Source organism: Erinaceus europaeus, chromosome 8 (genome assembly GCF_950295315.1).
Source record: "Erinaceus europaeus chromosome 8, mEriEur2.1, whole genome shotgun sequence".
NCBI classification, from domain to species: Eukaryota; Metazoa; Chordata; class Mammalia; order Eulipotyphla; family Erinaceidae; genus Erinaceus; species Erinaceus europaeus.
Window position 1 is genome coordinate 76,150 of NC_080169.1, and position 69,661 is coordinate 145,810.

At 51.7% G+C, this 69,661-nt stretch overlaps 3 protein-coding genes across 5 annotated transcripts in view; 1 reads left to right on the top strand and 2 right to left on the bottom strand.

The window, feature by feature from the left end:
- Positions 1–1,180: 1,180 nt before the first annotated feature.
- On the bottom strand, positions 1,181–27,366 carry SCRN1 (secernin 1). Of its 2 annotated transcripts, none has more exons than XM_060195782.1 (7): positions 27,183–27,366; positions 14,488–14,669; positions 13,701–13,903; positions 12,780–12,978; positions 12,220–12,381; positions 8,236–8,416; positions 1,181–5,476 (listed from the first exon to the last, which is right to left on the bottom strand). In XM_060195782.1, the coding sequence occupies exons 1-7, from the start codon at positions 27,339–27,341 to the stop codon at positions 5,318–5,320; spliced, it is 1,245 nt and encodes a 414-aa protein (XP_060051765.1). In that variant the 5' UTR covers positions 27,342–27,366; the 3' UTR covers positions 1,181–5,317. The 2 variants fall into 2 exon arrangements, with proteins under 2 accessions (XP_060051765.1, XP_060051766.1); XM_060195783.1 differs by having other exon boundaries at positions 13,701–13,955; positions 27,183–27,322.
- A 24,194-nt stretch (positions 27,367–51,560) lies between these two features.
- FKBP14 (FKBP prolyl isomerase 14) lies at positions 51,561–66,469 on the bottom strand. 2 transcript variants are annotated; one of them, XM_016193564.2, is made up of 5 exons: positions 66,339–66,469; positions 65,513–65,732; positions 61,110–61,261; positions 55,492–55,619; positions 51,561–51,911 (listed from the first exon to the last, which is right to left on the bottom strand). In XM_016193564.2, the coding sequence occupies exons 2-5, from the start codon at positions 65,707–65,709 to the stop codon at positions 51,753–51,755; spliced, it is 636 nt and encodes a 211-aa protein (XP_016049050.1). In that variant the 5' UTR covers positions 65,710–65,732; positions 66,339–66,469; the 3' UTR covers positions 51,561–51,752. The 2 variants fall into 2 exon arrangements, with proteins under 2 accessions (XP_016049050.1, XP_007535456.1); XM_007535394.3 differs by having other exon boundaries at positions 66,300–66,443.
- Positions 66,470–69,593: 3,124 nt separating this feature from the next.
- PLEKHA8 (pleckstrin homology domain containing A8) overlaps positions 69,594–69,661 on the top strand; it is a 44,301-nt gene continuing 44,233 nt past the window's right edge. The window contains exon 1 of the mRNA XM_060195781.1: positions 69,594–69,661. This exon is cut by the window's right edge and continues 260 nt beyond it. The gene's annotated coding sequence lies outside the window, so the exon portion shown is untranslated.

A 69,661-nucleotide genomic window follows, 5' to 3' on the forward strand; every position in this document is an offset into this window, starting at 1 on the left:
ATGAGATGTTCGTGAAATGACAGAGTGCGATCGAGAGTAACGCCAAGATAGACTGGCCGGGCTTCATGCCGGATTCTCGTACCGCCAAGCTGCACATTAAGCTCACGCGAGGCCGAGGCATGGTGTAGATGGAAAACAGATGATACCGTTTTTGCAGTGCTAGGGATTAGTCACCATTAGTTCGCTGTGACACACTGTTAGAATCAAGTCCTTTCTTTCCTGAGATGACATTTTTCACTAGCCCAAACGTTTCCCTCATTTTCAAACCTAATTCTAAGCTTTGTCTTTCTAATGGAAATAGCTTCGGGGGGGTAGTGGGGACCGGGTTTGATGCCCTGGTCCCCACCTGTGTGCCTGGCTCAACACACATGTTGCAGTGTGCAAGGACCCGGGTTTGATGCCCTGGTCCCCACCTGTGTGCCTGGCTCAACACACATGTTGCAGTGTGCAAGGACCCGGGTTTGATGCCCTGGTCCCCACCTGTAGGGGGAAAGCTTCACGAGTGGTAAAGCAGTTTCATGGGTGTCTCTCTCCCTTTTTTGTATTTTTAATTTTTCTCCTTTTGTTGCCCTTGTTTTTTATCGTTGTAGTTATCATTGTTATTGATGTCATTGTTGTTGGATAGGACAGAGAGAAATGGAGAGAGGAGGGGAAGACAGAGTGGGGGAGAGAAAGACAGACACCTGCAGACCTGCTTCACCGCCTGTGAAGCGACTCCCCTGCAGATGGGGAGCTGGGGGCTCGAACCAAGATCCTTATACCAGTCCTTGCGCTTTGCGTCACCTGCTCTTAACCCATCGTGCTACTGCCCGACTCCCCTATTTTCATTTTTTAAAGAAGCACTGTGCTGCTCTCCGTGTAGGCCAGGCCATTTTATACTCCCAGCAACAACTACAAGAGTTCCCGCTTCCCCGTGTGCTCACAGCACTTCAGTTTCTGGGTTCATTTTCTTTCTCTGGTAACAGCCATCCTGAAAGGTGTGAGGTGGCATCTCTTTGTGGTTGTTTACTTTTGAAGAGTGAATTTACTCAGACTGAAACAAAGTGTAGGACATGCTAAACGTGTTGAGTTTTTCTAGAGACTCCAGCTAAAATCATCCCCTTCAGACATTTCCTATGTTAGGTCTGATACCCACATCTGTTTTAAAAGAAGAGGAGGAAGAATGAAAGGCCAGTTGATATTAATTTCAGCATTTTTATTGTCTACTTAATATATTTAGAGACAGTCTCAAGGGTAAGCACTGGATGAGGAAGTTATCTGGGTTGCAGGTACTTGTACAAAAACACTGGCCCCACTACTCCACGCTCAGTTCCCACTGCAGGCGGCAGAAAGCTTGTCTTTATTATTCCTGGCCTAACAGTTCATTCCCAGCTCACACATGCAACTTCTCTCAACATGACTGTGAACCCGGACATAGCTTTTCCCAAGAGACATCTGCACTTGCCACAGGCGTCTGAAGACAGAAGCAGAGGCTGACAGAAGCCACAGGAAGGGAGGTGGCGCTGCAGGTCCTGAGGAACTTCCGCCAGGGCCACGGATGCCATGTGTGCCTGGGGACGCAGTGTGGCTGAAGCCCATCACTATCCCCCCAAACACAAACACATGACAATGGCTGCCTGGTGGCCCCTCCTCCCTGCCTCCACCAGCCTCCTTCTTACCCACCAACTAATGACTGATGGCCTGGCAGACAAGGACGTTACCGGCTTCACGGCAGACATCCTGGTCCCCGGCATCCCTGCAGGGCTAGCCAGGGCTGTGTCCGTCACACCCGCACAACCTGGGCTGACACCGCAGTTAGATGTGGTTTCCCTGGCCGGTCAAGGCTTTTACTACCTACTTCACCCAACAGTGAAGGAGCGTCACTGTGAGTGTCAGTGAGCTGCTCAGCCACGTTGCTTCCAAGAACCCTCCTGATGACAGCGCTGCCTTCAGTTACTGATCTCTGGGAAGAATGCTGTCACGTCAGGTAGGCCCTTATGCTGTGTCAGGTCCCAAGCCACCTCCAGAAGACTCAAGGATCCCATCTTCTGCTTGGCTGCTCTGCTCTGACTGGCATCCCTGCCTCCCTTAGAAGATGGAGTTCTTGGTCTACGCTGAGTCCCACCCACCTGCCAAAACTCACGAGCTGTGTTTGGTGATGGGGCGCAGGGGTGTGGCGAGCAGCCCGCCCTTTACGGACGTGTCTTATGCACAGGCCCGCACAGCCCTCCTCCAGTCTCAGTGGAGACACCAGTGGGATTTCGGGGAGCTGCTTATACACTAGGACCTGTGAACACCATTTTCACAGTTCACCTGGAATGTTCCTTTCTCCGCACTGCCTTTCTAGACGTGATTCCTGGTCCAGCATGGAGTGATATGCACTTTTCACAAGCAAAATCTGTGAGGGGCAATTGCAATGGCCGTCCCTTCAGCAAGAGCAGACAGCAGACTCAGACTCCAAGGACGTGATCCAGCTGGCAACGTGAGCGACAGAGCTCACGCAAGTAAGTGCGGTCATGTCAGCAAACCCTTCTCATCTTTCTGTCTCAGGCATCACCTGCACGAAGGATCTGCCCACTGCTATTGCCTGGGCTTGTTTTTTAGATTTGTATTATCTTTATTTCTTTATTGGTAGAGAGAAAAAAACTGAGAGGAAAGGGGGAGATGGGGAGAGAGAGAGAGACCTGCAGATCTGCTTCACCACTCACAAAGCTCTCCCCCTGCAGGTGGGGACTGGGAACTCAAGCCTGGGTCCTTGTGCTCAACCAGGAGCACCACTGCCTGGCCCTGGCCCGTTATCTGGGTGCTGAGCATTCGCAGACTACCTCCCTGCCCTGAACGGTGCCACAGAAGGCTCACGTACCCTCTAGAGGTGACACAGGAGGTCACGACCCTGGTCGATCAGGGCGCCCGAGACTGAGGTCGACGGCCCCAACAGGAGGAGCTGGTGGGCCTGCCCCTGCACAGGGGGTAGGCCGTGCATGTGTCCCTGCAGGTAAGCCCAGAGCCACAGCAGAGGGTGAAGGAGGCCCTCCAGGTCACTCATCTCACCAGACTTCTGTTGGTCACACCTTGCATTGCCTGGGCGTTTCAGACAAGCCAAGTCTAGGCATTGTCTTCCTCACAGACAGAGGTGCAGCCGCACGCACAATTTAGAGACTGTCAGCAACCACTTGGTAAAGAATTTGGGGAGGAGTGAGGTTCCTACACGGCCCTCAGACGCCACCCTGGGCCTCTCAGCAGCTGGACACGGCCAAATGCTCGAAAAAGGGCAGCTCTGCCTCAGAGGAGACCCTGAGTGCATCAGTGCTAGGATCCAGCCTGGACGCCCAGCCAGGACGAGACTATCCACCATGACTGGCTGCCCTTACCTCGTTGGCTCAAATACTCGGCTCCTCTCTCTTAGCCTCTGTGCCGAGCGCATACAAAATTCACAGGACCTCTGGCAAACTCCCTGTGGTGCTCTCACACCCTTAAAGGGAAGCTGGCCAAAAAGGAGAAAAATTGCTCTGACAAAGCCTGTGACCCTCAATGTCCACACTGACGTCCGGAGTCTAGACTTTTTTCCAGACCTCACGGCGTAAGACACTGCTGCTGGGGATGAGGAACTACTGAGTCTAAGTCACCTCCCAGACCACCGACACGACCCCCAGCAACGATGAAGCGAGTCCAGGTCCAAAGGCGCCTACCCTCGGGCCGCTAGGGTCAGCTGCTGTCCCTCCGCTGGCTGCTCTGCCAGTCTACAGCTGTGCCCACTATGTGACACGTACACATAACACCCGGGGCCGGGGCCCCTGCTGGGACGCCCACGCCACCACGTCTGCGACACACTGGCACGCACCGCTACTGTCTTCCGGCCCCCGTTCCCTTTCAAGACGCCCACTGCATGCAGCATCTGAAAGCAGCTTCTCAGACGCTCAGAGTGTGGAGACTTAAAAGGAAAGACGGGCAGCCGGCTGCTCCCCGCACAACTGTGTGCAGCTTAACTGTGTTAAGCTGTATGGGGACAGCAGGGCCGCGTCGTGACCCTGCAGAGAAACGCACCTGTGTCCACCTGCCGCCTCTGGCCCTGTCCTTCCCAACGCTGAGCCCACCTGCTCTTCCTCTCACATGTCTCTGTGCTCTGCCAGTGAGTCAGATCCTTTCTGCAAACATGACACTGGGGACAAATCAGCTTCATGAAGCCCCTCTGTGAAGATGGAGTGCCTGGTGGGGTTGCAGCTGCTTCTTTTTTTTAATTCTTTCTATTTTATTGGATAGGACAGAGAGAAAGGGAGAGGACAGTGGAGACGAAGAGAGGAAGAAAGAAAGACAGACACCTACAGATCTGCTTCACAGCTCGTGAAGCAGCCCTGCTAGTTAGTTGGGGAGCACAGGCTCGAACCCGGATCCTTGCACATAGCACCTCCTAGCCCTGGGTCGCAGCTTCTGTAACCAGGACCCAAACCACCAAGTGCTTCCCGGCTCCTTCCCCTCTTTAACTCAGAGATTCTCAGCGTGGTGCTGCAAAACACTATCGCAGGGCCTCGTAACTCCTCTAAACCAGACGGCAGCTTAGTGAGCCCGGCCTGGGACAGCTGGATCTCATCTGCACAGGGCTGACGCAGGAAAGCAGAAGTGCCTTCTGGGAGAGTCACAGAGTGGCCTCAGCGGAGGCTCTGAGACAGCATCTGAGCCTCGAAGCAGGCAGGTTCCAGCTAAGGGTGCTGGGCGCCTCTCCTGTGTGTGGGAGCAGCGTGTGGGCCCGCTGTGAGCCCCTCTATCCCTTCCCCCTTGGTGGTACCCATCGCAAGATGCTAGCAGACACTGTGTCCCACAGGCCAGCACTCAGGAGCAGGGAGCTGGCACCTCCAGCAAGAGCCCTGGAACAGACAAAGGTCCTCTGTCAACAGCAGGCCTCTGAGAGGAAGCCTGAGGGGAAACCACCACCTAGAAAATGGGGCGACTTCAAAGGGTTTCTGTCTCCCCGCTAACTCAGCACTGCAGGAGCCTGTTTCTCAGGGTCCGCTAAACGCTAGTGCTCCTGTGAAAGGCTCCTGTGTCCTCTGTCACTGAACACAGGAGCAGCAGCCTGACACCCACAACGGGCCGCCCAGCTGAGCACCCGGCAAGCGGGGCTCACGGCACAGGACAGGAAGGGAGCTACACTGCAGGGAGGAGGGGCGGCTGACAGTCAGAGCAGAACATTTGGCTGGGGGAGGGGGGAGGGGAATGGGGGAAGGGGGAAAGAGGTCACATTAGAACTTTCTCATTTCACTCAAACAAGAGAGTGGTTTGTTTTGCTGGTAATTTAGTAAAGTAGGAGATTTTAAATAAGAAGGGGAAAGGAAGGCTTACTTCACTTAAAGAACTTAATCTCTGTGTCAACACAGTCATAGAAAAGGTCCCCCACTTCGGCAGGGTCCGGGGGGTCAGAGCTGGCCAGGATCTCTTCCATGGCCTCCAGGCCCTGCTTCTCTAGCTCCAGCATCGTCTTCCTCAGCGCATGGCCTTGCTCCTGAGGAAGGACAAAGGCGTGGTGTCATGGCGACAGACATGGAAAGCCTGGGGGGCAGTCCACTCCATTCAGTCTGCTTCCCACAGCACTGCCCCAGAGACCCTTCCGGAATGCCAATGTGCCTGCCACTGCTCTGCGTATTTACACAGCTCCCCACTGTCTTCAGGATAAAATCTGGAATCCTGAGCCACATCCCAGGAAGCGGCATTCTTGCTTGCTTGCCCATGTGTTTGATCCAGCATGAGGGGTGGGGGTGGTGGGGCATGGACAGAGAAAGCCCAAAGTTCTGCTCTGTTTCCTTTTGATGCTGGGAACCAAACCAAGGCCCTCACGCGTGCCAATCTACTTCTGCGACACCCCGGGCCTTTGACTGTGCCGTGCATGGCTTTCTGTCTCGCTGCCGACCTGCCACATCTCCTTTCCCTCCCACCAGAAGGAATGAGCTGCATTCCTTAGCCTGCACTCTTCATGCTCACCTGTGCACAGCTGGCCCTGCTCTCCACAGCCCCCCATGCTTGGTCAATGCACACACAGCCGTCCTGTGGCCTCTGGCATCCTCTCCCGAGCCCCCACAGGGCACTGGCGTGCGCACATGGCTTTTCTCCCTGTCTGTGGTGGCCTGGCACTTGCTGCTGCCCTGACCAGACCAGGACCTCCCAGGTGGGCTTATCAATACCCTCTAGCACCTGGCACACTGTGGACACTCAGCACGTCTGTTGAACCTCCACGCAGATCAGTGAATAAACACGCATGCCTAACCCCACTTATTTTTTTTCTGAGATGCTGGACTCTCTTCTTTCAGTGTGACCCCTCGTTCACAGAAGATAACAAAGAAAATTGTTGTCTGCCCAGCTCATCTCAGATCCAGATTCAAAGGAGGTCTCGAAACTTTACATCAGGCTCAACCTGACACTGTTGACTGGCTACGGAAGAAGGGCAAATGCTAGAAGAAGAAGAATCTCAGAACAGAGACGTTGCTCTCACTACCCACCCACCACTCGCTGAGCTGAACTTTTCCAGGGCCAGGTGGTGGCGCACATGGTTAGGCGCACATAGTACAAAACACAAGGACCCGGATGTGAGCCCCCAGCCCCCACCTGCAGGGGGAAAGCTTTGCGACTGGTGAAGCAGGGCTGCAGGTGTCTCTCTGTCTCTCTCCATATCTCCCCTTTCCTCTCCATTTCTGGCTATTTCCACCCATAAATAAAGATAAGAAAATTAAAAATGAAAAGATGATCTTTTCCCAAATAATCACTGCTGAATTTCAAAAGCCATCCGACCTCCTCAGCCCAGATTCTGAACACAAAGTCCTCTCCACCTCTGCCTCCTGGCTGCAAAGGCCATGAAGCCACACAGCGCAGTGTGGCTGTCCAGACCTACAGCCAGGCACCTAGGAAATAAGCACGGACAGGACAGGACAGGACAGGACGGTCCTGGGGAGACTCTGTGGGGTGTGACAGCAGCACTCCGGGTCCCAGGGAAAGACTCAGTAAGAACTTTCACACTGTGTGTAACCACCGCCAGCTCCAGGGCTGAACTGAGGAGTCAGTTCTCACAAAGCTACGCCTGCAGGTGCCAGATAGTCCCGGCCAAGCACACACACGACCAAGCACAGGGACCCGGGTTCGAGCCCCGAGATCTAAGAGCAGTGAGGCAGGGCTGCATGTGTCTCTCTCTCTTCCTGTCTATCACCCTCTTGCCTCTCAATTTCTCTCCTTTAAGAAAAAAAGGAAAAAGAAAGAGGAAAAGGAAAAAAAAAAAACAGCCACTGGGACCAGTGGACTGTCTCAGTACAGGCACTGAGACCCAACAACAACCTTGGTGGCACTAAAAATAAATGAAATAAAAACCCAATAATCATAAAAAAATCCTATGTCTGGGAGTCGGGCTGTAGCGCAGTGGGTTAAGCGCAGGTGGCGCAAAGCACAAGGACCGGCATAAGGATCCCGGTTCGAACCCCGGCTCCCCACCTGCAGGGGAGTCGCTTCCCAGGCGGTGAAGCAGGTCTGCAGGTGTCTGTCTTTCTCTCCTCCTCTCTGTCTTCCCCTCCTCTCTCCATTTCTCTCTGTCCTATCCAACAACGACAACAACAATAATAACTGCAACAATAAAACAACAAGGGCATCAAAAGGGAATAAATAAATAAAATAAATATAAAAAATAAATAAATAAAATTTAAAAAATAAAAATCCTATGTCTGCATCTTTACATAAAGTTTTTCTATCAAGCAATGCTTTTTATCTCCCAAAATAAGAGCATATTAAGAATTTTGAATACCAGTAAATCATTTATCCCTTCCAAAACTGCAAATTTAATTTTTTAATTTTATTTAGTTATTATCTGATAGAGACAGAAAAAACTGAGGGGGGGGAGATAAGAGAGAGGAAGAGAGAGACACCTCCATCCCTGATTCACCACTCTGAAGCTTTCCCTGCTGCAGGTAGGGGACCAGGGGCTTGAACCTGGGTCCTTGTGCACTGTAGTGTGTGCGCTCAACCAGGTGCAGCACCGCCTGGCCCCAGAAACTGCGTACTTTATAGTCCTCCTTTGTAAACAGTAAATGAAAGGACAGTCTCCCAGAACAACAGCCACACGGAGATGGATTCATCTGGCTTCAGGGAAATGGGTGCAGACGTAACCTCCAGGACTCCTGGGAGGAGTCTTGCTGGAAAAGGAACACCATGAGACTAGGCTGCTGGCTGCTGGCTGCATGCCCCTCTCCCAGCCCCGACGCCCTCCGGGGCTCACACCGGGCTCACCTGGTCGCTCGCGAGGACAGTGCGTGCCCACTCGTGGGCTCTGTAGAGCTCATGCCGGCGGTCGGGCTTCTCCAGGAACCGAGGCTCCTTTTTGGCAGGATCATCTTCCCCAAAGCGGGGAGACTGTGTCTTGGAGACAAGTTTCACATCGTCAACAAAGATGAAAGGCTTGAAGATGGACCTAGAGAGGAAGAGAGGGTGCAGAGCCGGACTGAGCTGAGGCTGGGGAGCAGCAGGCTTGCACCGCAAAGACTCCGGTCCACGCGCCACGCTGAGTAGTGGCCGGGCACCAAGGCAGACAGACATCACTGCATATCCCCGGACTCTTCAGTATAATGAGCTGCCACCTGCAAGCTGTGAAGCCTTTACTGCGGTCGGGTGGTGGTGGCCCTGGTTAAGCGCACACGGCACTAAGCACACAGAGCACTAAGCATGATGACCTACACACGGCTCCGGCCCCCCACCTGCAAGAAGGTCCTTTCACAAGCGGTAAAGCAGGGCTGCTGCAGGTGTCTCTCTTTCTCTCTCCCTCTGTATCCCTCCCCCTTCAATTTCTCTACCCTACCCAATGGAAAAAGAAGAGAAGAGAAAAAACGGCCTCCAGGAGCAATGGACTCATAGTGCCGGCACCAAGCCCCAGCGGTAGCGGCACTGGTTCCACATGAACGGACTTCCAAGGCCAGAGAAAGTATAGTCCAGCCAGGAGGGTCTCTGTGTGGTGACCGAGGCAGGCGCACGAGGGGTCCTCAGAATCCCCCAATACACAAGCGGGACGGAATCTGCCTGCTTGATAAGAGCAGAGACCCTCTGCATCCAGCCCCTCAAGTCCCCTTACATCCCTCCCCATCTCAAACATCACATCGCCTGGCACACACTAGGGAGAGGGAGAAAGATAAAAAGAGGATATAAGAAGATGCGGGGAGTCGGGCGGTAGCGCAGCAGGTTAAGTGCAGGTGGCGCAAAGCGCAAGGACCGATGGAAGGATCCCGGTTCGAGCCCCCGGCCCCCCACCTGCAGGGGAGTCGCTTCCCAGGCGGTGAAGCAGGTCTGCAGGTGTCTGTCTTTCTCTCCCCCTCTCTGTCTTCCCCTCCTCTCTCCGTTTCTCTCTGTCCTGTCCAACAACAACAATGACATCAGTAACAATAACAATAAATAAAAAACCAAGGGCAACAAAAGGGAAAATAAATATATAAAAAAATTGCAAAAAAAGATGCTATCTTTGAGATGATCATTAAAGGCAAAATAATCACGTAACGATAATGATTACTTGAAATTAAAGTAACGATTAAATTCCATACTAAAGTAACTAATGCAGTGAGCAGAGAAGTACTGAAGTAGTCAGAACAGACAAGTCCGTGTCCCGTAGTTTCTAGCACTAACAAGAAAGGATCAAAAAAGATCACAGTCCTGCTTGTTGGACATGAGTTTTACAAGTCTCCTGCTCCCCAAATGGTTTCCTGAAATCGCTTTTTCTAGCCTTGTTAGAGGCAGCAGAAGCCAGTTAAAATTTACCAAGGAGCAGGTAATTACAATTCTTCCTGGCAAAACACAAAACTGTCGAGCGGCTCAGCTGCAGAGAGACACTGAAATGCTGAGCAGGGAGCCATGTCAGCTCTGCGGCCATAGTGGGAAAGGCAGCCGCTGAGCAGGAGCCATGTCAGCTCTGCGGCCACAGTGGGAAAGGCGGCTGCTGAACCACAGATACGGACGAGCCGAGTGGGGAAAGCCCACAGCCTTTCCCAACTGAATTAATTAGATTAACCAGAAAGGCCGTTCTCTTGCTGTTTCCCATCTTAAATACTAGAAGGCGGCTCCCCAACTCACGTCTCTGGTTGTACTGGGCTCTGGACTCGAGCCTGGAAACAGATTCCTTTGTAGCAGTGTCCTGGCGTCACAAAGCCCCGGCTCCCCAGCCTGGCTACCGCAGTGGTCAGCGGCATCAGGGACAAAGAGGGCCGATACTGTCTCCAGTGCGGCGGGAGCCTCCAGGGCCCCTGGACCTACAGAACAGTTTCTGCGACCCAGGAGCTGGGGCGGCGCAGCAAACATCAGACTCTCAAGCACGAGTCCCTTCCTTGAGTTTGGTCCCCAGCATTGTCAGAGTTACGCTCTGTTTGTCTCTCCTCTACAATAAATTAGCCAACCTAATTAATACAGAGCCAGGTGGTGACCCACCCAGTTGAGTGCACACATGTTACCATGTGCAAGGACCAGGGTTCAAGCCCCCGCTGCCTAGCTACAGGCCGGGGGAGCGTCATGAGTGGTAAAGCAGGGCTGCAGCTGTATTTCTTCTTCTCTCCCTTCCTGTCTCCCCCTCCCCTCTCAGTTTCTCTCTGTCCTGTCAAAAGAAAAAAAATGGCCACTGGGAGTGGTGGGTTTGTCATGCAGGCACTGAACCTCAGCAATAATTCTGGTGGCAAGAAAAAATGATAATTATATAAATAATAAATACATCTCTAAAAACAAAAAGAAAACATCAACTATACCCTTGACATGGCACTCAGAACAGTGACCGGTGGTATCAGGTCTTGCTAGAAACATCTACTGATAGTGCCTTGAGTTTTGAAAGGAGGCCTATGGGTAAGGGGCAGTACTGGCTTTTTCCTCAGTCATCGAGAAGTTGACACTAGCTGCATGCCATAATTGTCTTGCCTTCATGCAAAAGTAAAAGCAGAATAGATCCGTAAAGAAGATGGAGCTGAAGAGCTTCAGTGCTCTCGTAACAGAGCAGAGGCCTGACGTCCATCAACATCGATGATTTTCAGCCGATGGGGCGGCTGAAAAACACCCAGAAGACACTTTCTCACCCAGGCCACTTCGGTGGTCAGGAAACAATATGTTTGGGTCAAGCAGTGCTCTCTTTCAAAACTTCCCCAAGTGGTTCTGATAATGCACAAATTTAGAAACCTAATTTTATTGGTGACCTAATGCTGATTGACAAAATTACAAGGTAACAGGGGTATAACTCCACACCGTTGCCACCACCAGAGTCCTGTGTCCCCAGTCCCTCTGTTGGAATCTACAGCAGTTCTCCCAAGGATGCTATTATTTCTTTTTTAAATAATTATTTATACATAGACACCATTCTGACCACCAAAAGACTGTCCCCTCCCACCTCCCTATTATGCTATTATTTCTACAGATATCTGCCTATTATGCTATTATTTCTACAGCTATTTGCCTACCTCTGTTTATATTTGCAGGTTCCTTTTGCCCCAAGTACTTCCTTGAAGACGTGGTATTGCATCTTGGACACAGCTGTGTCTAAGCCACCTTGGTGCGTGCTCTGGGGTACCTGTCTGAACACGGCCGGGGAGCTGCCTGCTATCTGCCTGGTGCACGTGACCCATTCTTCATCAGTGTCAGCAAGAGCTACACATCTACTTATGTTGCTCACGTGATGCTCCCTACAAGTATCTAAAGGCAAGGGCTTGTACGTCTCACTGAATAGTGCAGAAACAGATGCTTAGAAAGACTCAGTTATCTAGCTACTAAGGGGCAAGGCTGGCATTCAAGATCCTCAGTTCCGGTGACTGCATTCACAACCAAGATGCAATACCATGTCTTCAAGGAAGTACTTGGGGCAAAAGAAACCTGCAAATATAAACAGAGACAGGCAGATGGCTGTAGAAATAATAGCATAATAGGCAGATAGCTGTAGAAATAATAGCGTCCTTAGGAGAACTGCTGTAGATTCCAACAGAGGGACTGGGGACACAGGACTCTGGTGGTGGCAACGGTGTGGAGTCATACCCCCGTTATCTTGTAATTTTGTCAATCAGCATTAGGTCACCAATGAAATTTTGTAAGAAGAGGGAGGACGACTGAAGCTCTTTCTTTGTGTTCCAGGAGCCACACCACAAGCAGCTGGAAAGCACTGCTCGACTCCACGGGGCAGTGAGAACTAGGTGTCCACCCGGTGGAGGAGCCTTGGTGGCGGGCACGCACACACTCTCTGCCTCTGTGACTGGACTGTGGACTGACCTGGAAGGGTCTGGAGTCCCAGTGAAGTAGTGAATGCAGGGAGAGCTGTGATTCTGGGGCAGGACAGACACGACACTGGCCGTGGTGAGGAAGGACTCCGAGTCTATGCAGACTCCACTGGCTTTGTCCCGCAAGATGTCAATCATCGTCTGAATAGTGATGCTTTCTGTACAGGGAAAGACAGAGAAAGACGCTGTCAGTGCCGTTGCCATCACCTGTTTGGTTTATGTGCTAAGCAAAAATCGATTGGCTTCTTAGTGCCAGGAGTCCTGAAATGAGATACCTGCCCCACTATGTTAACCAGCTTCCCTTGCAGCAAACGGCAAGTTCTGAGTAGGGCTGCAGAGGCCACAAAAGCCAAGCATGGTGACATCTCAGTCTAAACTCCCATGAACGTGAGCACATGGAAAACGAATGTCACCCATCACCTGCCCACAGACAGGGCCCTTCAGCACAGTCCGCCCCTGTGTTTGAGCCTCTGCTCTTCCCGCCATTCACGCAGCACTCCTGAGACAAGGCGGGAGCGGGGGGTGTGGAGAGGGGCTGCAGAGGGCGCTGACTCGCCTCCTCGCCGTGCGAGGCTCTCTCCGCCAGCGCAGCAGTCTAGATGGCCGTCGGCTGGTGAAAAGATCTCGGAAAAGTTGAATTCATCGCCCGCTGCCCACCAGCCTTGGCTCCGAGCGTAGCTTCTGAGTTCAGGGTGCTCTGCGTCGATGTTGGTGGTCACTGACAGCCGACTGCACACACACCTCACACCCTCTGCAGAGAACACGAAGCCAGTCAGTCAGACAGACTATAAAATGGGGATTTGCGGCCCGTGCGGTGGTGCACCTGGTTGAGCACATGTGTCACAGTGCTCCAGGATCCGGGTTCAAACCCCCAGTCCCCACCTGCAGGGAGGAAGCTTCACAAGGGGTGAAGCAGGGCTGCAGGTGTCTCTCCCTATCTACTCCACACTTCTCAAATTCTCTCCACCTCTATCCAGTAACAAATAAATAAAATTTTAAAAATAACAAAAGGTTTATTAAAAGCGGAAGAACATTCCTACGGAAAAAGGTACTTATTCCCCAGAGTAACAAAGTCCTCACAGAGTCTACTGCCCTTTGCAGGGAAGAAGATTCAAGCACAGAGAGCTACCAAGATGGGGAAGGCCAGGGGCCCCATTGTGCGATTCACTGATCTATTGATTAAATAAGAAAGAAGCAACTTGGGTCATTGAACTGCACTGGGCACTGCCCAGAAAGCAAGCGGGAAACATGGGCAGTTTGAAGTGTATCTTCCAAGGGCTGATGTCACTGGAGTCTCGGGACAAGATGCCCCTGGCTCCTCTCTGGAAGGCGAGGCTGCGGGCTGGGGGGCAGCCCCACACGTGAAGGCGCAGCGCAGACGTGTCCAGTCCATGTCTCCCCTGGGCCAGCATGGCCACTACCAGCACCTGGACTGGCCTGTCCCGGAGACTCCCCAGCGCCCACACCGCTCACCTGTGAATCTCTCAGCGGCCCAGTACTTGCCGACCGTCTCCAGCACCCAGGCCTCCTGGCGGTCCACGATCAGATAGGAACTCTGGAAGCTGTGGCAGGCGCTGGCATCTTCATAATAATTCCCACCCTGGCCGTGCTCTGCCAGCAGGGCAACGATGGCATCTAAGGCCTCTTTGGCTGTGGCCCCTCTTTCTAGACCAAGCCTGCAGCAAGACAGCAGGAGCAAAGTCCACCACCTCCGAGCACGTGATCGTGCTGTAGGAGCCGAAGGTGAACAAGAGTTATGTGGCCCCTCTTTCTAAACTTTTCCAGACCTTCCACCTTCCACACCCCACAATTTCCCTGGGTCCACACTCCCAGAGGGATAAAGAATAGGAAAGCTGTCAGGGGAGGGGATGGGATACGGAGTTCCGGTGGTGGGAACTGTGTGGAGTTGTACCCCTCTTATCCTATGGTCTTGTCAGTGTTTCCTTTTTATAAATAAAAATTAAAAAAAAAAAAAAAAAAGACTCAGTCTTCTCCGGGAGGGCTGCATTATAAAGAGGAGGCTGAGGAGGCAAGGCCTACCTGCCCACACCTGTGCTAGGCAGCTATTTTGCTTGGCTTGATTTTGAATATTTATATATGAATAATAGGGGACAGACAGAACCAGGGCATCACTCTGGTCCACTGGTCCATGCAACTGGCCCAAGAACTCGTGCTTGAAAGTCCGCCCTCCCACCCCCCATGCGCCGTGACACCGGCCCACCTCCCTTGGGGGGTGTTTTAAAGAATCACCATGCAGTACCTGACCAGATCCATGCCCAGCAAGGCCTCCGTCTGGGCAGCAGGTTCTCGGGCGTTGATGGCTTCATTGGCTATGCACACTCCATGTTCGTTGGCCCCCATCTCTGCCCCCCAGAGCCAGGCAGGTCTGCTTATCACAACGGCATGGGTCCTGGGAACTTGGTCGACTGAGATGTAAGTGCACTGAAGATTGAAGACAGGAGAGAAAGGGGGCAATGCTAAGAGCTACACTTGGGGTTCATCTTGGTATAGATAAGAAATCAATCACGAACAATGATAATTAAAAAAGACTTCAAAACACCCAGAATTAAGTGACACCCCAAGTCTGGGGCCAGGTGGTGGCACATCGGGTTGAGAGCACACATTACAACGCACGAGGATCCGGGTTCGAGCCCCCAGGCCCATCTGTCGGGGAAAAGTTCTTCAAGTGGTGAAGCAGGGCTGCAGGTGTCTCTGTCTCTCTCCCTCCCTCCCTCCCTCCATCTTCCCTCTTGATTTCTATCTATAGCCAATAATAAATAAAGAAAATAAAAATCTAAGAGAGAGACACCCCAAGTTTCAGAGCAGAGTGAGGGCCTTCATGCTTAGCTGGCCTATAGACACTGCTCTGCTCTCAGCCTCCGATGTAAGCAGAGCCATTCACAGTGCCAACAAATGCAGTCAGCTTCCAGGCCGGGGCCCAACAGCCTCTGCCTGTCACGTTCAGTGTCTAACAGTCAACTTGCAGGCTGGGGCCCTCTGTGTGCCACATTCAGTTTCTAACAGCTTCCAGGCCGGGGCACAGCAGCCTCTGCCAGTCACATTCAGTGTCTAACAGTCAGCTTCCAGGCCCGGGACCAGCAGCCTCTGCGAGCCATGTTCAGTGTCTAACAGTCAGCTTCCAGTCCGGGTCCCAGCATCCTCTGCCTGTCACATTCAGTGTCTAACAGTCAGCTTCCAGGCTGGGGGCCAGAAGCCTCTGCCTGTCACATTCAGTGTCTAACAGTAGGCGGCCAGGCCGGAGCCCAGCAGCCTCTGCATGCCACATTCAATGTCTACCAGTCAGCTTCCAGGCCATGTCCAAAAGCCTCTGCCTGTTATATTCAGTGTCTAACAGTCAGCTTCCAGTCCGGGACCCAGCATCCTCTGCCTGTCACGTTCAGTGTCTAACAGCTTCAAGGCCGGGGACAGCAGCCTCTGTCATGTTCAGTGTCTAACAGTCAGCTTCAAGACCGGGTCCCAGCAGCCTCTGCCTGTCACATTCAGTGTCTAACAGTCAGCGTCCAGGCCGGGGCCCAGAGCCTCTGCCTGTCACATTCAGTGTCTAACAGTCAGCTTCCAGGCCCAGGCACAGCAGCCTCTGCGTGCCATGTTCAGTGTCTAACAGTCAGCTTCTTGGCTGGGGCCCAGCAGCCTCTGCCTGTCACGTTCAGTGTCTAACAGTCAGTCCAGTCCGGGGGCCCAGCAGCCTCTGCCTGTCACGTTCAGTGTCTAACAGTCAGTCCAGTCCGGGGGCCCAGCAGCCTCTGCCTGTCACACGCAGTGTCTAACAGTCAGCTTCCTGGCCGGGGCCCAGCAGCCTCTGCCTGTCACACGCAGTGTCTAACAGTCCCCATAGCACTCCAGAAAAGCGTGGCTGCTTATTCTCATTGCAGAAGTCTTCTGGGTCTGCAGTTTCTCACTTGCGCAGAGTTAGAGAGCCCCAGTTATGACAGAGCCTTCAGCCAGAGCCTGGTAGAAAGACTGAAAGGCGAGATGCTCAGTCTGCAAGCAGCCCCCAAACCTCTTTCCGTCACCCCAAGGCTTCCTGAGACTCGCTGACAAGCTGCACTGCTGCTCCTGCGGGAAACGGAATGTGAGGCCAGAAAGCAGCTCCCCTGGGGAAGGCCCAGGAGCACCACCCAGGTTCAAGCCAGGCTCCCCTGCATGGGTGGGCGGGGCACGAGTGCCTTGATGTCTGTCTGTCTGTCTCTCTCTCTCTCCTGGAGTGGTCAAGCTTCAGAGAGAGCAAAAAGACGGAAACAAGGTGGAAACAGAACGTGGTCAGTAATGCAATATTCACTCTCTTTCATATTATGTGCCCTTGTTCGATTCTCCCCCCCCCGCCCCCCCCCCCCCCCCGCGAGTTACCACTGGGGTGGGTGCCCGGAATCCACGGCTCCTGGAGGCCACTTTCTCCTTTTTATTGGGTGGACAAAGAGAAACTGAGAGAGGAGGAGGGGACAGAAAGGAAGGGAGAATAACACCCGCAGACCTGCTTCACAGCTCACAAATCTCCCCCCACCCCCATGCAGGTGGGGAGCTGGGGCTCGAACCCAGATCCTTGCTCAGTCCACTGTGATTCTGCTAAGTCCGCGGCCCCAGAGAGGCACGTACCCAGCTGTCAGTGAAGCAGCAGGACATGGCCGGCCTCCGAGCTGCCGTCACTATCCCTGAGAGTGTGTTAGATTAAATCCACTCTTGGAAAGCACTTTTTGCCCTCAGAGCACCCACCTGTATGGAGAGGGCAGGAGAGCTGCCCCGGTGTGGGGAGGTGAACTGAAGAGGTGTGGGGAGAGACGAGGCTTTAACTCCCAGCACCAGCCTAGCGAGGCCTGGGGAGCAGCCGGGCCCCAGCAGCCCACAGACGGTGTGCACACGCAGTGTGAAGTCTGGGCTCCCCCACGCTGCCTCTCGGCTCTCCAGGGACGATCTTTGGGTTTTAATATTTATTTATTTATTCCCTTCTGTTGCTCTTATTTTTTTATTTCTGTAGTTTTTATTGTTGTTGATATTGATGTCGTCGTTGTTGGACAGGACAGAGAGAAATGGAGAGAGGAGGGGAAGACAGAGAGGGGGAGAGAAAGACAGACACCTGCAGACCTGCTTCACCGCCTGGGAAGCGACTCCCCTGCAGGTGGGGAGCCGGGGCTCGAACCCGGATCCTCACGCCGGTCCTTGCGCTTCACACCGCTCCAGGGAGGGTCTGATCAGCCACAGAGGCCACCTGCATCGCAGACCCCGCAGCTGCGAGCACGGCATCCACAGAAAGCTTAGATGGCTTTTCTGCGCCGCCGAGACCCAGTATCACTGACTGACGGTGCCCACAGGCTACTCGGCACTGGATCTCCACGGCCTGCGACTCGGGCGAGACACAGTCTGCTCAGGCCCGGCTCCTCTCACTGGGCGTCTCCTCTCACCCGGCGTCTCCTCTCACCCGGCGTCTCCTCTCACCCGGCGTCTCCTCTCACCCGGCGCCTCCTCTCACCCGGCGCCTCCTCTCACCCGGCGCCTCCTCTCACCCGGCGTCTCCTCTCACCGGCGTCTCCTCTCACCCGGCGTCTCCTCTCACCGGCGTCTCCTCTCACCCGGCGCCTCCTCTCACCGGCGTCTCCTCTCACCCGGCGTCTCCTCTCACCGGCGTCTCCTCTCACCGGACGTCTCCTCTCACCGGGCGTCTCCTCTCACCGGGCGCCTCCTCTCACCGGGCGCCTCCTCTCACCGGCGCCTCCTCTCACCCGGCGCCTCCTCTCACCCGGCGTCTCCTCTCACCCGGCGTCTCCTCTCACCGGCGTCTCCTCTCACCGGCGTCTCCTCTCACCGGGCGTCTCCTCTCACCCGGCGTCTCCTCTCACCGGGCGTCTCCTCTCACCGGGCGTCTCCTCTCACCGGGCGTCTCCTCTCACCGGCGTCTCCTCTCACCGGGCGTCTCCTCTCACCGGGCGTCTCCTCTCACCGGGCGTCTCCTCTCACCGGGCGTCTCCTCTCACCGGGCGTCTCCTCTCACCGGAGTCTCCTCTCACCGGGCGTCTCCTCTCACCGGCGTCTCCTCTCACCGGGCGTCTCCTCTCACCGGCGTCTCCTTCTTCTTCTAGCGTTTGCCACCCAGCGTCTCCTCTCACCCTGTGTCTCCTCTCATCGGCATCTCCTCTCTCCCTCCTCTCCCTCCCCCTCCCCTCGACTTCTTTCTGTCTCTAGCCAATAATTTAAAAAAATCAAAAGACTAAAAAAGAGAAAGAAAAATGGAGGGCAGTAGTGGCGCACCTGGTTGACAGCACATGTCACAGTGCACAAGGGCCCGGGTTCAAGCCCCTGATTCCCACCTGCAGGGGGAAGCTTCGCAAGTGGTGAAGCAGGGCTGCAGGTCTCTCTCTGTCTCTCTCCCTCTCTCCCTATGCCCCCATCAATTTCTCTCTATCCAATAATAAATAAATCAAAAGATTTTAAACAGAGAAAAAAGTGCTGCTGTTTGCTTGTTTGCTTGTTTGTTTTTTTTGCCATCACCGTCACTGCTGGGGCTTCACGCCTGCACGACTCTACCACTCCAGGCTGTCATTTCTTCTTTTTCTTTTTTTGATAGAGAGTAAGAGACAGAGAGAAGGAGAGATACTCTACTGCCCGCAAACCTTCCTCTGCACGTGGGGACTGGGGGCCTTGAACCTGGGTCTTCACACAGTAATGTGTCCACTGAGTGAGCCACCAGCCAGTCCCTGAAAAATTATTCTTCAGAGCAAAATATCCAAAGCAGGAAACAGTTAAATGATGGCCCTCGGCTTTCTTCTAAATGTAACGGCGCTCTTTCTTTCACACACAAAGTACTCCAAGCACTCGGCAAGAACTATTTCCCAGAAAAGGCAGCCTTGGATGGCCTTCACGCAGGTCTCGGACCCGTTCTCTGCATCACACCTGTCAGCCTCTTGCCTGTGTGGCTTCTGAGTGCGAACACCCAATGGCCAGTCTGGCTTGAATGAGGAGGAAAGGAATCCCATATTCTCAAGCACAGTTTGTCTCAAAAAATTTAAAGGGAGGTGGGGGGCTGAGCCGTGCCACACTGGCTAAGTGACATGGTGTGAAGGGCAAGGACGTTCCAAAGGCCTGGGTTCGAGCACCCACTCCCCACCTGTGGGAGGGTCACCTCATGAGCAATAAAGCAGGTCTGCAGGCATCACTCTTCCCCCTCCCTCTCTTATCTCCCTTCCTCCCTCAATTTCTCTCTGTCCTAGCCAGTAAAATAGAAAAAAAAATGGCTGGCGGGAACAGTGGATTTGTAGTGCTGGCACTGAGCCCCAGAGATAACTCTGGAGGAGAGAGAGAGAGAGAGAGAATATGAGAATTTAAAGGACAAGGAAAACAAAAAATAAGGGAGTCGGGCTGTAGCGCAGTGGGTTAAGCGCACGTGGCGCAAAGCACAAGGACCGGCGTAAGGATCCCGGTTCAAGCCCCCGGCTCCCCACCTGCAGGGGAGTCGCTTCACAGGCGGTGAAGCAGGTCTGCAGGTGTCTGTCTTTCTCTCCCACCTCCGTCTTCCCCTCCTCTCTCCACTTCTCTCTGTCCTATCCAACAACAAAGACATCAATAACAACAACAATAACTATGACAATAAAACAAGGGCAACAAAAGGGAATAAATATCATAATAATAACAAATGGATATCTGAGGCCCCAGAAATCCCAGGTTCAGTACCTGCATCACCACAGGCTAGAGGTGAGAGATGCTCTGGCCTCTCCACCTCATAAAACTTAGAAATAAATCTTTGAAAATAAAGACATGGGCAGGGGCATCAAGAGAGCTTACCCGGGTCCACCGTGTGCACTCGTGCCGTGACCAGAGTCTGAATCTGGCCCCACCACACTGGAGGAAGACTTAGTGCTGTGGTATTGCTCTCACTCCCTCTCTCTCTCCCTCTCTCGCTCTCTCTCGCTCTCGCTCTCTTGCTCTCTCTCTCTCTCTTGCTCTCGCTCTCTGAAAAAGTTGACTTGGAGCAGTAACATTCTGGTGATGGCCAGAGAGACAGAGAAAGAAAGGGAGAGGGAGAGGGAGAAGGAGGAAGGAGGAGTAAGGGGAGGGAGAGATGAGAGAGAAGAAGGGGAGAGGGGAGAAAAGAAGAAATGGCTTTGCTCATGTGCTCTTAAGTTCCTATTTTTAAGTTTTTATCATATTGTATATTTTTTCCTTATGGGGGATTAGTGGTTGACAGCTGACAGTAAACTATCGTCGCCAGTACATGTGTAATATCTCTGTTTTCAGCAGAAGACTCTAGCCCCCCACCAGCGCCTCCTGCACCATCAAGTTCCAGCCCTGTAAGTTTACCTTTATCCTTTTCATTTCACCAGTCACTACAGAGCCCCAGTCACACGCAGTGTTGGGTGAGGGCTCCTGGGCATACAGATCAGGGAGGGTGCCCTGCCCCTGCCCCTGCCCCTGTCCCTGTCCCTGTCCCTGGTCCTGTCGCTGGTCCTGTCCCTGCAGTCGGAAGAAAGGAGAAGCCAGACCCCACTGTCACCATGATCACCTGCCCACTTGCGGGAGTCTGTCGACTCCATACCTAACAGACGCCACGTCTTTCATAGCCAGGGGACAGGGGTCAGCCCAGTCATGCTCCGCATCGCTCTTACTGTTTAGAGCCTCCTGAAATGCCGTGAGGCGACTCGCACTGCTGTGCATTCATTCTCTCTCCCTCAACTAGGCTGCGTCTCTTCTGAGAGCAGAAAAACACCTGTTGTTTAGGTCACAGACAGAACCCAAGTCTGATGCACGAAGCATCAGTAGGCCAAGGAAGGAAGGAAGGAAGGAAGGGAGGGAGGGAGGGAGGGAGGGAGGAAGAAAAAAAGAGAGACAGAAAGAAGAAAGGAAGGAGGGGGGAGAGGGGAGAGAGGAGGGAGGTGAGCAAAGAGATCATAATAAAGGTCCTAAGGAAAGAGAAAACACATTGGAGACACGGCGGCTGCATGACGTGGGTGAAGTCTGAGTCGGCCGTAAAGCAGGTGAGAGGCGGCCGGGAGCACTGGGACTTGCGGAAGCACAGGGTGAGTCCGCCTGCAACATCTCCTGTGCCAGTGACGCTCTGCTCCTCTCTCCCGCCCCTTCTCTCAAGTCCATGAGAAAACAGGGTCTTTCTAAAGACTGGGCAAGCCACGAAAGTATTTCAGACAGAAGAGAGAAGAGAGAGAGATGGAGGTGCCAGAGGCACCCTCAGAGCCCAGGGAGGCTTCCCTCTGCACTGCGCAGGGAGCCGTCGCAGGGCTGCGGGGCTCAGTAAGACAGGCGCTAAAGATTAAAAGACAGTTGAATCTTAAAAAGTCGTTTGCACTTTTTAAAGACATTTTATTTTAGATATGACAGAGAAGTTGAGAGCAAAGTGGGGAGACTGAGAGAAGGAGAGAGACAGAGAGACCCCTGCAGCCCTGCTTCACCTCTCCCGAAACTTCTCCCCCGCAGGCGAGGACCGGGGGCTTGAACCTGGGTCCTGTGCATGGTGACAGGTGCACTCAATCAAGTGTGCCGCGGCCCGGCCCCACCATATGTGTGTTCTCTGTGCGGATTCAAAAGGTTCGCAGCCAGCTTGGTGCTCTTCAGGTCAGACTAAAAACAAGTGGTGAGGAAGAAAGGAATGGAGACCTCCGAATAGTCAGGGGGAATCAGCCCTTGGGCATGGGGCTGGAAGCAACGTGCAGCGTCTCCGATGTGCGCCTCAGAGCCAGGGAGGGCAGGAAGTACCTGCACCCGCCTCAGGAAGCCTCCAAGCCTCGGAGTGCCGGGCGCCGCCACGGCTGCTCACGCTCCATGGCGACTGAGGTCTGGGAGAGAGCTGAAAACAGGCACGCTTGCCTCTTAGAGACTGTTGTTTCTTCAGATCCCAGTTGGGAAGGAAACCTTGCAAACAAGGGCCATTCGCAGATGTGAGTAGCTAAATGCCGTGAGGTCAGCCACCTAGAACATGGACTCCACAGGCCATCCTGCTTGTAAGTAAAATTCACCAACTTGGGAACTGCCACATTAATAAAGTTGGAGAGAATGAGCAGGATTTCAGAAAGCAAAGAAGTTGTCACTACTGAGAAAAAGAATCCAAAATTTCCCTGAAATTTTTCACAGGCAAAAACAATTTGTTTCTCCAAGTCAAAATTCCTCATCAAACTTTTATTTTTTAAAAAAGAAAAGTCCATCACAGTGAAAGATCAATTAGACTAGGGTGATGGCATGATGGTTATACAAAAGGGTTTTTAGGGGCCAGTAGCAGCACAGAGGGTTAGCGCACATGGCACGAAACACAAGGACCGGCACAAGGATCCCAGTTCGAGCCCCCGGATCGCCACCTGCAGGGGGAAGCTTCACGAGCGGTGAGGCAGATCTGCAGGTGGCCCTCTTTCTCTCTCCCTCTTTATCTCCCCCTCTCAACTTCTCTCTGTCTTATAAAAAAAAAAAAAAATCAAGGGAGTCAGGTGGTAGCACAGCGGGTTAAGCACAAAGCTTAAATGTGGCACAAAGCTCAAGGATGGATGTAAGGATCCTGGTTCGAGCCCCCGGCTCCCCACCTGCAGGGAAGTCACTTCATAAGCGGTGAAGCAGGTCTGCAGGTGTCTGTCTTTCTCTCCCCCTCTCTGTCTTCCCCTCCTCTCTCCATTTCTCTCTGTCCTATCCAACAATGACGACATCAATAACAACAACTACAACAACAATAAAAAAAGAGCAACAAAAGGGAAAATAAATATTTTAAAAAGAGAGCTTATAAAAAAAAATCAAATGAAAAGAATGGCCTCCAGGGGCAGTACATTCGAAATGCCAGTACCGAGCCCCAGCGACAACCCTGGAGGGAAAAAAAAAATTATGCCAAGGTTGTGAGGTCCCAGGTTCAATCCCCAGCACCACCGTAAGCCAGAGCTGAGCAGGGCTCTGGTAAAAATAAATAAATGAATGAATGACTGTTCTAGGGATGGTCTTGCTCTCAGCTTAAAACAGACCTGGCAGCTTGGAGGTGCCGGGTACCCCGACTGCGTAACAGATAAACATCAGAGAGCTGGAGATGGTCCACCTGCTAGGGGCACAGGTCACCCTATGAGAGCCCCAACACCCTATGGGAACGCCACACGTAGTACGCCGCTTCTCTTCTCTGTGCTTCTCCCTCCCTTCCTGCCTGTCACCCTATCAGGAACGGAAGGGAGGGAGAGGGAGGATAGGGGGCAGCGGGAAGGGAGGCGAGGGGATAGGGAAGAGAGGGAGGAAGGGAGGGAGGGGGAGAGAGAAAAGGAGAAGGAGATCTGCCCAGAGGTGTGGAATCAGACCCCGCAGGCATAAAGTCCAGAGGCACAGAGTGCGTGTGAAGTGTAGGAGGCCTGGGACTGAAGCCCGGCACCGCTGACCTAACCAGAGGCTTCGGACACAGAGCAGGCTGCCCCCAGTGCACCCGCCAGGCCGGGGAGAGGAGAGCTCCAAACAAGGGCCTGAAGGCAAAGACAAAGGCCGAGCCCTTCCCCAGACAATGACTTGGGTCTACCTACACATGTTGCAAAGTGCAAGGACCCAGGTTCGAGCCCCCGGTCCCCACCTGCAGGGGGAAAGCTTTGCAAGTGGTGAAGCAGGGCTACAGGTGTCTTTCTGTCTCTCTCCGTCTCTATCTCCCCCTTCCTCTCAATTTCTGGCTGTCTCTATCCAATAAATATATTTTTTAATTTCTTAAAAAATAATTACAAAGAAGAGTGAGAGAAACACAGAGAGGGGGAAATATCACAGTGTCAAAGCTTCCTCCGTACGGTGGGCCAGCTCACACCTGGGGCGCACACCTGGCAGATGAGCACACGCCGTCCCAGAGAGCTAGCCCCTTACTCCTGGCGGACTTCTCATCCCAGATCCCAGTGCCTTGCTGGCTATTTGACTGGTTTTCCAAAATGTCCCCTTGAGGTTCATAGGAATCTAGAGAAAGACTGGGGGGGGGCTGCTTTTTATTTCTCTGAAACTATTAGCAAGAGAGAAAGAAAGAAAAGAAGGAAAGAAATAGAAGGAGAGGGGTCGGGCGGTGGCGCAGCGGGTTAAGCGCAGGTGGCACAAAGCGCAGGGACCGGCGTAAGGATCCCGGTTCGAGCCCCCGGCTCCCCACCTGCAGGGGGGTCGCTTCCCAGGCGGTGAAGCAGGTCTGCAGGTGTCTGTCTTTCTCTCCCCCTCTGTCTCCCTCCTCTCTCCATTTCTCTCTGTCCTGTCCAACAACATTGACATCAATAACTACAACAGTAATAACTACAACAATCCAACAAGGGCAACAAAAGGGAGTAAACATTAAAAAATGAAAAATAAAGAGAAGTAGAAGACGAGTAGGAGGAAGAGGAGATGGAGCATTGGAGGAACCAGAGCTGACAGTAGGCAGTTCAGGCAGAAAAAGGAAGGAAGGGAGGAAGGAAGGAAGGAAGGAAGGGAGTGAGGGAGGGAGGGAGACCCTACAACACTGCTCCATTACCAGTTGTGAAAGCAGCCCCTGCAGGTGGGGACTGAGGGGCTTGACTGAACCTGGGTCCTTGAACAGGGCAACGCGTGCGGGCTCTTGTAAGCGCACTAACACCCAGCCCCGCAAGAGACTTTCCCGTCTGAGGCTCCCGGGTCCCATCGTCAGTCCCTTGCGCCACCCTGAGCCAGAGCTGAGCAGTGCTCTGGTTAAAAGCAGGAGGCGGACTGGAGGAGGTGGAGAGGGAGGAGGAGGGGGGAAGCAAGGAAGGGCGGGACGGGGATTGTCTGAGGAGGGTCGGAGCACAGCCCTGAGTCTGAAAACAGCCTTGGAAGGGAAGCTGGATGGTGAGGGGAGCATCTGCTAAGCCACTCCCCAGACATGACCGCACAAGCGCCAGAAGCCCTCCCGGGCACGCAGGGCAGACAGCGCCCGGTCTCCCACCACCCACAGGCTTTGCTGACCTCGGTTTGGCACCGGCTGGGCGGAAGCTTTCCTACTGCAGAGCCCATCTTCAGGCTTACAATGCAGACACACACGCAGCCCACACCCACGCCCTGCAGGGAGACACGCACGCGCACGCCAACACAGCGACCATCTGGACAAGGGATGGCAGTGCTGTCAGCCAGCAATCCTCAGGAATGTCTGCGGCTGCAGATTCTCTCGCTGGCTGTCGAAGACGAGGGAAAAGGCTGCCCACACGCTGCCCTGAGGGCTGGTATGCTGAACCCACACAAACTTCATGTGGCAGGAGAATGACATCAGGTTTTAAGGCGGACACAGTGGAGACTGGGAACCACAGTTAAGATTTACTACCAAATAATAAGAGACTCTTTTATCATCTTGCTGAGGTGTTAATGCTTTACAGTGCAGTTGTTGACACATGGACCGTAGTGCCTTTTCTTCCTCTCACTTCTCTCTCTCTCTCTCTCTCTCTCTCTCTCTCCTCAGGGGTTACTGCTGACGCTCAGGGAAGGCACAACAAATCTATGGCTCCTGGTAGCCATTTTTTCCATTTTATTGGACAGGACAGAGAGAGACTGAGAGAGAAGAGGGGAGAGAGAGAGGGAGAGAAAGACAGACACCTGCAGCCCTGCTCCGATGCTTGTGAAGCCTCCCGCTGCAGGTGGGGAGCTGGAGGTTGAACCCAGATCCTTCCCGGGTCCCTGTGTGCTTAAGCAGGTGCACCACCACCCGCACTGGGCACGATTTCTCATCTCCCCATGATGGGTGTCTGCAAACCCCTCTCCCCAGCTTGGGTCCTTTCCGGCCATCGTGCCCCAGGGCCCCAGCGTCCCTCCACCTCCCCCGTGCCCCCAGCCAGAGTCCTTCGCCTTGGTGCAATGACCACACCCAGTCCAAGTGTCACGCTGCAGTCCCTCTCTCTCCTTCCTTGCGTCTTCTGTCCCACCTGTACATTACATCTGGTATTCATCCTTCTCAAAAAGAGACTCTTAAAAAATATGTTAAAAAGAAAATGGGATACACGGTGGCGACTGTCCACTCAAAAGTGACACACCAACAGGAGGCTTTGTGGCAGGAGCAGGACACTTCAGTCAGGCACCGCTGGAAACGGCAAGAGACAGAAAACAACACAAATGCCTTCAGCAAGGGACCAGCTAAACCGGAGTGACACCGCAGGACCGCAGGACGGAGCGCTGGCGCTTCAGAGCAAGGCCGCGAGGCGGTGACCTCCAGCATGTGGTGTCCGTGAAAGGCCGTGTGTGCAGCATGAGACTGAGAAGAGCATGCAGTGGGTGTGGTTCATTGCACATGTGCAGTTTCGATCCAAAGATAAAAGGAAACACTTCCCAAACACGGTTACTTATGGGGGAAAAAAAAAAGGAAAGTAGGTGGGGTAGACAGCATAATGGTTGTGCAAACAGACTCTCAGGCCTGAGGCGCCACAGTCCCAATTCGGCCCCTGCACCACCATAAACCAGAGCTGAGCAGTGCTCTTGTCGACAAAAGAAAAAAGAAAAGAAAGGAAAGAGAGTCAGGCGGTAGCGCAGCGGGTTTAGCGCATGTGGCACAAAGCGCAAGGACCGGCATGAGGATCCCGGTTCGAGCCCCCGGCTCCCCACCTGCAGGGGAGTCGCTTCACAGGCGGTGAAGCAGGTCTGCAGGTGTCTGTCTTTCTCGCCCCCTCTCTGTCTTCCCCTCCTCTCTCCATGTCTCTCTGTCCTGTCCAACAATGATGACATCAATAACAATAATAACTACAACAATAAAACAAGGGCAACAAAAGGGAATAAATAAACGTTTTAAAAAATAAAGGCGAGGCAGTGGAGTAAACACAGTTAGACCACATGAATGCACCTGTAGTTTGACTTTGGGACCCTGAGCAAGGGAAGGCCCAAAACCTAACAGATTTCTCCACGTAGGCTTGCTCAGGCGGCCAAGAAGCCTGAGTGGACGTGGGAACCAGCGAAACGGACACAGCGGCTCTGAGCAGAGAGCAGGTGCCTGGGCAAAGTCAGAGAGTTCTAGAACAGGTGAGCGCCGTGAGACGCTGGCACGCGGCTCACCTCAACCCTGCTCTCAGCCGCGTGGTCGGCCGCTGAGAAATACACGACTTCCTGCACTTCGTCCCTGGGTCGAGCCGAATTCTTCCCGAACAGCACCAGACCGTCCTTGGCCCGCGGTGGGAAGGCCACAAAGCAGCAGCTCGGAGGGGCCTCGGCCATCCTGGAGAGAGAGGGAGAGAGAGAGAGAGAGAGAGGGAGGGAGGGAGGGAGGGAGGGGACACGTCCCAGCAGGGCTGCACAGACACATCTCGCCAGCTCGGCAGTTCTGCGCTGACCTGCGCAGCCCGCTCGCAGAGATCCCCGCTGGCAGACGGGGCGCCGCCGGGCTCTCCGTGGGGCCCGGTGGGCTCAGACGAGAGCACAGGCCGCGGAGGCAGGAGGAGGCGCGGCCGCAGCGGGGCAGCACACGCAACGCAGGCCGCGGCACTTAGCGAGCTCCGGGTAACAAGCTGGGGCACTCACGTCACACCTGATTGACTGAGACCCACGGCAGTGGAGAGATGGGTCCCCAGGCCAACGCAAAGACGCCCCCTTTTCTGTTACCTGTGTCCTCCTCATACCGTCGCACCGCAAGGCCTCTTGGTTTTTCTCCTGCTGTCCAGCTGCTGCCGGGCTGGCCTGCTCTTGTCTCCTGTGTCCCTGGGCTTCCCTCTTCCCGCCTTCTTCCTCATCTAACCCCCTTTCTCTCCAGAAGACTCACCCAGCGGGCACTCGTGCTAAGAGCTACACACACACACACACACACACGTCACCCCGACTTCCTTCTCCCACAGACCCAGCTGACCACCCGACATCCAAACTTACTTTCATCACCTTCTCCCTGCAGGCAGGTCTGTTTCCAAGATTCTCCAACCCTGAGACCAGTTCCATCACTTGCTCCATCAAAACGTCTGAAATTCAACAACTACCCTTGCTGTCTGCCTCTCCACTGTCTGACAGAACACCAAGCCCTTAAACTCAAAATCAGTCTCTCTCCCCGCCAGCATTTTATTTCTTATTCGTGGAGATAGGAGGAGAGAGAGAGAGAGAGAGAGAGAGAGAGAGAGAGAGAGAGGAAGGACCAGACATCACTCTAGTGCATGTGCTGCCAGGGATTGAACTCAGGACCTACCTCATGCTTGAGAATCCAGTGCTTTACCCGTCGCCCCACCTCCCGGACCACTAAATTCGATCTCCTCGAGTTCCCACTGTTTGTTTGTCTGTTGCCGTTTCACCAGAGCACTGCTCGCTTCTGGCTGATGGTGGTGCAGGGGACTGAACCTGGGACCTGGAGCCTCAGGCATGAGAGTCTCTGCGTCACCATGCTGCTGTCTTCTCTTCATCTCTGCTATCCACACCCCTCTCTCCTTCACCAAGCTACCATCGCCTCTACTTTGGACCCAGGCAGTCACCTTCCTGATTTGTGTCAGTCCACAGCCAAACTGCCCCGCACACCGTCATCAGAGGGGAGTGCTGAGAAGGGCGGTGTGGCCTGTTCCCCGCAATCTCCCTTTCCAGGCGTCCCACGGCTCTCAGAACCAAGACTAAGGGCTGAGAAAACAAGGCTCGCTCTGCAGCCTCCCGGGCCCGGCTGGCCCTCCGCTCTGTGCGACCCAGAGACCCAGGCCTCTCCCTAGCTCGGCCTCGCCTCCCAAGGCCTTTCACACAGGCCGTGCCCTGGTTCCCAGGGGTGGAACCGCCGCCCGTTGCCCACACCAAAACCGCTGCTTCGTTGACTTCTGTTCCTTCAGCTGTCAGCCCGAACGGCTCTCCGGCTCTCCGCTGCGTCTGCCCTGTTAACCTCAGAGGTCCCATCCTCTGGCCCGTCCCTCCCTCCCATCCCGGGAATGCTGGGAACGTGTCTCCTCCGCACAGCTCCACCGAGTTTCTGCAGGGCACGTGTCCACACGCCAAGAACAAGTGCCCGTCTTTCCTAACTCTCCAGCAGGCTGGGTCCTCAGACTTGTGCTCCGTTCAACACAATCACCTCTAGCCAAGTGAGGCGACTGAGGTAAGAGACTCAATGTGTAACTACCTAAAACTCAATGGTCAACATGATACTAATGGAACACGCCAGAAAGGGTAAGTTCTCCGGGATCTGAGACTGCCAGAGCCGACGAGTTTATAGAGAAAGGAACGAACGGTGATCGGGAGGCTGCTGAGGGGAGACAGGAGCGTTCCTTAGCGGGGACACTTTGGGGTTTGCACAGCAAACCGGCCCCACACGCCGGCAGGCTGGCTGAGCACGCACTGAACCACAGACTCGGAAGTGGTCGGAAGGGCCAGCACGACAGCTCTGCACACGCCTGGCCCCATCTGCTCCCACGGCACTCGAGGAAGCTTTGGTCTGTGGTGTCTATCCCTCCCCCTCTCTCTTTCCGTCTGAAAAGGTCAGCCTAGAGTGGTGAAGCTACACGCATACTTCAAAAAAAGAGGGGTCGGCAGTAGTGCAGCAGGTTAAGCGCAGGTGGTGCTAAGCGCAAGGATCAACGGAAGGATCCCGGTTCAAACCCCCTGGCTCCCCACCTGCAGGGGAGTCGCTTCGCAGGTGGTGAAGCAGGTCTGCAGGTGTCTTTCTCTCCCCCTCTCTGTCTGCCCCTCCTCTCTCCATTTCTCTCTGTCCTATCCAACAAGGATAATAACAATAATAACCACAACGATAAAACAAGGGCAACAGAAAGGGAAAAAATAGCCTCCAGGAGCAGTAGATTTGTGGTGCAGGCACCGAGCCCCAGCAATAACCCTTGAGGCAAAAAAAAAAAAAGTATCAACACCATTTTGGAAAGAACACTGAGTGTCCACATGAGGCCAGAGACTACAACACTAGGTCTCTGAAGATGAAGTATTGCACTAGGAGCTGTAATAAAGTCTGTGCCATTCTCCATCCTGACCCCCCTGGGCAGACGCCCTCACCCACGTGTCCTGGAGCCTCCCCTCCCCAGAGCCCTGCCCCACTAGGGACAGACAGACAGGCTGGGGGTGTGGATCCGCCTGCCAACACCCATGTCCAGTGGAGAAGCAATGACAGAAGCCAGACCTTCCACCTTCTGCTCCCCATAAAGAATTCTGGTCCAGACTCCCAGAGGGGGAGAAATGTCAGGGGAAGACAACCAGAGGGCTCTGAGCCCCAACTCCATCAGGACCCAGAGAGAGAAGAGGACAAAGGGAGGACACGTGGATGGAGTAACAGGTGTGGGTGTGACTTGGAGAGGGAGAGAAGATGGGGCCATGGGAAAGGGGGGAGGGGCAAGTGGTGGCGCACCTGGTTAAGCACACACATTGCAGTGCATAGGGATTCAGGTTCAAGCCCCTGGTCCCCACCGGCTTCAATGAGTGGTGAAGAAGGTCTGCAGGTGTCTCTCTATCACTCCCTCCCCCCTCAATTTCTCTGTCTCTGTCCAATAATAAATAAAAATTAAAAAAGGAAAAAGATGGGAAACATATGCAAATATAGACAGACAGTTGTAAAAATAATAGCCCATATCTGTGACCTGGGAGAACCGCTGTAGCTTCCGATGGAGGGACTGGGGACAGAGCTCGGGTGGTGGGAACGGTGTGGAGATGTGTCTGTTACCTCAGCTCTTTGTAAATCAGTATTAAATCACTAGTAAAACTAAAATAAAGTCTGTATCGTTGCCCTCCCTCTTCAGCTGGCTTAGGGTCTGTGACTCCCTCTGGGCATCTGGGCAGAAGCTCCTGGTGTTTCCCTGGACTCAGAGTCAGGGCTGGGCCCACAGGCGTTTACCCTGTGACCCGCCACAAGAACTGCTACAGTCGGGGGCTGGAACACTGGGCCCTGTGGCCAGCAGGCCACTTGCAGACGCTCAGACAAGAAGAGAGGAAACCGTCGGGGAGCAGAGGGCTTTGTCTTCCAGCTCAGTGAGCAGCTGCTGAAGGACCGCGCTCAGAGTGCAAGGAAGGGCTTGCTACGCTCCGCCCTGAAGCCTCCTCGGCTGTCACCTGTCCAAGGTCAGAAAGCCTCGAGGAGAACAGAACGGCTGTCGCGGCGGTAGCCGTACGCGGCCTCGAAAAGAACTGGGACCGAGCGCCTTTGCGCTCACAGAAGTCGGGCCGAACGCCACACCGAAGAGATTCTGCAAGTCCCCGACTTGCCAGGGAGACTGGGGAAAAGTCAGTTCAATGTCTCTGAGTTACCACCTTCCAGAGAAATCAAAGTCACTGTATTATGTACTGACAAATGTAACTCATGGCTATCCCTACAACAAATGGTGTTCACTTAAAAAGTGATTTTTCTTTCTGTTAGGTATTTGCTAGGGAAACAGGAAGGAGTAAGTATAGCACTCAGAAAGCTGATGAGCAACTCAGAGGCGTTGCGGCCAGCTGCGACCATCACACCTCACACCGGCTGCGACCAGCTGCGATCATCACACCTCACACCGGGCTGCGACCAGCTGCGACCATCACACCTCACACCGGCTGCGACCAGCTGCGATCATCACACCTCACGCCAGCTGGAAGGACACCACGCTGAGCACTTGTGGAAAGCTACGCACAGCAGAGCGCACAGCAGGACAGACACCTCAGCTGTGGAGTCAAGCTTCCAGCTCTGAGTCTGTGGAGGAAGAAGCACCGAGCGGGAAAACACCCACGTCTAGGCAGGTCCCCAAGCCCATCTGCGTGTGGATGTCCATCCTGGGTCACCAGAACAGGGACAGTGACGGGGTCGTGGCGAGGTTCCGACGGGACGGGCTGTTGCAAAGGGCTCAGCACCCCAGCTGCCAATCAGCAAGGGCTCCACTCACAAGGAGAGAAGGCGCGAGGGCCTCCTCCCTCCAGGTCTGCCCGACTCAGACTGCAGCTTATAGCATCAGCTCAGATTAGCACCTCGTGTTGCTGTGAAAGCTACTGCAGTCACCTAGGCCGGGCCAGAGCCAGTGTTTCTCAGGCCACCCCAGCCCTGCTCTAGATGGAGGCTGAGAGGGAACTAGGCCACGGGAGAGACAGTGCAGTGCGGCCCCAGCACCCACAGAGCTGCCCCAGCATGGCCCCCAAGAGCTCCCTCCCAGGTAGGCCGTCCACCAGCCCCCGTTTCTATGCCTTTAAAACTAAGAAAATTGGGGGCCAGGAGGTGGTGCAGCTGGTTAAGTGCATGTGGCTCAAAGCACAAGGACCGGCGTAAGGATCCAGGTTCGAGCCCCTGGCTCCCCCCCTGCAGGGGAGGAGCTTCACAGGCGGTGAAGCAGGTCTGCAGGTGTCGGTCTTTCTCTCCCCCTCTCTGTCTTCCCCTCCTCTCTCCATTTCTCTCTGTCCTATCCAACAACAACTAGATCAATAACAACAACAATAACTACAACAATTAAAAAGCAGAAAAAGGGAAAATAAATATAAAATTTTTTTAAAAAAACTAAGAAAATTAGGGCTGGCAAGACAGCATATGGCTATGCAAAAAGACTTTCAGACCTGAGGCTCCAAAGTCCCAGGTTCAATCCCCAGCATCACCATGAACCAAAACTGAGTGGTGCTCTGGTCTTTCTCTCTGTATCTCTCTCATTAAAGATAAAATAAATTGGGAATTGGGCGGTAGCACAGCGAAATAAGCGCACATGGCGCAAAGTGCAAGGACCAGAGTAAGGATCCCAGTTTGAGCCCCCGGCTCCCCACCTGCAGGGGGGTCGCTTCATAGGTGGTGAAGCAGGTCTGCAGGTGTCTGTCTTTCTCTCCCTCTCTCTGTCTTCCCCTCCTCTCTCCATTTCTCTCTGTCCTATCCAACAACAATGACATCAATAATAACTACAACAATAAAACAAAGGCAACAAAAGGGAATAAATAAATATTTTATTTTAAAAAAAGATAAAATGTATAAAAATTTTTATTTAAAATGTTGAGAAAATTGGGGGGGGGCAGATCTGGGTCAGTCAGTCTGAACTGCTGGTCCCCACCTGCAGGAGGGAAGCTTCATGAGAGATGAAGCAGGGTTGCAAGTATCCTTCTCTCACACCCTCTGTATCTCCCCCTCACCTCTGAATTTCTCTGTCGCTACCCTAGATAACTGGAAATTAAGTGGTCCAGGAGATGGATGACGCAGTGGATAAAGCACTGGACTCTCAAGCGTGAGGTCCAGAGTTCAGTCCCCGGCAGCACATGTACCAGAGTGATGTCTGGTTCTCTCTCTCTCTCCTCCCCTTTCTCATTAATAAATTTTTTAAGAAATACAAATAACTGAAAGTCTTCAAAAATATTTTTATTTTTATTTTGGATAGAGACAGAGAAATTGAGGTGAGGGGAAAGGGTAGTGAAGGAGACAGGGAGAGGGAGAGAGAGAACTGCAGCACTGTTTCACCACTCATGAAGCCTGAAGATGGGGACTGAGGGGCTTGAACCTGGGTCCTTGTGCACTGTACTGTGTGTGCTTTACCAGCTGTGCCACCACCTGGCTCCGAATGATGTGAAATTCTAAAGCTGGGAATCTGACCACAGGCGGCAGGAAGATCTGGGCTGGTGGCTGTTACATAATGCTCTGTGTTTTGTTTTGTTTTGTTTTGTTTATTTATTTATTTTTCTTTATTGGGGAATTAATGTTTTACATTCAACAGTAAATACAATAGTTTGTTCATGCATAACATTCCCCAGTTTCCCATTTAACAGTACAACCCCCACTATGTCATCTATCATCCTTCATGGACCTGTAGTCTCCCCACCCACCCACCCCAGAGTCTTTTACTTTGTTTTTCAAGAAGCAAGAAAAGTCACTTTACAAAGATGCTCAAGAGACTCAAAATGTTTCTGAAATTCTAAATGTCCTGATATGGCATTTCCAAATGTTTTAATGTCAAGGCCAGTTATGCTCTGTTCTTGGCTACAGATGTGAATATAATTTCATAAAAATCAAAGTCCCCTGGAAGTGCCCCTGCTTTGCCATCCCCACAGGATGGGTCTGAAACTGGCCTCTGTCACCCTGGTGTAGGCTCCAGGGGTACTCCACCTTGCCTCTATCCTTCTCCCCACCTCTGTCTCTGTCTCCCTCTGGGAAAGTGAAGCCCCCCACCCCAGACTCAATGGCGTGCTGAGCAAATTTTTTTTTTTAATTTTTTTTTATATTTATTTATTCCCTTTTGTTGCCCTTGTTGTTTTATTGTTGTAGTTATTATTGTTGTTGTCGTTGTTGGATAGGACAGAGAGAAATGGAGAGAGGAGGGGAAGACAGAGAGGGGGAGAGAAAGACAGACACCTGCAGACCTGCTTCACCGCCTGTGAAGCAACTCCCCTGCAGGTGGGGAGCCGGGGTTCGAACCGGGATCCTTACGCCGGTCCCTGCGCTTTGCGCCACCTGCGCTTAACCCGCTGCGCCACCGCCCGACTCCCTGAGCAAATCTTAAAGGCAGATGGGCAACACGACCAATGTAGCCACTGCTGTCCGTCGTCTTCAGGCAAATATCAATCATTTCACAACACATTTTGCATTGCATGGTGTTCTTTCTTGTTATTCTCGAAAATATCCGCTAAGGAATACTACTTAGCTGTTAAAAACGATGGCACCATCTCTGCATGGCCCTGAAGCAACATGAAGACACCCTGATCAGTGGGTGGGGTAAGGCACAAACGGAGAAGGAACACAGAGCAGCCTCACTCACAGGTGGGACCTAGCAGTCAGCGCGGGGGCAGAGCACAAAGAGAAATGTGGCCGGGCACGGCGCGTTGCGCCAAAGCGAAGGACGGCAGGGAAGGAAGGAGGGCGGGGAGGAGAACCGGGGTCCGGCTGCAGCATCCAAGTGCACCGTGTGTCAGCTGTAAACCACTGACCCCTCAGTGAACAGATCTTTTAAAACAGCAGAATTTAACAGAACGGAAAGTAAAAGGGCCAAGAGAGAGCCCGCCTAGTAGAGCGCCCACTTGCCTGGCCTGAGGCCCTGAGTCTGAGCTCAAGCACAGCACTGTGGGGACTTCCTGAGCCTTGCTTTCTCTCTTATTATCCTTTTGCTACTTCCATCCCCCTCTCCCTCTCCCTCTCCCTCTGTCTCTCTCCCTCTCTCTCTCTCCCTCTCGCGCAGACTGAGAAGATGGGCCCTGGGAGGCCACTCAGCAGCATTACTACACAGTGAACACAAGGTTCATTCACCAGTCACCTGCAGTTTTTATTGCCCCTGGGGTTATCACTGCAGCTTGGTGTCAACACTACAAATCCACGGCTCCCGGCAGCCTTTTTAAATGTTTTTCGTTCTATTTTTATTTGATAAAACAGAGAGGGAAAGAGAAAGGCAGACCGCTGTCCTGCTTCACCACTCGTCAAGTGTCCCTCCTGTGGGTGGAGACTGGGGGCTCACACCCGGGTCCTTGCCCATGGTAACGTGTGCGCTCAACTGAGGACACCACCATCTAGCCCCCCAAATTTCGTTCTTTTTTCTTATTTATTTGTCTGTTGAATAGAGACAGCCAGAAATCGAGGGGGAAGGGGATGACAGAGACACCCCTGCAGCCCTGCTTGACCACTTGTGAAGCTTCCCCCTGCAGGTGGGGACCAGGGCCTCAAACCTGGGTCCTTGTGCACTGCGATGTGTGCACTCATCCAGATGCACCACCACCCGGTCTCCAAATTTCATTTTTCAAAAGCAGTTAAGAACAGGGGTGTGAAGTTGCGTTGGTGGCATAGTGGTGAGCACAGCTGCCTCCAAGAACAGGGGTGTGTGGGGAGGGGGAATGGTGCCCGCAGCTACTGTTAATGGGATCACATGTGAAGAAAACCTAGAACACAGAAGCATTCAAGAAAGGTTTGTTCTCTTGATCTTAAAGAACGTTCTGGAAACACAGCAGAAGTGAGGGTGGCGCACACTAAAAGAAGAATGTGTTTAAGGGCAGGTCAGAAGTCCTGCACCAAACCCTGTGTGTGGGAAGCTCTGTGGGGGAGCTTCTCGCGAGAGCACACGGAGGGTGCTTTCATCCCTTCTGTTGTCTCTGACACTGCTGCCCTTGTGTCCCTGTCTTGACAGGGCTGTTCCGAGTCAGGGCCTTCCTGTCCCCACCATCTGTTTCCTCCCTCATCTAAATAAGGCACTGTCCATTCTGGTCTCCCTGATTCCTCCCTCATCTAAATAAGGCACTGTCCGTTCTGGTCTCCCTGAAAGCAGCCTCGTGTGTACCTGCCAACTGTGAGCAGTATTCTCAAGATTCCTCTCCATCATTCTCAGAATGACAGCTGACTGAACACTTAACTTTCTGTCTGTATTTTTTTTAAAAAGCTAACATTCATTTCCCAGGAAAAACATAAAACAAGATTTAAATCTTGCTAGTGTGACATCAGAGGGTTGTTTCAGATCTTAAAAAACGGAGTGGAAGTGGTCTGGGAAATGGCTCAGTGAATAAAGTGTTGGGCTCTCAAGCACAAGGTCCTGAGATACTCCTTCTTTCAGGTCATGAGGGCACAGCTAAGTCCAATTTCAAAACACATGAAGGTTATCCCCATGCTTGGAGAATAGACGCAATGTTCCAATGAGTCTTAGATCACTAATGTCACCTTTGCAAGACCTCTGAGGAAGTCAGATTAATTGCTTGTGCTCAAGTGGGTGGCCTTGCAACCGAGGTAGCCTCTTGCTGCCCCGATGCTGATTCAAAGGATACGTGCAATGCAGAAGGGAACGCCAGGGGAAATTCAGGTATGAACATCCGATTTAGTCAGAAAAAGAGAAGGCATATATAGCAGAGTGGAACAAAGAACATTTTTCACATATGTCAGTCATCATAGGTTTCCAAAAGGTCAGTGCCCCTATGGTGGGGAGGGGTAGAAATGACAAGAAGTGATGAGAGACCAAGAGGTCAAAGCAGTTAGTTTCCATGAAGCGAGAGATGCTAATCATCCAAAGGCATTAAGAAAACATGGTGGTTAAGCCAGCAGAGTGAGATAAAGCAGAGAAGGGCAGAGTATTGATGTAAGGCGTGGTGAGCAAAGAACGGGGAAATCAGGTGTGTGGGGGTCTCACTGTTGAGACCCCACCCTCTGGCTGGGGTGTGTGGACACTGAGCCCCCGGCCCAAGGACCTCGACAGCAGGTGTGGGGTCCCGGTGTCCCTGTGGTGCTGTGAGTGGGTGGCCATCACCCCTGCAAGGCAGGGTGATGGAGTATAGTTTGTATGTGATCAAAGATGGTGAACTTACAGTGGACCTTAAGTGAACTTTCAAGCAGGCAACCGTTTGGTTTGTAGCAGGGATGAGTTAGGTGTTAGAGGTTGCAGGCCTCTGTGAAGCCTGGGAGATTGACAAGGGGGAACTGAGTCAGGAAAGCATTTCCCTCTAAGCTCTATGCCGAAAGAGAGAGACTGACAGGTGGGGTGTCTTTTCAGACCTCCATCTCAAGGATGGGGGAGTTCCCTATGCTCTCACATAATCCCACAATCAATACCACTCACGCTGAGCCCCAACATGCACTGAGCTCAACCCAAGGACAACAGCGCTCAGATGAACTGTCCTTAAGGCCTTTATCATGCAGAAGAGGGGTCAACCACCAAGAGGAGCTGGCAGCCAGCCGGCCTAAAGAGAAGACTGAAAATGCTCGGGGAATCTTTATGCTATCAGTTCATATCAGGGAAGTTAAGTTAAGCACTGGGCAATTCAGGCTAAGTATCGATACAGAACCACTAAGAAAAGTGAAAGACACCAACCATCCCAAGCTCTCTCTGCTCAGCTCAATTCCCCGCTGCCATTCCAATCACCAGATGACCTGGTTCTCAGTCCCATTCATTCACTCATCACCACCACAGACTGGGTGGCGACCGTGACCCTCCTGGGAGCTCTTGCAGGAAGAAGTGTTGAGGTGATGATACATCGTCTCTTGCCTTCTTGGGCCCAGGCAGCTCACCTTTCACAGAGGGCGTGGGAACAATTCTTTCTACAGACAGGAGTTGACTAAACATCGCCAAGAGCTGCTGAGAAGCTCCCAGAGAAGGCCCTGCCCGGAAGGCAGCTAGGACTGTGAAGAAACACCAAGTAGTGGAGAGGGTATGCCCACCACCTGGTACTCCAAAGGCACTTAGTGCGCCAGGCCTGGGCTCAGCTAGCACGGGGAAGCAAGTGCACACCGGTCTGTCCCCGCTAAGCCTTCTGCCTTTCTTGGCTTTGCCACCTATGTCTTGTGCAAGCTAAACAGCTTTAACAAATTTGGGAGGTTGGGATAAACAGCACAGTGGTTCTGCAATGGGACTCTCCTGCTTGAGGCTCTAAAGCCCCACACCACCATCAGCCAGAGCTGAGCAGGGTTGTAGTTAAAAAACAAAACAAAACAAAAACAAAGCTGAGGAGAGCAGTGGCAAACAGTTTGGTTGGAGAACACACGGTGCATAGCCCGCTTCGAGTCCAGCCCTCCCACCACACTGGAAGACACTTTCATGCTGCGGTCTTACCCTCTCCCTCTCTCTCTCTGTCTCCTTCCTCAACCTGAAAAAAGTATGTCAGAGTGCTGAAGCCCCGGTAGAGACCAAAAAAAAAAAAAATTAGTTTACAGTACAGAAGAGAGAGCTCAGCGGGTAGCGTCTATCTTGTCATGACCAGGCCAGATTCAAGTTCAGATACATGGGCATGTCACAGCTCTGGGGATGTGGCGTCTCTCTCTGAATGAATGAATGAATGAATGAATGAATGAATGAATGAAAATACTGGTACAGAAGTGGTGACACAGCACATGTGTGAGGCCCTGACTCTGAAAACAGAAGAAAAAAAAAAAAAAGGCTCCCAGCACCCTCTGGGCATGTAATTGGAGTATTATACTGGCTTATATTTTTCTTAGAGTATTAAGCCTTTGTTCAGACACTTTGGGATCTGTACTTTGATCCCACTCCTTTCTTGCTATGTGATTCTGGCCCAGACTTAATCTCAACTTCATCTTTAAACATGATCACCCATATGTGATGTAGTTATTAGGAGGAATATATTTATATTTATCTTAGTATGTTGTTAAGTGAATGCAATATACTATTCTTATTATCTTATTAATATTCTTTTCCATTTTTTGCTTTCCCACTTTTGTTGCCCTTATTGTTGTAGTTATTATTATTGTTGTTATTGATGTCATCGTTGTTGGACAGGACAGAGAGAAATGGAGAGAGGAGGGGAAGACAGAGAGGCGGAGAGATAGACAGACACCTGCAGACCTGCTTCACTGCCTATGAAGCAACCCCTTTCCTCATTTATTAATGAGAAAGATAGTAGGAGAGAAAGGACCAGACATCATTCTGGTACATGTGCTGCGGGGATCGAACTTGGGACCTCATGCTAGAGAGTCCAGTGCCTTAGCCACTGTGTCACCTCCCAGACCATGATGTGCATAGTCTTAAAATTCATGCTCCAGGATGTGATGGGGGCTTAGAAGACCTGCGGTCTAGCTGCCAGCCGGCCAGGTAACTGAGCACCTGCCAGATTCAGCACCAGGCTGCAAAGACAGGCGGCGGCAGAGGCCTAGGTCAGCACCTCTCTCAGCTCCAAAGCTCTCCCGCCCTGCCTCCACGGGAAGATGGCTGGCAGCATATCCGTGCAACGGGAAACGAAAGGTTTTGTTTGTTTGTTTTTAATCAATCCAAAAAAGGAGTCAGCCTGTAAGAATTCGCCACCCCGTGCTGTCTGAGTGCTACCTGGTCAGCGCTTCCGATGACAGCGCTCCAAGAGCCCGCAGTGCTACCCTCCTTCCTGACCCTTACTCTGGACACCGCACCTCTGGAGGACGCGGTCCGTCCGTAAAGCAACACCCAAACTGTGCGCCCAGTCGGCGGCAGCGCACACCGGCCCCCAGGGAAAGTCAGAACAAGGCTGAGTTGTGGTGAGGGCATTACCGCAACAGCTCGCGGAGGGAGGCTCAGGGAGACAAGTCCAGCCCCACGCGGCCCGCCTTAGCTGCCCAGGGGACGCCACACGCGCCCGCCCTGCAAGAAGCAGCCACGTCACACATCTTCTGATGAGCTGAGCCCAGCGGACAGACGGGCAGACGCACACCCGACAGCGCAGACAGACGGGCAGACGCACACCCGACAGAGCGCAGACAGACGGGCAGACGCACACCCCGACAGAGCGCAGACAGACGGGCAGACGCACACCCTGACAAAGCGCAGACAGACGAGCAGACGCACACCCGACAGAGTGCAGACAGACGGGCAGACGCACACCCCGACAGAGCGCAGACAGACGGGCAGACGCACACCCCAACAGAGCGCAGACAGACGGGCAGACGCACACCCGACAGAGCGCAGACAGACGGGCAGACGCACACCCGACAGAGTGCAGACAGACGGGCAGACGCACACCCCGACAGAGCGCAGACAGACGGGCAGACGCACACCCGACAGAGCGCAGACAGACGGGCAGACGCACACCCGACAGAGCGCAGACAGACGGGCAGACGCACACCCCGACAGAGCGCAGACAGACGGGCAGACGCACACCCCGACAGAGCGCAGACAGACGGGCAGACGCACACCCGACAGAGCGCAGACAGACGGGCAGACGCACACCCGACAGAGCGCAGACAGACGGGCAGACGCACACCCCGACAGAGCGCAGACAGACGGGCAGACGCACACCCGACAGAGCGCAGACAGACGGGCAGACGCACACCCGACAGAGCGCAGACAGACGGGCAGACGCACACCGGACAGAGCGCAGACAGACGGGCAGACGCACAGGCAGACACACACCCCCACAGAGCACAGACAGACGTGCAGACAGGCAGACGCACACCCCACCAGCAGACCCGTTATCAATAAGCAGATCCTTATCAACCAGCAGACCCCTTATCAACTGGCAGGCCCCTTATCAATCGGCACACCCATATCAATCGGCACACCCTTATCAATGGGCACACCCTTATCAATGGGCACACCCTTATCAATCGGCACACCCATATCAGTCGGCACACCCTTATCAATCGGCACACCCTTATCAATGGGCACACCCATATCAGTCGGCACACCCTTATCAATCGGCACACCGGGCTCCCTGCCAACACAGCGGCTCCTGGACGGATGTTCTCTGTTTCCCCAAGTTCGAGCCTCGCTCCTGGCTGAAGACCAAGGCTGACCTCACCAGCTCTGGGCCCTGACAGACAGAAACACGGACTGAAGGCGCACCCCCCACACATCACAGCCCCCACCCCACCCTGCGACCCAGCCCTGCGGGGTCAGAGGTCAGCGACAGCGGGGCGCCGCTTCCAGGGAGCCGCCCGGGACGGGGGGGGGGGGGGGGGGGGAGCCGCAGCGCTAGGGAGGCGGTGGGCGGGGGCTCGGGTTCCACCGCGCCCGCTGCGAAGGGGGGTGGGGCGCCCTCTCCGGCCGCAATCCCCCTCCATCCCGCCCGCAGCCGCGCCCCCGCCCACACGGCCCGCGAGGCGCAGAGAGCTGGGCGCCCCGATGGGGAGGGGTGCGGGGAGGGGTGCGGGGAGAGGGTGCGGGGAGGGGATGCGGGAATGGGTGCGGGGAGGGGATGCGGGGAGGGGCCGCGGGGAGGGGATGCGGGGAGAGGGTGCGGGGAGGGGATGCGGGGAGAGGGTGCGGGGAGAGGGTGCGGGGAGAGGGTGCGGGGAGAGGGTGCGGGGAGGGGATGCGGGGAGGGGCCGCGGGGAGGGGATGCGGGGAGGGGCCGCGGGGAGGGGGTGCGGGGAGGGGATGCGGGGAGAGGGTGCGGGGAGGGGATGCGGGGAGGGGATGCGGGGAGAGGGTGCGGGGAGGGGGTGCGGGGAGAGGGTGCGGGGAGGGGGTGCGGGAATGGGTGCGGGGAGGGGATGCGGGAATGGGTGCGGGGAGGGGATGCGGGAATGGGTGCGGGGAGGGGTGCGGGAATGGGTGCGGGGAGAGGGTGCGGGGAGGGGCCGCGGGGAGGGGATGCGGGAATGGGTGCGGGGAGGGGATGCGGGAATGGGTGCGGGGAGGGGATGCGGGGAGAGGGTGCGGGGAGGGGTGCGGGGAGAGGGTGCGGGGAGGGGATGCGGGGAGAGGGTGCGGGGAGGGGGCTGCGGAGAGAGTCTGCAGGGAGGGGGCTGCAGGGAGGGGCTGCAGGGAGTGGGCACGGATAGGGGTAGCGGGTGCCGTGGGGAGGGACTGCGGGCGGGGGCGGGGGCTGCGGGGTGGGACGCGGACTCACCTGCGGCCCCGAGCGAATCTCCGGGCTGGTTGTTGCCTCCCTGCAGACCCTGCGGCCCAGCTGCGCCCGCTGCCCCGCCCACGTGACCGCAGCCCCGCCCCCAGCCTGCGCCCGCCCACGTGACCGCAGCCCCGCCCCAGCCTGCGCCCGCCCACGTGACCGCAACCCCGCCCCATCCTGGGTCCGCCCACGTGACCGAAGCCCCGCCCCCAGCCTGCGCCCGCCCAGGTGACCGAGGGTCCCCAGTGCTGTGAAGCCTGCCTGGCCCGCGAGGGGAGGGGAGGGGAAGGCAGGGCAGGGCAGGGCAGGGGATTGAGGGCGGGGTGTGCGGCTGGGAGGGGACAGGACCTCACAGCACCCCTCCCCTGCGCGGCATCCAGCGCCCCCTCACCATGCCCTCGCCTGCACCTGAGACAGTGCCTACGCCAAGCTGACTCACGGGTCCATGCACTTGTTTTTTTTTTTTTTTTTCTATCTTTATTGATTATTGTGGGATGCACTGGATCGACCTTCTCGTGGTGCATCCCGTGAGTCCCCATTCATTGGGGAAACTGACGATCCTTCCTAGCCGACTGAATCCACATGGATCCCAGTCACTTTCAAAGCCAGCAACAAGCAGCTCCTGACAGCTTTCAACCTGACGCTGTGGACTGGCAACGGAAGAAGGGCAAACGCTAGAAGAAGAAGATTGGGTAGAGACAGTCAGAAATTGAGAGGGAAGGGGGTGATAGGGAGAGAGAGACACCTGCAGCCCTGCTTCACCAATTGTGAAGCTTTCCCCCTGCAGGTGGGGACCGGGGGCTCGAACCTGGGTCCTTGTGCACTGTGACATGCGCTCAACCAGGGGCGCCACCACCCGGCCCCATGCACTCTGCTTTTATAGTGGTGTCCGTGGCAGGGAAAGCTTCACAAGTGGTTAATCAGGGCTGCAGCTGTCTCTCTCTCTCTCTCTCTCTCTCTATCTTTCTATCACCCCCTTCCCTCTCAATTTCTGACTGTCTCTATCCAACAAGTAAATAAGGATTTCCAGAAAACAGGATTTGCTTTTATATATTTGTATAAAGAAATTTCCAACCTACACTATGCAGGGACTGAGCACAACGATGGGAAACATCAGTGTGTGTGTGTGTGTGTGTGTGTGTGTGTGTGTTCATTCAGTGGAAGAACAAGTACATGTCGATCTGTGGGGGGGCAATGTGTCGTAAGAAAAGTCAAACGTGCAAATACAAGCGGCATCTTTAGAAAGATGCAGAAGAAACTAGACTCAGAGGAAAGCAGGTGGAGGTGGTAGGTAAGACAGACACAGAAAGCTGTCGATGCCACCGGAGAGGAGATAGATCTAGGCGAGGGCTACAAAGGTGGGAGTGGCAAACATGTCTTCTCATGTCTTCTCGTGTTATGCTTGTGCGTGACACTTCACAGGAGCCGACTCAGCCCAGCCGCTGCAGAGTTGGACCCGCACAGACTGTGGGAGCACACAGCAACCTTATTGTGCACTTAATCTGATTAAAGAAACCACAGCCCAAGGAGTTTAAATGATCACAGTTAACAATTCCTAGAGCGTTTGCTCCTGGGCCCCGGTCCAGATGACTGAAATTCAGAGTCTCTGGGGCTGGGGCCAAGGAGCTTGTCATCTGTCTGGCTGCTTCCCGTGCACATTAATGTCTGCAAGCCACGAGATGCTGACTTCAGGAAGCCACTACCACTGGACCGGTAAGTGCAGTCCCCTGCCTTTATGAAGCACATGTGCCACTTTGCCCAGAGCCTGCTACCTCGGTGACAGCACAGAACACAGATGTGAGAGCTTGCTGACCTGCCACTTGGCTGGAGTCCTTGAAGCCTGCTGTGTTGCTGCTGAGCACAGCACTTTATAGCCAGGAGCCCAGGAAGAGGTGAGAACAGAGCAGTGGCCGCCTTCCCCATGGTCTGCAGGAAGAAGCATCTGTGCGCTCTGCTTCGCACTGAGCAGGCAGCCGTTTCTGTTGTCTTAGCTTTGAATTTGGGTGACAGACCCTGGCGACGTCTAAAGCCCACTTGTAGAGATAAAAGAACGGGCCACCAAGCAGTGGCCCACCTGGTTAAACGCTCACATTACGGGGCACAAGGACCCAGGTTCAAGCCCCTGGTCCCCACCTGCAGGGGGAAAGCTTCACGAGTGGTGAAGCAGGGCTGCAGGGGTCTCTCTGTCTCTCTATCTCCCCCTCTCCTTTCAACTTCTCTCTGTCGCTACCCAACAATAAAAATTGGATAATAAATAAATACATAAAATTAAACAAAATAAAAAGAGATACGAGAACACAGTAGTGTCCAGCAACCTGAGAGAGCACCAAGGAGTATTAGTAAGAGCTCCAGCCATTGACTGCTGTCAGTCATAATGCTTAGACATGGGTGAGTTACAAGGCTGCACAACTAGTCCAGAGCTGTCTCTATGCCGTCAGCCATGGTCAGAGACTTAGATGTTAAAATAAACATGCTGAACGTTTTATTTATTTATTGCCTCCAGGGTTGTCACTGGGGCTCAATGCCCGCACTACCAACCCACTGCTCCTGGAGGCTATTTTTTCCCTATTGTTGCCCTTGTTGTTTATTGTTGTTGTTATTGCTGTCGTTGTTGTTGGATAGGACAGAGAGAAGTGGAGAGAGGAGGGGAAGAAAGAGAGGGGAAGAGAAAGACAGACACCTGCAGACCTGCTTCACCGCCTGTGAAGCGACTCCCCTGCAGGTGGGGAGCTGGGGCTCGAACCGGGATCCTTATGCCGGTCCTTGCGTTTTGCTTCATGTGTGCTTAACCCACTGCGCTACCGCCCAACCTCCCTTTTCTATTTCTTGATGGGATAGGACAGAGAGAAATTAAGAGAGAAGGAAGAGGCAGAGAGGGAGAGAAACAGAGAGACACCGCTTGTGAAGCACCTGCCCCCCCTGCTGGTGGGGTGTGGGGGCTGGAACCCGGGTCCTTGCACATGATGAAGCCAGCGCTTAACCGGGCGCACCACCACCTCGTCTCCGCTGATTTTCTAACCCACAGGGGCAAGCAGAGACTTCTCATGTTTCAACCAGAACACCGTGTGTGCGGGGAGGTGGTGATCTCAGGCGCTGTGCATCACTGTGAGGGGTAGGCATGAAGTCTCCCTGTGGACATCTGCGTCAGGGGAAGGCACTATGGAAACAAGCGCAGCTGGCTTGGTTTACAAACAATGGAGTTAACTTAGTGAGGAAACTGAAATACTAGTCCTGCTGCATCTGAGGAAATGTCAGAACTCTACTTCTCCTGGATCAATAGTGCTCTCCCAGCCTGGACGAATCCTGGGTGCCCCTAGCTTCCCCGTCAGTCGTATTTTATTTAAACAGGAGGAGTCAATCAGTGGACCACATCTCTATCTGATGGGATGTTGGTACAGGGGATTGAACCTGGGACTTTGGAGCCTCAGGTGTGAGAGTCTCTTTGCATAACCATTATGCTGTCTGCCTCTGCCCTAGATTCTATGTCTTTATTGATGAGAGACACAGAGAAAGGAGGAGAGAGAGAAAGAGAACCAGGCATCACTCTGGTACGTGCATTGCCGGGGATCAAACTCAGGACCTCATTCTTAAAAGTCCAACACTTAATCCACTGCAACACCTCCAGGAATACATGTATATATTTACCAGAGCCCTGCTCAGCTCTGATTTATGGTGGCGCTGGGATTGAACCTGGAACTTTGGAGCCTCAGGCATGAGAGTCTCTTTGCATAACCATTATGCTACCTACCCTGCCACACAGTGATAAATTATCTAACAATGACATCTATATCTGTTTCACTATGATGCACCTTTCACATATTATCTATGTATTTATTTATTTATTCCCACCACCAGATCTCCGTATCCCATCCCCTCCCCTGACAGCTTTCCCATTCTCTATCCCTCTGGGAGCATGGACCCAGGGTCACTGTGGGATGCAGAAGGTGGAAGGTCTGGCTTCTGTAATTGCTTCCCCGCTGAACATGGGCGTTGACAGGTGGATCCATACTCCCAGACTGTCTCTCTCTTTCCCTAGTGGGGCAGGGCTCTGGGGAAGCAGGGCTCCAGGAAACATTGGTGGGGTCGTCTGTCCAGGGAAGTCTGGTTGGCATCATGGTAGCTTCTGGAACCTGGTGGCTGAAAAAGAGTTAAGATATAAAGCCAAACAAATTGTTGACTAATCATGAACCTGAAGGCAAGAATATCGCAGATGAAGATTTGGGGTCTCCATTTTGTAAATAGTTAGTAGGTCTATTTTAGGTCTATTCCAATGAGCCCATGACTTTACTAGTTTTTGCCTGAGCCTGACACCTGATATGCAGGTGGACCCAGGTTATTGTCTGGGGAGATAATGGCATGGCTGGAAAAAGAAAGGCCTCAACAGGAGCCCTGCAATGTGATCCATGTGTGGACTGTCGTTGTCCCCCAGGATGATTTCCACAGCATAGTCGCTACAGCTGTGGCTCCTTGAGACTATCTGCTCAAGTTTTGCCTTGCACTATTTCAGCCAAAATCATAAGGTATAAAATCATTTATAAATGTCTTGTCCTTTTTTTCTTTGCCGCATTTAATGTTAATTATCTGAAAGTAAATTCTCAACGTAGGAAAAAGTACTAGAAAACTATCAGCCATTTTCCAGTTTACAGTAAATAGGTGAATGATTTAAAGGGTTAATAGTTTTGAAGATATTATTGCTATACTTGTAAGTTGTTAGTAAAAAAAATCAAGGAGCAGAGTTGATTTATTGATCAGTTTTACTGTAAAATTCACTTGTCTTTTGTAGAATTCTTAATTTTCTCTGTTTACTTGTCTATTGTAAAACATTTAAAATAGTTTTTAAAGCTTAATCTTTACATTGCGATAAGATAAACTGAGAAATTCATAATACAATAAAGTACTTTCTGTTCCCAATTTTTGTTTTAAAAATGTGAGGCTCCAAAGTCCCAAGTTCAGTCCCCCACACCACCATCAGCCAGAGCTGAGCAGTCCTCTGATCTCTCTCTCTCTACCTCTTTCTCATTAAAATAATAAATAAATGAATATACTTTTTTAAAAAGGGAACTGTGATTACAAAACAGCTACACACTGTGAGGAGAGCCCTTCAACAAATAGAAACGGAATCAGCTTACGATTCAGTAACACGTCTTAGGCATTGATCCAGAGGACATACAGACACTGATTGGAAGGGACACATACAGCCCTGCATCCACAGGGAAGCACAAGGACCAGCGTGAGGATCCCGGTTTAAGCCCCCGGCTCCCCACTTGCAGGGGGGTCGCAGCACAGGCAGTGAAGCAGGTCTGCAGGTGTCTGTCTTTCTCTCCCCCTCTCTGTCTTCCCCTCCTCTCTCCATTTCTCTGTCCTATCTAACAACAACGATATCAATAACAACAATAACTACAACAACAATAAAAAACAAGGGCAACAAAAGGGAAAATAAATAAATATTTAAAAAAATTTAAACCACTTAAAAACAAACAAAAAGCAATGTGACACTGTATGACAAGCAGCTTTCCCCCAATAAGAGAGAGAAAGCCTTCTGTGCTGTGATTCATGACAGCAGGCCTAACATGCAGCACTGTGCGTGTGAGCGATGACGTCCTCAGCCATGCCAACAGGCCTGAGGTGCAGCACTGTGCGTGTGAGCGATGACGTCCTCGGCCATGCCAGCAGGCCTGAGGTGCAGCACTGTGCGTGTGAGCGATGACGTCCTCAGTAAGGCAGAAATACCAGCAGCTCTACAATGCTTGTTGCTCAGTAGCCATTTGGATCACATGTTCTTGTTTCTGCCTATTTTTCTTGCCAACTGAGCTTTTCATTTAGTCACATAGGAATGTCATGTCATAGTTTACTCAGTAGACCAGAGAGCTGTCTTTTCACTGAGAATGGCCTGTTATTGCTGTTTGTCTAACAGATTCTGGTGACCTAACCCAGAGTCTCCAACACCAGGGCATAAGCTTTCTCTCTTGGGCTTCTAGATACTGTGGATTTCATCAAAGAGAGGAATCATACATGTTCTCCCCAAGAAGTTCCAGGTGGTGGCACACCTGTTTAGGTGCCCATAGTACTAAGTGCAATGACCTACTCAAGAATCTGGGTTCGTGGCCCCCGCACCCATTCCCCACCTGCAGGGGATCCTTCCCAAACAGCAAAGCAGGTCTGCAGGTGTCTCTCTTTCTCTCTCTCCCCTCTTCTCTCCATTGCTCTCTGTCCTGTCCAATAAAATGGAAAAAATGGCCACCAGGAGCAGTGGATTCTTAGTGCCACACTGAACCCCAGCTATAACCCTGGACATGAAGAAAAAAGGAAAAGAAAGAAAAGAAGGGAGGAGGAAGGGGAGGGGAGAGAAAGAGGGAAAGAAGGAAGCTGCTTCAGTGTGGAAAATGTGCGCATATAAACAGTAAAAGTGAGCTACATAGTTGTCCGTCCCCCCTTGCACAGCCATGGCCATCGGCAGGTGAACTTCATTGGTCCAGGATGCCTTTGCATTCTGATGGAGACAGAGGAAGTAAGGAGACACAACAGCTTTATAGCTTTCTCCAGGTCCAGGTGCCTCCCATGTGGTGCTGGTGCTTGAACCCTGGCAGTGCATTGCAAAGCATATTATCTACCCTGCGAATTATCACCTCAGTCTGACAATTCCAAAAATAAACCTGGGGGCCAGGTGGTGGCGCACCTGGTTGAGCGCACAAGGACCGGGCTTCAAGCCCCCAGTCCCCACCTGCAGGAGGAAAGCTTCACAGGTGGTGAAACAGCGCTGCAGGTGTCTCTGTCTCTCTCCCTAGCTCCCCCTTCTCTCTCAATTTCTGGCTGTCTCTACCCAATAAATAAATAAAGATTATTTTTAAAACATTTTGAAAAACTAGAGGTATATAGGAATGAAAGGTCTAGGAGACACACCTAGAACTCACTGGACAGAATTCGGAAGACCATCCGGTACCAACCCCAGGAAGACTCACTGGAACCAGAGTCACTGTTAGATCAAGGGGAGAATTCTTTTTTTTTTTTTTAAATATTTATTTATTCCCTTTTGTTGCCCTTGTTGTTTTATTGTTGTAGTTATTATTGATGTCATTGTTGTTGGATAGGACAGAGAGAAATGGAGAGAGGAAGGGAAGACAGAGGGGGGAGAGAAAGATAGACACCTGCAGACCTGCTTCAGAGGAGGGGAAGACAGAGGGGGGAGAGAAAGATAGACACCTGCAGACCTGCTTCACCGCTTGTGAAGCGACTCCCCTGCAGGTGGGGAGCCGGGGGCTTGAACCTGGATCCTTAGGCTTTGTGCCACCTGCACTTAACCCTCTGTGCAACCACCCGACTCCCCAAGGGGAGAATTCTAAGCACCTGAACAATAGGAAACAGTCTTCAAGGGTGACAACTCAAAGACAAAGACCAGATAGGACAGCTATGAGAACTGACTGATGAGGCAATTGGGCCCAGTGAACTGAAAAGGTTTCCACATTCAATAGCAGGAGCAGGAGAAAGGCACCGAACATGGGAAGTGAAATCTGTTCTACAAGTTGGCTGCTAAGCTTTCGCTGGCCGATCTCTTTAAATCACAATCTTCTCAACTATAAAGTAACGCATGAAGGTCTGCCAGTTCAGGGGCTGGGCAGTGGCACGCCTGACACAGGTCACAATGTGCAAGGAACCAGGCCCTGATCTCCAAGTGTAAGGAGAAATACTTGAGCAGTGAAGGGGGTCTCTCTCTCTCTGTCTTCCCTATTCCTTCTCAATTTTGCTCTGTCTCTATCAAAGAAAGAAAGAGAGAGAAATTTAGGAAAAGACCTACCATTTTCTTTCCATAGGCAACGAAAACCAAAGCGATGTAAATCAGACTGGAGGTCACTTTGTGAACTACAACATTTACTATTTTTCATAAATAGAGACTTTAAAATCACAAGACCAACTCAAAGTAAAAACCATCAAAGCTTTGACCAAGTGTAAGTTTCATTTCACTGTAGCTGTTACAGACTGATTCATATTCTGATGAAGCAGAAGTGAGGCGATTGGGATCAACTTTTCTTTCTTTTTAATTGTGAGGGATCAAAGCCCTGTTCTGCCACTTCCATTGCTCCATTTCCTTCTCCTTTTAAATGCAGATTCTAAGCACCCTAAGGTGACAAGAACCTCAGGCCTGTGCTGATCACTGAGTCAGCTCCCTGCCTCTGAGTGGACTTGCTTAGTATACAAAGTCATTTTAGTACAGTGTATTAGCTGTCAGCTCCCTGCCTCTGAGTGGACTTGCTTAGTATACAAAGTCATTTTAGTACAGTGTATTAGCTGTCAGCTCCTTGCCTCTGAGTGGACTTGCTTAGTATACAGTCATTTTAGTACAGTGTACTAGCTGTCAGCTCCCTGCCTCTGAGTGGACCTACCCTTTAGTATACAAAGTCATTTTAGTACAGTGTACTAGCTGTCAGCTCCCTGCCTCTGAGTGGACCTACCCTTTAGTATACAAAGTCATTTTAGTAGTGTACTAGCTGTCAGCTCCCTGCCTCTGAGTGGACTTGCTTAGTATACAGTCGTTTTAGTACAGTGTACTAGCTGTCAGCTCCCTGCCTCTGAGTGGACCTACCCTTTAGTATACAAAGTCATTTTAGTACAGTGTACTAGCTGTCAGCTCCCTGCCTCTGAGTGGACCTACCCTTTAGTATACAAAGTCATTTTAGTAGTGTACTAGCTGTCAGCTCCCTGCCTCTGAGTGGACTTGCTTAGTATACAGTCATTTTAGTACAGTGTACTAGCTGTCAGCTCCCTGCCTCTGAGTGGACTTACTTAGTATACAAAGTCATTTTAGTACAGTGTACTAGCTGGCTAGTGGTAAATTCCACTCATTACAGAGCAAAGAATGATCATTTCTAGTTTCATAAAACAAACTCTCCAATTATAACTGTTTCAATGTTTTGACACATTTTAAAGAAACAAGGACATAAATGATTTATGTCAGGTCATTAGTGACCGTTGAACCACGTATCAATCCCAGGCAATTTCAGCACTGCACACTCCCAGCACACATACTGCAGGCTGAGCACTTCAGCCTGGTGCATTTTCCCCGTAAAGCACCAATGACAACACAGTTCATTTCCTAAAGCGGAGACTCAAGTCAGTTACAGACCCACCCATCCCTGGACAGGTCTTCCCCGTTATGCTGAAAGCTGACGTCAGGTTGCTTCACTTTTATGAAAGACTGACACTAGTTATCCGTAGCTGTAAGGAATCCAGAAACGAATGTTGTTTCTGTCTATTTCAATCCAATAAATAAAGATAATAAAAAATATTAAAAACAAGCAAAGATTAAAAAAATAGTGAAGTTCTCTATTCAAAACACTTTTTTATTATAATTATTTTTTATTAGCAAAAATTTTTACCTAATAACTTACCAAAGAGGAATGGTACTTTTTCTTCAAATAACATCAAAGATATATAAAAACAAACAAACAAAAAAAGCAAGAACAGAACATATTAAAAACAACCCTCCCCTGAAGGGTGGCTATTGTGATATAATAAGCGGACATGGCTCTATAACTCATCGTGTTTATATGTGAACTCTCTGGCAGATATAAACCCGTCTTTGTCTTCATCTTCTTTATCGAAAATGTCCTCCACCAAAACATCGTGATGGCTTTCATTCACCACCGCGCCATGCTTCTCAAACTCCTTCTTTAAATATACTTTGACCTACAAGATAAGAGGTCTCATTAATGATTCTAATTCAAAAGATACCCACACTGAGCGAAGACCACTGACTTCACTGGCAGGCATTAAGCTGTCTATAAAAACCACTGGGAGGCATGGCTAGGGGATAGGAGCTTCTGCCTTTCTTTTTAAAGACTTGAGTGATTGATCGATGAGAAAGAAAGGAGAAGAGGGAAAGAACCGACATGACTCTGGCCCCTGTGCAGCCAGGGACGGAGCTCCAGACCTCAGGCTTGACAGTCCAGTGCCTTACCCACTGCACCGCTGCACCACCTCTCGGACCACCTGCATTCCTTTTTTTATCAGTAACTTAACATTGATTTACAGAACTACAGGATACAGGGGCATAATTCCCCACTAGTCCCTCCACTGGAAACTTTAGTGGTTCTCCCAAGGTCGCAGATGTGCGGTGACTCTTATTTCTATGACTATCTGCCTATATTTTTATATAGTTGCCCATTTTTCCATGGCCCCGTCTTGTCTTCCTTTCTAAGTCACACCTACACATATTACTACTTCTGAGTGTCCTTACTCTTCTCCAAGCCCTGGTGGAATTGGAGTTCATAGGGAAAAAGACTTCGTAATAAAGATCTTTAAAATGTGATTGACCTGTCCAGGAGCTAGCACTGGGTTCTCAAGCACAGGTCCTGAGTTGAATCCTCAGTGTTGCATGCACTCTGGTTCTCTCTCTCCTTCTCTCATTAATGAATCAACAAATCTCTAAAAGTAAAATAAAATAAAATTTGATTTGTTTTTTGAACCGTATCAGTGTGTCATGTATTCCAGCTTTGTTTTCTTTCTCTCTTTCTTTCTTTCTTTCTTTCTTTCTTTCTTCCTTCCTTCCTTCCTTCCTTCCTTCCTCCCTCCCTCCCTTCCTTATTCCCTCCCTCCCTCCCTTCTTTCCTTCCTTCCTTCCTTCCTTCCTTCCTTCCTTCCTTCCTTCCTTCCTTTTTGTGCCTCCAGGGTTATCGCCGGGGCTCGGTGCCTGCAGCATAAATCCACTGCTCCTGGAGGCTGTTTTTTCCCTTTTGTTACCCTGATTGTTTTACCATTGTTATGGTTATTATTATCATTGTTATTGATGTCGTTGTTGTTGGATAGGACAGAGAGAAATGGAGAGAGGAGGGGAAGACAGAGAGGGGGCGAGAAAGACAGACACCTGTAGACCTGCTTCACCACCTGCAGGTGGGGAGCCAGGGGCTCGAACCAGGATCCTTGAGCCAGTCCTTGCACTTTGCGCCACATGCGCTTAACTCACTGCGCTATCGCCCAATTCCCAGTTCTGTTTTCATGAACAAGAATTACAATTTTTCTTGGATAGGAAAAATAATATATAGAAATAATAACAACTGGTGAATTACAAGGTGTGATCAACTTGGGGCTCTGTGGTTCTTAACAACTTAGTATATTTAATGCTTAATAATTTTTGGTCATTAGAGTGAAATTAATCAGAGCATAAATAGAGACTTGGGATAAAGAGAGAGAGCTGATTTCTGAGCCACAAGTCAGCATGAAGAATATGGATGGACACAAAGCGTCCACCTCTATTCCAGCAGCCAGACTGAGACAGTATGTAGAACAATGGCTGTGAAAGCCTCAGTTAGGGGGAGAAAACTTTTTCTTTTCATCCAACTCAAACATCAAGGCACAGGGTGAGGGTATGAGGGTGAAGCACCGGGCTGGAAGAATTTTTCGGGCAGTAAAAACCCATCTTATAGTCTTCTTTTTCCAGATGATGAACAAATCTGTGTATAGCCACTAAGAAAGCACACAAAATGCATTTGGCAGTTGATCTGCTAATAGAAAACAATCCAGGGGCCGGGTGGTGGTGTGCCTGGTTAAATGTACCTATTACAGTGCACAAGGACCTGGGTTCAAGCCCCTGGTCCCCACCTGTAGGGGGAAAGCTTTGCAAGTGGTGAAGCAGGGCTCAGGAGTCTCTCTGTCTCTCTCTCCTCTATCTCCCCTTCTCCTCTCAGTCTCTATCTGATAATAAATAAAAATAATTTAAAATAAGATAGTCCTTTGGACACGTATATTTATTACACAATAACTCAAAATTGAGGATTGAATTGGCAAAATCAGTCTTTCAAAAGGTCAGGCCAGAGCAGGTTGTAGTGAGCTCTGATCAGAGGAGAAAGACAAACAGTCAGAGCAATAAATGGTAGCTCTTTCATTTAAATATCAATATATTTCTCTCCAAATTAATGGTTTCTACAAATAAGTCAAATTTTCCATGTATGAGGACCCAGGTCCAAGCCTCCAGTTCCCATCTATGAGGAAGTGTGTGTGTGTGTGTGGGGGGGGGGGCTCCATGAGCAGTGGGACAGGCTACCAGTGTCTTTCTCTTTCTTGCTCCCTCTGTCAACCAATTTCTGTCTCTATCAAAATAAAAAAAAATTTTTTAAGAAAAAGAATGGGCATTGGGAGTGGTGAATTCCTTGTATATGTGGCATGCCCTGTGATGACTGTGGTGGGAGAGAGAGAGAGAGAGAGAGACAGAGTCAATTTTCAAAACAGTGTTATTTAAATATTTATTTATTTATTTATAACCAGAGCACTGCTCAGCTCTGGTTTATCATCGTGTGGGAGACTGAACCTGGAAGTTGGGAGCCTCAGGCATGGCAGTCTCTTTGCATAACCATCATGCTATCCATCACCGCCCTGTTCTTTTCTTTAAAAAAAAAACTTTATTTTTTATATTTCAAAAAATTTTATTTATTTATCATTGGGTAGAGAAATTGAGAGGGGAGGAGGAAATAGAGAAGGAGAGAGACGGGGGCTGGGCGATCGCACACGGGTTAAGCACACACAGTACTAAGCACAAGGGCCCATGCAAGGATCCGGGTTTGAGCCCCTCCCCCCATTCTCCATTTGCAGGGGGGTTGCTTCTTGCTTCACAAGTGGTCTGCATGTGTATATCTTTATCTCTCCCTCTTTACCTCCCCTCTCCCTCTCAGTCCTTTTTCTCCGTCCTGTCCAATAAAATGGGAAAAATGGGCTCCAGAAGCAGTGGATTCCTAGTGCAGGCGCCGAGCCCCAGCAATAACCCTGGAGGGAAAAAAATTTAAAAATAAAGAGGAAAGACACCTGCAGCCCTGCTTCACCACTTGTGAAATTTTCCCCCTGCAGGTGGGGACCAGGGGTTTGATCCCGAGTCCTTGCACACTGTAGTGTGTGCGCTTAACCAGGTGCACCACCCCCTGGTCCCGTTACTGCCTTTCACACGACATTAGGGCATAAATCCGGGACCTTGCATATGTGTGATACCACTGCAGAGCAATCTCCCTCGCCCAGCTTGTCCATTTGCTGAGGGGAGAGGCAGACACAGCTCTGCCCCACAATTCACAGAGCTCCCGGGGCCCACGGTGCTCCGATTCAGGGCCGCGGGCACAGGCGTGTGCTCTACTGGGTGAGAGACCAACCTTCCCACCCCTATTTCAAGGAAACAAAATTTACCTCCCCAAATACATTTCCTCTCAACTCTGATTCTAAAAGAGGCAGCAACCAAAGCTACGTCCACGCGGTGTGAGTCAGAGGAGAGGAAGGGGGGAAAACTCACCTCGTCTTTGGAGAGCTTCCAGTCATCATTGAGATCCATCTGCTGGAAAGACTCGTGGGACCGCGGTCCGTTTCGGATCTCCAGGAGATCAATGTTGAATATCAGTGTGCTCTCTGGGGGGATTTTACCTGTCATGGTGTGAGAGAGAAGTTTAACATCACAGTTGATTTGACCGTCTGTTTGGTTTTGGTCCCTGGGATTGAGTCCAGGGCCTGGCCCCTCTGCACGCACTGCACCACTGAGTTTAACCTCAGCAGAAAAGGCTTGTGTTTTATTGAAGAGATTGCAAGGTTTCAATGATAGGAAGTTTCTACATTTTATTTATTTATCTATTAGATAAGATAGAGAAAATTTGAGAGAGGAAGAGGAGTTAGAGAGGGAGAGGGAAAAGGAGAGATGTGTAGCACTGCTTTACCACTAGTGAAGCTTCCCTTCTGCTGGTGGGAACCGGGTGCTTGAACCTGGGTCCTTGAGCATCGTAATGTGCATGTTCAACTAGGTGCACCACTGTCTGGCCCCTACGACATTTAAAAAAAATATTTATTTATTCCCTTTTGTTGCCCTTGTTGTTTTATCGTCATTATTAATGAGAGCGAGAGAAAGAATGAGAACTAGAACAGCACTCTGGCACGTGGGATGCTGGGGCTGAACTCAGGACCTCAGGCTTGAGAGATCACTATTTTGAGAGGGAATCTATGATACTGAACAAAATATTCTTTGAGTTAACTGAAGCCAAGAGGGCCAGAGAGAGCTCATCAGGTAGATGCATGCCAGCACTGTGGGCCCTGACACCACATGGGAGCCCAAGGGCGCTGGAGGAAGCTCCCCTGGTGGTATGCCCTCTCTTTCTCCCTGTCTCACTGAAAATGCAGCCTGGGAGCCGTGAGAGTGCCCCTGCAGAAGGCCCTGGATTAACAATTAGTAAGTCAATGGACAAAATGAAGCCTCCTCTCAAAATTCTCATGTAAGATAGAAATTAGCAGCCGGGAGTCGGGCTGTAGCGCAGCGGGTTAAGCGCAGGAGGCGCAAAGCACAAGGACCGGCATAAGGATCCCGGTTCGAACCCCGGCTCCCCACCTGCAGGGGAGTCGCTTCACAGGCGGTGAAGCAGGTCTGCAGGTGTCTGTCTTTCTCTCCCCCTCTCTGTCTTCCCCTCCTCTCTCCGTTTCTCTCTGTCCTGTCCAACAACAACTACAACAATAATAACTGCAACAATAAAACAACAAGGGCAACGAAAGGGAATAAATAAATAAAATAAAATATTAAAAAAAAAAAAAAAAGAAATTAGCAGCCGTCTGTCCCATACAAGTAGGGCAAAGGAATAATCGAAACAGATCAAAAACTAGTCCATTTTAGGCTTGGTAATTACATCACATACACAAGCAACGTGTCCAGCGACTCTGGCATTCAATGTGAAACATAGTTAAGATGGACACCACACCAAGAGTGACTTAGATAGTTCCCAGTTAATTATAGGACAAGTGGTTTGCTAGCTTTTGGGCCACAGAGTCCTGACCTTGTCCTAAAGTACTGGCAACCCTGCTATTTCTGCCACTAGGTAGGAGGAGGTATGGAACTGAGTGAGTAGAGCCCTGCGGCCTGCAAACAAAGACTGCCCTAGCGCCCCTGATCTAGGGCTGAGCTCCTCAGCTACAAAAGCAGGTGACACTACGGCCTCGGGAGTCTGCTGGGAGGTGGAGGAAAGAGCCCAGACAGGATATTCTGTGCTGTGCTTGGTCAATGGTGAGCCTGTCTCATGCCACAGCCAACCCCTGCAGGCTCTACAGACAGCGCAGGGAAGTTCAATAGTCCTGCAAACTCAGGGGATACGGGCTGCAGGACAGAGCATGGCACAGGTGTTGAGGCTTCATGGGTGGGAGCCTGTCCCAATACAGTTTTGAAGGGCCGGAAGACAGCACACCTGGGCAACACACAGCTCACCGGTGGGAAACACTGGTGACATGCAGCCCAGGGCAGCGCCATGAAAGTCCTGGGGCTCCCTGGGGGTGGACAGTGCTGGGGCGTCTCTTCACCTTCCCTTAGTCTTTCTCTAAGAAACAGTGCGGTGCGGGGAGCGGGGTGGTGGTGAGGAGAGGCCGGTTGCTGGTGCACCTGCTTGAACACATATGTTACAGTGAGCAAGGAGCCAGGTTCAAGCCCCCAGTCCCCACCTGCAGGGGGGAAGCTTCACAAGTGGTGACACAGGGCTGCAGGGGTCTCTCTCCCTTTCTGTCTACCCTTCCCACTCGATTTCTGGCTGGTTCTATCCAATAAATAAGTAAAGATAATGACTAAAAAACAAATCCATGGGATCTATTTGTAAAAAGCCAAAAACCTTGGCGGGGGGGGGTGGGGGGAATGAACTAAAAAAAAAGAATAACTTGTTTTCTTTTAAATATTTGTACCAGAAAGGTTTGGTCATGCTGACTGTGTCTATAAATACAGGACTACTTCGACTATTTTTCAGCCTCTCCATCCCACACATTTTCATGAAAGAACATTTGTAACAAAGAACAAAGCCCACACTGTGTGTGGAAGCTCACCATTCCAGATCTAGACACAGAAGGGACATGCGCTGGGTCGTGGGTAAAGCTGGGATCTCCCCAGAGGAGGCATGCAAGCGTGGTGCTGGAGGGTCCGGAAGCAGTGTCAGACGCACAGCAGCTCAGTTAGTTCCAGAGTCACGGGGACGCCTGACTAGTGGCTACACAAGCGGAACTGAACTAGCAGAGGGCAGAGAGCGAGCGACAGTGACACAGCTATAAATCTGAAAGGCCAGATGCTGAAGACACAGGAGAGTGGGAGAATGTGATCTGAGGATCAAAGATACATCTTCTAGATGCTTGATTTTCTTCTCTAGTGAGGGTTATCACTATAAGAAGAATGGAATCTGGTTAGTAAATCTAACTCTGCAAAAAAAGACTTAGAGGGTAAGTTTCATTTTAGAACACGCCTGTGGCAGCTATTCCAAAGAGACCAGGACTAGAAGTCCTCACTCTAAGCTTGTGAACAAGTTAAGCTTGGGGGGCCAGGCGGCGGCGCACCTGGTTAAGCACTCACACTACAGTGCACGAGGACCCGGGTTCAAGCCCTGCTCCCCACCTGCAGGAGAAAAAGCTTCCTGAGCAGTGAAGCGGGTCTGCAGGTGTCTCTGTCTCTATCCCTCTCTGTCTCCCCTCCCCTCTCAATTTCTCTCTGTCTCATTCCAATAACAAATAAATAATAAATAAACAAGCTAAGCTTATATCTAAAGATATTATGAAGTCAGGATTTATAGTAAAAATGGTGGTTCTGATAATCTTGTAAAATTGATTTCTCTCAGAAATACATGCCCACTAGGCAATCTAGACAAGCTATGACTATTCTCAGCTGTACAGGCCGCCTTGACACGCTCTTTATCCTCTTGTAATTCACTCTGTGCAGGAATGTGTTCTCCCCACCACTTCTATTACTGGAGATGAATGAGGACTTTATTCTCTACTTGCATAAATAGCAGGAGTGTCTTCAAAATCTTTCAGGTACTATTATTAAATCATGGGCCAGGTTTTATCTATCTAAACCTTTCCCTCTCTGTACTTTGGTTGACCATTTTCTGCTTTTTTTAAATTTCTTTAAGTTTTTTTTTCATTTATTCCCTTTTGTTGCCCTTGTTTTTTATTGTTGTAGTTATTATTGTTGTAGTTATTGATGTCGTCATTGTTGGATAAGACAGAGAGAAATGGAGAGAGGAGGGGAAGACAGAGAGGGGGAGAGAAAGACAGACACCTGCAGACCTGCTTCACCGCCTGTGAAGCGATTCCCCTGCAGGTAGGGAGCCGGGGGCTCAAACCGGGATCCTTACGCCAGTCCTTGCGCTTCTCGCCACCTGCTCTTAACCCACTGCACTACCACCTGACTCCCCATTTTCTGTTTTTATGTATGTATGTTTGGCTGTTACAAACAATGTGGAGGGAGTCAGGTGGTAGCTCAGTGGATCCCGGTCACTTCACAGGGGAGTCACTTCACAGGTGGTGAAGCAGGTCTGCAGGTGTCTGTCTTTCTCTCCCCCTCTCTGTCTTCCCCATTTCTCTCTGTCCTATCCAACAATGAATTGCGTCAACAAGGGCAATAATAATAGCCACAACAAAGCTACAACAAGGGCAACAAAAGGGGAAAAAAATAGCCTCCAGGAGCGGTGGATTCATGGTGCAGGCACTGAGCCCAGCAATAACCCTGGAGGAGGAAAAAAAAAATGCCCCTTTGGAGAGTTGCAGGGGGTTCCCACTGCACAGACCCAGCTACGAGCAAACTGACACAAGGCTTCCCAGGGGGTTCCCACTGCACAGGCCCAGCTAGGAGCAAACTGACACAAGGCCACCCCATCAACCAGCCCACCGCTTCCGCTCTAGTAAGCGTACTCCATGCCACTCCATGAGGTTTCTAAGTAAGTCACCAAACAACCTTCAAGACAAAAATGAAAATAACTTCTGTGGGAAGTGTAGTCTGTGAGTTACTATAGCCATATCCAGAACCACGTGAGAGATCGGAGAGTCTGTATTCCCAAGCTTGATTCGCGGGGACATTTCTGGTAACTCTTCTTTCTGTTAAAACAAGCTGGGGACTCGCCACTTGGAGCAGATGAAAGTAGTCTGGATGTGGGCAGTGATGATGCTTGTTTCAATAATGTAATAAAAAGTAGTTGAAATAAATATAAAAAAAACAAGGGCAACAAAAGGGAATAAATAAATATTAAAAAAAAAAGTAGTTGAAATAGCAGACATGATATCACATTACCAAAACCCCTGCCCACTGGTGAGCAACTCTGACAGCAGAGTTGCATGATGGGACCTGCTTGGATTATTACCTCAGCCAAAAGCACTCACTGTCTATCTCAAATGAAAATCCAGGCATGATTGTATTCCTCAGAGGAACAGGAGTTCTCTGTTTACTTTTAGGAAGTAAGCACACAGGGAGGTAGGTAGCGCAGTGGGTTAAGCGAATGTGGAGCAAAGCGCAACGACCAGCCTAAGGATCCTGGTTCGAGCCCCTGGCTCCCCACTTGCAGAGGAGTTGCTTCACGGGTCTGCAGGTGTCTGTCTTTCTCTCCCCCTCTCTGTCTCCCCTCCTTTCTCCATTTCTCTCTGTCCTTTCCAACAAAGATGACATCAATAACAACAATAATTACAACCATAAAAACAACAAGGGCAACAAAAGGGAATAAATAAATAAATAAAAATTTTAAAAAAAGAAAAAGGGAGTCGGGTGGTAGCGCAGTGGGTTAAGCACACGTGGTGCCAAGTGCAAGGACCGGCGTAAGGATCCAGGTTCGAGCCCCCAGCTCCCCACCTGCAGGGGAGTCGCTTCCCAGGCGGTGAAGCAGGTCTGCAGGCGTCTGTCTTTCTCTCCCCCTCTCTGTCTCCCCCTCCTCTCTCCATTTCTCTCTGTCTTATCCAACAACCACGACATCAAGAACAACAATAATAACTACAACAATAAAACAACAAGGACAACAAAATGGAAAAATAAATAAATATTTTAAAAAATTTTAAGTAGAAAATAAGCATGCAGCAGTCACCCTGACTTCTGTCCTGAGTGTAGAGAGCGCTAGTGTTGCGGTGGGATCTGAGGAGCGCTGTTACCTTTTCCTTCTCTTCCATAGCCCAGGGCGGGGGGGATGGTGAGCTTTCTCTTCTCCCCCACACACATGCCTTTCAAGCCCTGGTCCCAGCCTTTGAGGGCTTCCAGGATGCCCAGAGTAAACCAGATGGGTTGGCCTTGGTTATGCTTGTGCCTAGGACAGAAAGAAAACAGTAGACCTCTCCAGTAAGTTTAGCAACGATTTTAAACTGCTCTGGTATGTGATTAAAAATTTGAAAATTAATGAAAAGGCATCTTTTATTTGTACCCCCCCCCCAAGAATAGTATGTCACAGTCATTCACTTCACTGCCCATCTGTTGCTTCATGTGGGGCACTGGGCTGATACACTAAGCAGTCTTTCAGGCCCAGTCTAGCCTTCCTTCCTCCCTCCCTCCCTCCCTTCCTGCCTTCCTACTTTCCTTTCCTCTCCCTCATGTTTCAGAGAGAGAGAGAGAGAGAGGGAGAGAGAGAAAACGCAAAGGCAGGGGTTGTTGGCATAATGGTTCTGCAAAGAGACTGTCATGCCTGAGGCTCCGAAGGCCCAGGTTCAAGCCCCTGCACCACCAGCAGGGCTCTGGTTTTAAAGGGGGAGAAAGAGACAAAGCAGGGCTGCAGGTGTCTCTTTTCCACTCTATCTCCTCCTTCTCTCTCAATTTCTCTGATTCTAGCCAAATAAATAAATAGAGAGAGAGAGAGAGAGAGAGAGAGGGGAAGCCAGAGGAGAAGCACCGCAGCAGCGCACCAGCACCACAGAGCCGCCATGTACCCTCCTCCTGGTGCCGGGCACCAAATCCCCGGCCGCAGGCATGGCGCACGGCATCTTCTGGGTGAGCCGCCCCTAACTCCTTTAGAAACATGGTTTTATTTCTTCGTTATTGGACAAAGACAGAGAGAAATTGAGAGGAGAAGGGGGATAAAAAGGGAGAGAGACAGAGAGACTCCCGCAGCCCTGCTTCACCACTCATGGAGCTTTCCCTGCAGGTGGGCATGGGGCTTGGACCCGAGTCCTGTGCACTGTAATGTGTGCGCTCAACCAGGTGCACCACCACCCGGCCCCGCATCTCTTAATTCCTACTCCTCTTTCCTGATAAAAGTTTATAGTTGACTCAGCTAGAGAGAGGCAGAGGGATAATAATAAAAACAACATTTGTGGGGCTGGGCAGAGACGCACCTGGTTGAACATACATCTTACAGTGTTCAGGGACCTGGGTTCAAGCCCCCAGTCCCCACCTGCAGGGGGAAAGCTTCACGAGTGGTGAAACAGGGCTGCAGGTGTCTGTCTCTCCCCCTCTCTCACTCCCGTTCCCCTCTCAGTTTCTGTGTCTAATCAATAATAGATAAATAAATAAAAATTAAAAAATAAACCAACAGCATTTGCTTGCTGACCACCAAGTGTTATCACAAATGCTTTGCCTCTTTTTTTAAAGTTTTATTAATTTATTTATTCTAATTTCTTTATTGAGGAATTAATGTTTTACATTCGACAGAAAATACAATAGTTCGTACATGCAAAACACTTCCCAGTTTTCATATAACAGTACCACATCCTCTAGGTCCTCTGCCATCCTTCTTGACCTGTCCTCTGCCCTTGTTTTGCCTCTTTGAACTATAACTATGAGCACATGAGGTAAGTGCTACTATTGCCTCAAATTACAGATGAGGAAACTGAAATTAAGCATGCCACTATCTGCCCTAAGTTTACATCCTTTTTTTAAAACAAAATTATCTTTATTTATTTATCGGATAGAGACAGCCAGAAATTGAGAGGGAAGGGGGTGATAGAGAGGGAGAGAAATAGAGAGACACCTGCAGCCCTGCTTCACCACATAGTGGTTATGCAAAGAGACTTTCACACCAAAGGTTCCAAAGTCCCAGATTCAATCCCCTGCCCCACCATAAACCAGAGCTGAGCAGTGCTCTGCTGAAAAATAAATAAGTACAGGGAGTCAGAAGGTAGCACAGCGGGTTAAGCGCAGGTGGTGCAAAGCACAAGGACTGGCATAAGGATCTGGGTTTGAGCCCCTGGCTCCCTACCAGAAGGGGGGGTCCCTTCACAAGCAGTGAAACAGGTCTGCAGGTGTCTGTCTTTCTCTCCCCCTCTGTCTTTCCCGCATCTCTCCATTTCTCTCTGTCCTATCCAACAACAATGACATCAATAACAACAACAATAATAACTACAACAATAAAACAATAAGGGCAACAAAAGGGAATAAATAAATAAATGTTAAAAAAGTACAATGTTTCCACACTGCAGTTTTAGTTTATACAACAGAAATGGAGACAGTGTAAGTACCTGAACATCCTTCACTGTAGGCAGTGGATTAATCTTCCAGAACCAGGCTCACACCCACAAATACAATTCAACAAATGGTGTTGGAAACATTGAGTGGAAATGTGCAGAAGAATGAAACCGAACCACTGTATTTCACCAGACACAAAAGTAAATTCCAAGTGCATCAAGGACTTGGATGGTAGACCACAAACTATCAGATACTCAGAGGAAAATATCGGCAGAACGCTCTTCCGCATACATTTTATTTTATTTTATTTTATTTATTTTTTTAATATTTTATTTATTTATTTTCTCTTTTGTTGTCCTTGTTGTTTTTCTTTTTTCTTTTTCCCTCCAGAGTTATTGCTGGGGCTCGGTGCCTGCACCATGAATCCACCGCTCCTGGAGGCCATTTTTCCCCTTTTGTTGCCCTTGTTGTTGCAGCCTCGTTGCGGTTATTATTGCCATTGTTGACGTTGCTTTGTTGTTGGATAGGACAGAGAGAAATGGAGAGAGGAGGGGAAGACAGAGAGAGAGGGGAGAGAAAGACAGACACCTGCAGACCTGCTTCACCGCCTGTGAAGCGACTCCCCTGCAGGTGGGGAGCCGGGGGCTCGAACCAGGGTCCTTACACCGGTCCCTGCGCTTTGCGCCTCGTGCGCTTAACCCACTGCGCCATCGCCCGACCCCCCCTTGTTGTTTTTCATTGTTGTAGTTATTATGGTTATTGATGTTGTCGTTGTTAGATAGGACAGAGAGAAATGGAGAGAGGGGGGAAGACAGAGAGGGGGAGAGAAAGATAGACACCTGCAGACCTGTTTCACCGCCTGTGAAGCGACTCCCCTGCAGGTGGGGAGCTGGGGGCTTGAACCCGGATCCTTATGCCGGTCCTTGTGCTTTGCGCCACCTGCGCTTAACCCGCTGAGCTACAGCCCGACTCCCCCTCATACATTTTAAAGACATCTTCAATGAAACGAATCCAATTACAAAGAAGACTAAGGCAAGCATAAACCTATGGGACTACATCAAATTAAAAAGCTTCTGCACAGCAAAAGAAACCACTACCCAAACCAAGAGACCCCTCACAGAATGGGAGAAGATCTTTACATGCCATATAGCAGAAAAGTTATGAAATAAATCATGGTCCTACTTCCTGACCAAAATGTCATTTGTCAGAACAACAGTTAAATATCAGTGGGCTAACATATTCCTGCTCAGACAAATAAGTGAGGCTGCACTCTGCGAATGAAGTAAGTTTCTGTGAAAAGTGCAAGTGCTGCTGCTCAGACAAATAAGTGAGGCTGCACTCTGCGAATGAAGTAAGTTTCTGCGAAAAGTGCAAGTGCTGCTGCTCAGACAAATAAGTGAGGCTGCACTCTGCGAATGAAGTAAGTTTCTGCGAAAATGCAAGTGCTGCTGCTCAGACAAATAAGTGAGGCTGCACTCTGCGAATGAAGTAAGTTTCTGTGAAAAGTGCAAGTGCTGCTGCTCAGACAAATAAGTGAGGCTGCACTCTGCGAATGAAGTAAGTTTCTGCGAAAAGTGCAAGTGCTGCTGCTCAGACAAATAAGTGAGGCTGCACTCTGCGAATGAAGTAAGTTTCTGTGAAAAGTGCAAGTGCTGCTGCTCAGACAAATAAGTGAGGCTGCACTCTGCGAATGAAGTAAGTTTCTGTGAAAAGTGCAAGTGCTGTGCCAAGTTAAAGAAGGGACCTGGGGGCTGCTGCTAGTGCTCCTGCTTGAGCACTTGATGCTCCTGGGGTTTCCAATATATTCAGATTCCTCACCACAGAAGGTTAATCTTTTTCATTATTATTATCTATTTATTTGCGACAGACAGAAATCGAGAGGGAAGTGGGGGAGAGAGAGGGAGACAGACACCTGCAGCCCTGCTTCACCACTAGTGAAACTTCCCCCTGTAGGTGGTGACCAGGGTTTGAACCAGTGTCCTTACACACTGTAATGTGCGCCCTTAACCAAGTGCGCCACTGCCTGGCCCCGCCTTCTTTCTCAGAGGAGAAAATAATATGTTTTTGTTTACCCCCCCCCCCCCCAGCCAGTACTGATGGCTCCCTAGCTTGCACTGCGGTTTGGGCTCCCGGCCGTCCTCACCGGGCCATGACTACGACTCACGTGGAGTGAAATAAGCTGCCGTCCTTCTCCAAGAAGCCTTCGTAGTGGACCAGCATCAGGTCCCCACCCTTGGTCTGACGGTGGCAGATGAAGGGCTTCTGGAGAACTTCAATCTTCACTTCTGGCTCCGGTATCAGAGCCCCGCTCAGAGGCGTGACCAGCAGGGTCCAGACTGCATTCCAGAGCAAGGGCCTCATGGTGCTGGAGCCAGACAGAGCCCCTGCGGACAGACAGAGCCCCTGCGGACAGAGACCCGGCCTCAGAGTGAGGGCTCCAGACAGAAGACCCTGAGGACAGACAGAGACCCTGCAGACAGACAGAGCCCCTGCGGACAGAGACCCGACCTCAGAGTGAGGGATGGAGGTGCTGGAGCCAGACAGCGCCCCTGAGGACAGACAGAGACCCTGAGGACAGACAGAGACCCCGAGGACAGACAGAGCCCCTGTGGACAGAGACCCGGCCTTAGAGTGAGGGCTCCAGACAGAAGACCCTGTGGACAGACAGAGCCCCTAAGGACAGACAGGGCCCCTGAGGACAGACAGAGCCCCTGAGGACAGACAGGGCCCCTGCGGACAGAGACCCTGCGGACAGACAGGGCCCCTGAGGACAGACAGAGACCCTGAGGACAGACAGAGCCCCTGCGGACAGACAGAGCCCCTGAGGACAGACAGAGACCCTGAGACAGACAGAGCCCCTGCGGACAGATAGAGACCCTGAAGACAGACAGAGCCCCTGCGGACAGACAGAGACCCTGAGGACAGACAGGGCCCCTGCGGACAGACAGAACCTCTGCAGGAAAGACAGAGACCCTTCCCCCGGGCCTCACGGAGTTCGGATTGTAGTCGTAAGCTAACAGACAACAGCCTCTGGCAAGTTCATGACTGTCCCCGACAAGCAGACGTGGCACTTTAACTCCCAACAACTCTCCAAGTATTTGCAAACCGCATCTAAAGAGTTAAAACCCAGCCCCGACCTGACTGGTTCTTAGAACACCGGCGCCCAGCAAGGACGGCTTTCCATTGGTCGACGTTGCTGCTTGTCACTCTGCACTCCAGCCTATGGCTCTGGAGTGTGTCGCAGGGGCGGAGACCAGCAGTCCGCCGGCTATGCGGCCAGCCAAGCGGTCCTAGAGCCCCCCGAGTTCAAAGGTCCCACTCCCTCAGGCTGTGCGAGCCTCCTACACATTTACATCTCTTTCTCCTTTTCTAAGTTTTAATCATATTTACTTGATAGAGACGGGTATGGGGATACAGAGAGGGAGACACTGCTCCACCACGGTGAAGCTCTGCCCCTGCGGGTGGGCATCAGGGCTTGAACCCAGGTCCTTGTGCATGCTAACGCGCGCTCAACCAGGTGTGCCCCGGCCCCCAGCTTTACACTCCTTCTGCAGACTGACATCGTAAAGAACGCGGGCTGAGAGTGGTGGGGAGCATTCTGGAGCCCCCAGGGGCCGCTGGAAAGGAAGTGAGTCTTCGACGGTGTACAGACTCAATGGGCTTCACGGCTACACCGCGCTCCAGCCTCGGCACACTTGTAGGCCCCTCTTTCATCCTCCTAAAAGAGAAGTATTTTTAGGCTAAGGTACGTGCCCGGCTCCAGGTCCTCCAGTTCCAAAGCAGCTGACCCCGCTTTCAAATCGGATCTCCTGATTCATGCTCTAGGCATAATATTATGGTCGTTAATAAATAATCAACCATGGGAGTAGGCGGTAGCGCAGTGGGTTAAGCGCAGGTGGCGCAAAGCGCAAGGGCCGGTGTAAGGATCCCGGTTCGAGCCCCAGGCTCCCCACCTGCAGGGGAGTCGCTTCACAGGCGGTGAAGCAGGTCTGCAGGTGTCTGTCTTTCTCTCCCCCTCTCTGTCTTCCCCTCCTCTCTCCATTTCTCTCTGTCCTGTCCAATAACGACGACATCAACAATAATAATTACAACAATGAAAAACAAGGGCAACAAAAGGGAAAATCAATATAAAAAATAGAAATAAAAATAATCAACTAGGTGACCTTAGGCCAATAGTTGCCTCTATCAAGAATAAGGACTTGCAGATCTCCAATTTAAAGAACGATCATTAACGATCATTAAAAATTACATCGGATGTCACCCCTTGATAATCTTTAAAGGAAACACTATATAATTCGCCAAGAGATATACTAGCAAAAGTATAAATGTCAACTAAAGGGCTCTGCTATTATAATCATCAAATAAGCAGAATGCAGTAAAACTTCAGGTTAAGTTAGCTCCCACTTAAACCCTAGGTCTATTCCATCCCCAACTTGAGGCCAGACCCCATAAACCCAAACAAAACTGGTTTGGATATAACAAACGACACTGAATGATTTAACAACTAGGAGAAAGTCTAATCCTGTCAAATGAAGAAAGGACTGCAAGAGCTGGATAAGGGCAAGAGACGGCTCACTTAGTGACGGCCTTTTGGCTCAATACCAGGTCACCCCATCACCTGGGGCTCTAGTCAGGGAGTCCTGGATTCCCTCATAGATACAATGGACCCGGACCTCTCACAGACCCGCTCTCCACCATCACTGTCACCTCCATCAGGAACATCATCACAAGCCCTCCTGGGGCCTCCCCAGGACCTGCCCTCACTGCAGAGCAGCCATGGTGGGGACTCCCCGCTCTCTGAAGGGAGGCCGGTCAGCCTGCTCTGCCCCTCGAGGAAGACGGGTCCTGACGTGAGAGCGGCCTGGAATGTCCCAGCTGTGACCATGGACTGTGAGCTCAGACTGACAGGGACTCAGAGGCCACACAGAATCCTGTGCTGGATGTGAACAGACATGGGCCCTGAGCCCGATGAGTGGGGTAAACAGTTAACAGTGTTTATAGACTTTCCTCATGTTGGGGAGCTTTTACTCTGCCCTACTCCAGCGTTCCAGTCCTATTCTCACCTCTGAAACCATCTTCTCAGACAATATTTCTAGTTCAGCTTCAGGTTAGCTGCCCAGCTCAGGCAAAAATTACTAAAGTTGTGGGAACACACCTAAAATAGACTTCCTCGCTTCTTCCCACGTGAAGACCCTAGTTTCACCTGCTCTAGTCTTAGCTTTGGGTTCCTGTAAACACTTTGTCTCGCTTTATATCTTGCTGCTTTTCAGCCACCATGTTGCAGAGGCTGCCATGACACCGACCTGACCTCCCTGGGCAGACGCCCTCACCATGTGTCCTGGAGCCTCCCCTCCCCAGAGCCCTGCCCCACTAGGGACAGACAGACACAGGCGGGGTGTGGGTCCACCTGCCAACACCCATGTCCAGTGGAGAAGCAGTGACAGAAGCCAGAGCTCCCACCTGCTGCTCCCCATAAAGACCCTGGGTCCACACTCCCAGAGGGATAAAGACCAGGGGAGCTTCCAGTGGACACGGAGCTCTGGTGGTGGGAAGTATGTGGACTTGTACACAACCCTGTGAACTTACAATCTTGCCACTCACTATGAATCACTAACAATAACTTCAGGGGTGGCACCCGCGGCCCGCAGGCCCGCCCTCCTCTCCCTGCTGAGGCCCCGAAGTCCGGGGGTGCAAACGCCTGGCCCCGCCCAGCACCCAGCGCCACGGAAGCCCGGGCTGGACAGCGGGCGGGGAGCGACGGCTCTGCGCATGTGCGAGCGGCAGCCGGGTCCCCGGGCTGGACAGCGGGCGGGGAGCGACGGCTCTGCGCATGCGCGAGCGGCAGCCGGGTCCCCGGGCTGGACAGCGGGCGGGAGCGACGGCTCTGCGCATGTGCGAGCGGCAGCCGGGTCCCCGGGCTGGACTGCAGGCCGGGAGCGACGGCTCTGCGCGTGCGCGAGCGGCAGCCGGGTCCCCGGGCTGGACTGCTGGCCGGGGGCGACGGTTCTGCGCATGCGCGAGCGGCAGCCGGGTCCCCGTCTGGACAGCGGGCCGGGAGCGACGGCTCTGCGCATGCGCGAGCGGCAGCCGGGTCCCCGGGCTGGACTGCAGGCCGGGAGCGACGGCTCTGCGCATGTGCGAGCGACAGCCGGGTCCCCGGGCTGGACTGCAGGCCAGGGGCGACGGTTCTGCGCATGCGCGAGCGGCAGCCGGGTCCCCGGGCTGGACTGCAGGCCAGGAGCGACGGTTCTGCGCATGCGCGAGCGGCAGCCGGGTCCCCGGGCTGGACAGCGGGCCGGGAGCGACGGCTCTG

Coding starts and splice junctions, on each gene's coding strand:
- SCRN1 (XM_060195782.1), bottom strand. CDS start 27,341: ATGGCCGAGGCCCCTCCGAGCTGCTGCTTTGTGGCCTTCCCACCGCGG. Junction 12,979..13,700: donor GGCCGCTGAGAGATTCACAG/GTGAGCGGTGTG, acceptor TGTTCTCTGCAG/AGGGTGTGAGGTGTGTGTGC. Junction 8,417..12,219: donor GGGACTCCAGACCCTTCCAG/GTCAGTCCACAG, acceptor CTTCCTCTCTAG/GTCCATCTTCAAGCCTTTCA.
- FKBP14 (XM_016193564.2), bottom strand. CDS start 65,709: ATGAGGCCCTTGCTCTGGAATGCAGTCTGGACCCTGCTGGTCACGCCT. Junction 55,620..61,109: donor CTATGGAAGAGAAGGAAAAG/GTAACAGCGCTC, acceptor ACACCATGACAG/GTAAAATCCCCCCAGAGAGC. Junction 51,912..55,491: donor GGAAGCTCTCCAAAGACGAG/GTGAGTTTTCCC, acceptor CTTATCTTGTAG/GTCAAAGTATATTTAAAGAA.